Here is a 71,709-nt window from a genome sequence, read left to right as displayed (position 1 = left end):
GGAAAAACTGAGTTCACACGTCCATAGCCGACCACTTGCATTAGATGCCCTGTTCTTGATAATGTCCGAGATAAAGAACTAGCTAAGTGCTATTTATAGCCAATTTATTCAAGATATAGTCTACGATATATATGTATGCAACAATGATATTAAACTAATTACACTTATTTGTTAGCATCAAAAAACAAAAGATGTTGAAAAATATTTCATACAATAGCTGGAACAGGGAACCGTAGAATGGCCACATTAGGAGTGAATGGCTCATCACGAGGATGGAAACCTGGTTCTTGTGGTGGGGGAGGTCCGTTGTTCATACCACCTGATTGATGAAATGCCAAAATAAATATGAACATAAAATATATGCACAAAAAATTCTTCCAAGTAAAATGTGGCAACATAATTAAATATAGATCGAATGCAAGGAATAAGAATATATATAAATGTAGAATTCAAAGAAACATGAATATAAGTATAGATCAAATGAATATAGATAGAATATTGGAGAAGACAACATATCAATACCATTGAAAAATGCAGGAGCCATGACCAAATCACATAGAGAGTGGATTTCTTGAGAAGTGAGAGTGAAACATGAGAAATGAGACTGTGAGAGTTTGTGGGTGGGTGGGATCGATGTATGTGGCCGGTAGTTTGTTTTATATAGGAGGGCATGGACATCACTGCTGGTTTTTAATTTGAACCGACAATGAAAGTTAATATCACTGCCGGTTTGTAAGTAGAGCCGACAATGAAGGTGCATATATGTAAAGGATATATTTATTTAGATAGTACAGTGGGAAAGTTTTAACAACAACGATATATTTATTTAGATAGTAATAAAATACATCAAAAAATAACAAAAATATTAGAAATAAATTACATATACGATAATAAAGACCTTACACTAAAATTCCATATACGATAACAAAGACCTATTTGCGTATAGGTCAATGTTACAATCAATGTGTATCAATACATCATAATGTAACCACCTTAGTAGCATTCTTCTAGCACCACAACTAGGGTCAAACAACAGCACTGAGGTGGTCTACGAGCTATACCGGTTGGAGATGACAAGGTGGCATCGATGAATCCGCCTTGTCTGTACATGGCCTTTTTCAGATGTGCACCGCAGTGGATGGCTTTGTGAACCTCGTGGCATCTCCAATCTTCGACATTGCTCTATCTTCAGTAGCATTCTTCTAGTATCTCTTGTGTGCACCATTTTGGTGGACTATGACGCATAACGATATCCGTGGTTTGTTGTGAGAGAAAAACATTGTATCATGGCTGATAAGGCCTAGCTAAAACTAGCATGCATGGAGAGGCTAGCTCTTGGCCGAGGGCCATTTTATAGGGGCTAGTAGTCGTGGTACATTTTTATTTCTGAACTAAAGTTGTCGAGGTAGGGGCTATTAGTCGTGTTCCAACTATTGTGGTCAGTAGGAGCACTGTTGGCATGTGAGGAGCATCTACACATCACTGTTGGTTTTAGTTTAAAAACCGATAGTGAATGGAGCCTTCTGTGTCGGTTTGAGCAACCGACAATGATAGAAGCTATCACTATCGGTTTTAAAACCAAAACCGACAGTGATTTGGTGTAGCAGTTTTTTTTGAAAAATGTAGTAGTTAGGTGTTAAGTAGGACAACTTTTCATTTTCTTTCGAACTCCTCTGACTGGCTCAATGGTTAAGACCCATCAACCTAGCCCCCGAGACTTGTGTTCGAGTCCTAGGCTGCCCAAATTTTTTTTGTTCAATTTTATAAATTATTAATTAATTTGGGAAATAGCTCATCACTACCGGTTCTCATTATAAACCGACAGTGATGAGGCTACATCACTGCCGGCTCATTCCCCAAACCGGTAGTGATGTGGTGTAGCATTTTTTTTTGAAAATGTAGCAGTTAGGTGTTAAGTATGATAACTTTTCATTTTCTTTCGAACTCCTCCTATTGGCTCAACGATTAAGACACCACAACTTAGCCCCTGAGACCCATGTTCGAGTCCTAAGTGGCCCAAAATTTTTGTTTCAATTTTATAAATTATTAAATGAATTTTCTCTGTGCACCTTCTTTCTCCATGGCCTTCTTAGCGTTCCTCTTCATCTCGGCCTGATCTGGAGACTAGAATAGTACATGCATCAAGTAAATGGATCACTCAACAGTCAACACACAAGCCACAGGCATTCCCATTCACATCTCCAAGAGCACATACATCAATGATCAATGAAGGTTGGAGCTACTACACCTTTGCTCAATGCCTACTGTGGGCTAGGCTCCTTTGAGTATTGTGAGCAGGGACTACAAACTGGTTTGGGACCAGTGGCGCTAAGGAGTTGTGGATCCCTCACTACTAGTAGTAACTCAGAAGAGAATAGCTGCCCCAATGTCCTTCTATCGGAAGTCTCAATGGTAGTTTTAAATAACTTTCATTCTCATTAATTGTTATGATACGTCGGCATATTTGCTGAGTCGGCAGAGTATTAACGAGGAGGAGAGAGGAGATGAGAGTTTCATTAGGATCAAACATCCTTCATGGTTATGTGCATAATGATTACATAGTTAACAATAATCTAAATATCTTTACGTGCATCAACAATGAGGGCCTCATTGTGATCAAGCCATACATAAGTAGGTTCATCACCCTCTTGAAGGATAGGTAGGGGTACGTTCGCCCCGAATGGAGGCATTTTCTGATAGCCCCTATAGTCTTCTTCATCTATCACTCCATCGACACCAACAATCTCCCTTTTCCCTTCTAGGACTACTTTTAACCTTCCTTTTGTCTTGCTGTCCCTTGCATAAAAGACTTGCATAACATCTCTTGCAAGGATGAAGGGGTCGTCTCTGTATGCGGTCTTAGTGAGATCAATGGTAGTGAACCCTTCACTATCAGTGTTGATTTCCTCGAGTCAGACCAATTGGTAGTGAAAAAGAGATGTCATCAATGGACCATAGGCTAGCTCCCATATCTCCTCTATGAAACCATAGTATGTCGCCTGCACGTTGCTATTTTCATCATGAACAACAAAACAAACACCACAATTTTGGTACGTGCTCTTTCCATCTTGCTTTTTTGTGTAAAATGTGAATCCATTGATCTCATACCCTTAGTACTTAAGATATACACTCAAAGGTCCCTTGGCTAAGGCATCTAGTTGATTACCCAACTTTATTCCAAGCAAGCGACATCGCAACCAATTGATAAATTCCTTCTTATGTTTTTATCCAGCCAAGCCTATGACCTGCTTGGATACAGAGTTTGCAGCGATTGCCTATGCTCATTAATGTATGGCATCACACCCTCAGCTTGCTGGAGAACAGCGAACTATGCCTGTCTAAAAGAAATAGGGTCATCTACTGTAACATATTTCTCCCCAATCGTTCCTTTGCCACATAGTCTTCCCTCATGATGAGATTCTAGAACTCCAACCCTTTTGATGTCTAGATAATATGTGCAGAACTCAATGGCCTCCTCCGTTGACCATCCTTCAACCATGCCTCCTTTTGGCCTGAATCTGTTCCTAACATACCTCCTAAAAACTTTCATCAATCTTTTAAAAGGGAACATCTAATGCAGGTACATTAGGCCAAGGGCTCTAATTTGGTCAACAAGATGAATGAGCAGATGCAATGAGATATCAAAGTAAGTCAGCGGGAAATGCATCTCAAGCCTAACGAGAGTTTCGGCTATGTCCCGCTGCAACTGCTCTAGCATGGACACATCAATGACGTTTTTTAGATCACATTGAAGAACGAGCAAAGCTTTATGATTGGGGCGTGGACCTTTGGGGGGAGGATACCATGCAGGGCAATAGGGAGCAGCTGAGTCATAATGACATGACAGTCATGGGCCTTCATTGGGCCATAGTTGAACTTGAGTTCTCTCATGTTCACTAGCCTCTTTGGGTTCGCACAGTAGCCCATCGAGACTTTGAGTTCATTGAAGAAAGAAATAAGCACACGCTTTTCTTCCTTCTTCAATGTCCATGACGCAACCGGAAGTTCAAACTGGCCATTCTCTAGCTCCATGGGATGCAGCTCCTTCCTGATTCCCATGTATTGCATGTCTAGGTGTGTGGCTAGTGAATCATTCGATGTCCCCCGGTGTCCATCAAGGTGTTAAGAGTGTTAGCGCACACGCTTTTAGTGATGTGCATGGGATCAAGATAGTGGCATACACTCAGAAATAGCCAGTAAGGTAGTTTCCAGAAAACTAATTTTTTCTTCCAAACACTCCCATCAGGCGATGCTACTGCATTGTCCCCCTTCCCAAGGACAATCTCCAGTTTGTTGAGTTCTCGAAGTATCATAGGCCCGTCTTGATATTTTGGAGCTAAGCATTTCTCCATAGTATCATTGAAATCTTTTCTGTTCCTACGGTAAGGGTGATCCTTAGGTAGGAACCTACAGTGTCCCATATAAACTATCTTTGAGTTATTTAGCAGATTTACCGCATTGGTGTCGTCCAAGCACTTGACACATCCAGTATATCCTTTTGTCTTCTCTCTAGGCAATGAACCTCGACCTGGCAGGTCGGTGATTGTAGCGATAAGTACTCCCTTGATCATGACATGTTCCTTTTTGTACTCATCCCAAACATCTGGCACACCCTTTTCAAACATCTCCACTAGTTCATCGATCATTGGTTCCAGAAACACATCGATGTCATTCCTAGTTTGTCTTGGCCCTTGGATCAGTAGTGGCATCTAGATGTACGACCGCTTCATACAGACCCAAGGTGGAAGGTTGTATATACAGAGCGTCACTGGCCAGGTGCTATGATTGCTTCTAACCTGGTCGAAAGGATTCATCCCATCTATGCTCAAAGCAAACCAAATGTGCCTTACCACTCCACCAATGTCCTTATAGAACATTGTATTGATAGTCCTCTAGTCATGCCCATCAGCAGGGTGCCTCATCATTGTATCTTTCTTATGCTCTTCGTCATGCTAGCATAATAGCTTGGCTGACTTTGCACATGCAAATAGCCTATGCACCCGAGGAGCTATAGGGAAATACCAAATGACCTTTATGGGACCTCTTCTGGTCTTGGTACCCTCATCTGACAGCCCTTCCTTGTACCGTGGAGCTTCATACTTGGGGCACTTGTCTAAGTCTTTGTATTTTTCTCCACGGTACAATATGCAATCATTGGAACACGCGTGGATTTTTTCAACCTCGAGGCCGATGGGGCAGATTATTTGCTTGGCCATGTATGTCTTTTCCGGCAACTCATTTTTTCTAGGAGCATTTTCCTTATTATACCTAACAACTGATCAAAGCCTTTATCGCTCAATCTGTTTGTTGATTTGAACTCTAACAGCATGATGTTGGCTTCCAGTTTGCTCATTGGACAATCCCTATACAATGGTGTTTTGCCACCTTATCTCATTTTCTCTAGCTTTCTCAGCTGTCTTTCACTAAGACATCTGGTCTCTACATTACGTAGCAGCTGAGAAATGCTATCGTTATCCTCGGTGTCATCAGTTAGCATGTTCCTAAACACATTATTAACTGTGGCCATAGGTTCTGTGTTGACACCGGGTTCCTCGTCAGCATCATGGATGGCTACGTCAGGCATGTCCACATCATCATCGTTTTCCTACAGAACATTCACACCAACCTCATCATGCATAGTCCATATCGTATAGTTTGGCATGAACCCCCTGGTAATCAAGTGTGATCGTATAGACTCAATTTGATGAAAGTTCCTTTGATTCTTGCCATCTTTGCATGGGCAAAAGACAGGGTTCCCATTCCTAGCATGGGCTTTGACATCGATGATAAACTGGCTGACACCATGCATGTACCGCTTGTCCGTTCGGGACAGATGCATCCACTCTCGATCCATCTCTACACAAAAAAATATTGAGATAGTAATTACAAAGAATTAATAAGAAATCGAGCTTCATGACCAACAGTTGTAGCTCGAAGGTACCATTTTTGGAAAACATTATTGTATACTAATTATTGGAAAATTGAAATTGGTAGCCCCGGCCCTATAAATTGAAAATAGTAGTAAAAAACAATTATTGCACAATATTGAAGAACAACTATTCTACTCTACTTCTAAGAACTAATTATAGCATCACATACAAACAATGATGATCTTGACCACCATGGAATAATTAGCTAGGAATTTAAATGTGTTTATAGACACCAACCGTTTGGATGATGGATTCACCACAATTTGAGCCTTGCACAAATATCCAATTGGAAAAGTGCTCTCTAGACTGGAGAAAGAACTAGAATGAGAATCAAGCAATGTAGCCATCAAAACGAAGCTAATTAAGCAACAAAATCAAAGGAGTGGATGTTTATTACTAACCTTAAAGCAAAAAGATCAAGCCATTCTTCAAAATCCAAGCGCTAGCTTCATGGTGAAGAGCAGCCGCAACAATGGAGGGATGGGTCCAAACGCACGCCTCTGTTCTCGAGATGGAAGAGAGGAGGAAGAAGAGGACGACTGCAACCTTTTGTGTTGTAGGCTTATCACCGTCGATTCTTGGCTAGAACCGACAGTGATAGAGCCAAATCACTGCCAGTTTATGGCTTGAACCGGCAATGATAAGTGGCCACAAAAACACTGCCGGTTCAAGCCACAAACCGATAGTGATATGGTGCTTCACTGTCGATTTTAGCCTAGCCCCAATCATTTTCTCATTTTCAAGCTCATAACCAGTAGTGAAGGTACATCACTGCTGGTTCTCATAAATTCGATAGTGATGATGCCGACAGTGATGTCCAAATCTAGCGTAGTGAGGTATACGAGCTTGAGGATGCCCTCGAGCGCAAGAAGGTGTCCCTGAGGAGTTATATCAAGAAGGAGAAGAGGTACAGCTTCAGGAAGATGATGCTAGAGAGCCACTGCAATATGTTGGAGAAGGACCTAGTATAGATGAGTCTCAATGCTTCCCACAACTTGCATCACCTCATCGAGTACATGAAGTATACGGAGTATCTCAAGGACAAGGCAAGCAGGATAAGCCAGGCATGGATTGACTCCAACATTAGGCTTGTTAAGGAGTATAAGGAGGTGTAGAAGCTACTACCACCTGGGTCACGCAAGAGGCCACGCAAGGAGACCTTTAGTGTTGAGCCTACCAAGCTCAATCTGAAGGCAAGCCTATCTGAGACCAACCCTATGGCCTCGAAGACCATGGAGTAGGCCCTAGAGTACATCTCGAGGATACACCATACTGATACAGAGCTCCAAGAGATGGATGCTAGCACTTCACCACCACCTAGTCAAAGTTAGCTTTTTAGTGATGCTCTAATAATGTAGTAGTTGTAGTGTTGATGATGAGCCCTGTGTAGCTATGAGACATGACTACTTTCAGGATTAGAGTAGAATGTCCCTCTTTTGGAGCCTACCTACGTATAGTGCGGTTCTCATGAGTCTTCTAGTCTAGCTGCTAGAGACATCACCATGTAATAAACTGATGTAATGAATGCTTGGATCTTAATGCTTCTTATGGTTGTTCTTGCTTCTGTGTTTGAGTGTATGATTAGATTTAAAATTATTAATAAATCACCTAACCACTTAACAACTCATGACCTAACATTTGCAGCAAGATGTCATGTCGCTGCTATGAACGTCTAAACTATGGCTCCCCGTCCCCCGTGCTCACTAGTCGTGGTCATGGTCATGGCTGTGGCCATGGAGGACACGATGCCACCCACGTTGCCCTCAACCTTGAGGAGGAGGCACCACCCACTAGAGAGTAGCATGTGGAGGAGCTAATCCTAGAGGAGTCAGGCGTAGCCTAGCCTGGGGGCGAGGATGCTCCACCTAGGGGCGACAATGCTCCACCACCACCACTTCTATCTGAGGTGATGGACCACTAGACGCATCTCATGGAGACACTAGCTGAGGGGCTACTATGCCATAATGGAGGCCCACCCATCAACTTCTAGAGGAAGCTGGAGGGTTTCCTCAAGCTGAGGCCCCCTACCTTCGACATCTCTGATGATGACCCCATCGCCACCAAGGACTGGCTACGTGAGATGGAGAAGAAGCTAGACTTAACCACTTGCTCCAATGAGGAATGTGTTGGAGTCGCAACCCTACAACTCATCGGTGCCACACACACGTGGTGGGACAGCTACTATGACACCCACGCTGACCCCGCACACATCTCACGGGAGGAGTTCGCTGAAACCTTCCGTGAGCACCACGTGCCCAAGGGCATGATGGATGCTAAGGTGGAGGAGTTCCGCAACATTTCCCAAGGGTCCTAGAAGATTTAGGAGTACGCTAACTGCTTCACTCGCATGATGAGGTACACTCCCGGTGAGATAGATTCTGAGAAGAAGAAGATGTAGAAGATGTACTTATTCAAGAAGGGTCTAAACAAGCACCTCAAGGTGGCCCTTTTGGGTCATACCTGCTACACCCTCCGAGGGATGATCAACAAGGTCATGGAGATGGAGAGGGATCGTCAAGAGGCCAACGCCCTCTACAAGGAGAAGAAGCGCTGGTCCAAGAGCAGACCTCGCGCCCTGGCACCTTAGAGGCCATGTGCTCACGTGCCCTCACTGCCTCGCCCACATGCCGTCTAGGGAGCCACACCTGCTTCGAGCGATGGAGGTGGTACCTACACCACCAACTACCACCGCCCCACTCAGAGTTGCCCTACTCAGAGCCCTGACATGTGGAAGACTGCTGCACCCACCTCTACAGGCAGCGTGCCTTTCACCTATTTTGGCTGTGGCAAGCCAGGCCACAAGGTCGTTGACTACCCCATGAAGAATGTCGCACCACCTGCTCTGACCCTAGCAAGACAAATTCCTATTTAGGGTACGCCGCACAAGAATGTTGCTGGAGCCATCCGTGGTTGTCTCACCCACCTAACTACGAAGGACGCCTAGAACACCCTCGATGTGGTGTACGGTATGTTTATTATGCATGGAGCTACAACTTTGGTATTATTTGACTCAGGTGCTACCTATTCTTACATATCCACCAAGTTTGCATGAGAGCATAGCATACCAGTGACTCCACAAAAGGAGCCTATAGACACTAGTTCACCCTTGGGTCGTATTATGTGCACGAAGAGATGTTAGGGAGTGAGCATCATCATTGAGGGTCACCATTTTCTAGCCGACCTTACCTTGCTTCCCTCTGATGGACTAGATGTCATACTGGGGATGGATTGGCTGACTCAACACAAGGGAGTAATATCTTGCTCGCCAAGATATGTGGAGATAACACATCCTAGTGGGCACATGATCCGATGTGAGCCCAACCTTGAGAGAACAATTTCCATGTTGTGTGCCTTGGAAGCCAAGTCAATCGAGGAGGTGCCCATAGCATGTGAGTATCCTGACGTGTTTCTTGAAGAGCTACCAGGTATGCCACCTGATCGGGATGTGGAGTTTGTGATCGACCTTCTGCCTCGTATGTGACCTATTGCTAAGAGGCCCTACCGCTTGTCAGTTGATGAGCTGGAGGAGCTTAAGAAATGGCTTAGGGAGTTGTCTAACAAGGGGTACATCATACCTAGTGCTTCAACCTAGGGTTCCCTATCTTATTTGTGAAGAAGGATGGTTCCACGAGAATGTGCATTGACTACCAAAACTTGAATGCCGTAACTATCAAGAACAAGTACCCACTACCGAGGATAGATGATATGCTAGACTAGTTGAGGAATGCTAAGTTCTATTCCAAGATTGATCTCTGATCTAGGTACCATCAGATGAAGATCAGGACTGAGGACATTCACAAGATAGCCTTTGTCACAAGGTATGGGTAGTATAAGTTCACTATTGTGTCCTTTGGACTCACTAATGCCCTGGCCTACTTCATGAATATGATGAACAAGGTGTTCACGGAGGAGGTGGATAAGTTCATAGTGGTATTCATCGATGACCTTCTTGTCTATTCAACCACTATAGAAGAACATGAGCAACATTTGAGAGTGGTGCTGGAGAAGCTGAGACAGAATCTGTTGTATGCCAAGTTTAGCAAGTGCAAGTTCTAGCTTGAAGAAGTCTCCTTCCTAGGTCACATTCTCACTACTAAGGGAGTAGCTATTGATCCCACCAAGATTGAAGCTATGAAAGAGTGGGAACAACCCTAAAATGTGACTGATATCCAGAGTTTCCTTGGGTTGTCAGGATACTACCGCCGCTTCATTGAGAACTTTTCCAAGATAGCCAAACCTATGACCAACCTTCTAAAGAAGACCAACAAGTTTGAGTGGATGTCAGAGTGTGAACAAAGCTTCCAAACCTTGAAATAGAAACTTACCACCACTCTTGAGCTAGTTGCCTGACATTCAGCAAGACTTCATGGTCTATTGTGATGCATCCAAACAAGGACTTGGCTGCATTCTGATGTAGAATGGGAGAGTTATAGCTTATGCTTCCCGCCAGTTGAAGGACCATGAGCAATGCTACCCAACCCATGACCTTGAACTTGCAGCTGTTGTGCATGCCTTGAAGATCTAGAGACAATACCTGATCAAGAACAGATGCAGTATCTACACTAATCACAAGAACCTAAAGTACTTCTTCACCCAAGAAGATCTGAACATGAGACAACACCGATGTGTAGCACCCGGTTTTAAAGACAAAACCAGATACACACTATATGTGAGCCCAGAAAGTTAAATCTCACATATAGCCACAAATAAGGTTAATATCAAAAGACAATACTAATTACATAATGTATTAGTATAAGGAATATAACCTCAGAGTATAGACAGCGGAAAGACAACTCTGATCTTCAGGCGAAGACTCCAAATCTAGAGGGATAATTGACTGGTTGACCACAAGCCTAACTCCTCTAGACTAGCAATCTAGTACCCATTCGGGATTTTTCCAAATATATGAAATATAAAGCAAGCGGAAGTACATGTCATACTCAGCAATATAACATGGGGTTCATGAGGCTCAAAAGGTTAACACTGGTTTACTACGATTAGCTTTTAATAGGTCCTCTTTTTAAGCAATTGAGTAGCAATGAATTTATCATAAGCCCATAAACACATGATCAGGTAAACATGATTAATGAATAGCATAAACAATTAATCATTAGTAATCATCTCTATTCCAAAAGGGTTCTAAGGTCGCTCGTGTCCGTGAGCACGACTGTTATAATAGTTTTACACTCTGCAGAGGTTGTACACTTTCACTATGAGTCATGATTTACCCTTTCACCTGAGGTGATCAGCCTCTTGACCCACTACCAAGGAAGGTCAGCATGGTTCACTATGAAGCCTTTCAAAGGTTCATCTAACAAGTTAGGGCTGCTAAGATTTCCCCATCAATAAGCATGAACCCCCCTCCAAGGAGTGACTAACAAAGTGCACCCTCTTGGCAAGCAAAAAACATACCTGTCGAAGCCCCTCTTATGCCATAAAGGTAACCACTAACAAGCTAGAAAAGGTCCTCATACTGAGTTAAATCCAGAGCCATATAGCCCTCACAGCTGTACTGTAAGTCCTAGATGATCACTTACAGATAAGTCCTTAGGGAGAGGAATCTAGAGCATTTAGAAAGTAGCTAAACACTCCAGCCCCCTGTTTCCATGTTGCTAAAAAGTCATGTTTTAATGTTTATTTCATATACCATTAGTCAAGTTACAAGATCATGGTTTTGGTTGTGCACTAGCAAAAACTACCCAATGCAATAACCCAAAGGTGTTAAGGTACAAGATATCAAATATCTAGGATATCCTTATTGGCAACAAGGTATACACATGCAATATGAATTAAGTGATTAAAGGTGAATAGGTGACAAGGATGGTTCCATGCTATACTTGCCTCAAACTCAGATCAGATCTTCTTCTGGTCCAAATCTTCCAAGAACTGCTTCTGGACTCACCACATATAGCTCACCGACTGGACTTGATCATAGAACACCACACAAGCATCCAAATAGACATGCATAACATACATACATAGCCATATTAGAATAATACACCAACTAGTGGAAAAAGGATTTGAAACAGATCTACGTATTGCTACAAACACACAGACATGGGAAACACGCTAATCGGAGCTACGGTTGAAAAGATACATCTACCGAAAGATTTTGCTTATAAAATGGAAAACCATAAGCTTTATTTATTTTATTATATAAAATCATGTATATGATATTTTAGAGAAAATACTTAAGTTGAATTAAGTCAAACTTATATTTGGTTTTAAAAATCGAAGTGGAATTTATTACATTTTATCTATAAATCTAGTGACATATTTATTATTCGAGTTGGGATTTAAACCATGAAATTCCAAAGATTTTGACATAGAAAACATTGATACTAATGCGTAGGTCACATCGTTATGAATCCAACGTAACTTGAACGGACTATTTCAGAGTTAAAATGAATAAGTTATGATTTAAACAAGTTTTCCTTTAGTTAAATAATAGATTAAATCTACCCATGAATTTTAAATATTGAAAACTTGCCTAATAGTAGTATAAACATGTAGAAAACATAAATACAGTCCTAACGCAATTCGAACGGGCCAAATCGGACTTAAAACATAAAAGTTATGCATGAAATAAGGTTCAATGACATTTCTGTAATTAAATGAACTCAAATTTGAATTTAAACTAATTAATTCTGAAATTTAAATGCTAACTGGACTGCGGGTACTAATACTCAAAACTATAGGGGCTAAAACAGAAGAAAACATGACCAAAAAGAAATTATTTTGAACTGATTTGGATTGCGGGTTGATTCACCAAAAACAAAGGGGCTATTCTGCTAAAATGGGCGTGGCTTGACCAAGGGCTGACTGCGGCTGCTGACTGGGCCGACACGTGGCGGCACATGATTGGAGCGGTGCACCACGCGTGCGTTGGGCTCGCTGGCACGGCACCGTGGGTCGGGTCCATAGGTCCACGTTGGACCGGTTGCTTAACATTGAAGAGGTATCTAATCCTAACCGTTCATCAAGAATCGGGCAACATAGAGTGAAAAGGGATTTCCCCATCGTCTGCACAGAGACGCCGACGAACTCGCCATGGATGCCGATGATCCGAGCTCGCCGTTAAACGCCAAGATGGCGATTCCGGCCACCTCGCGTTCAACCGATAACACAGAAACAGTATGGGAACTTGCAAATTCAACTAGGTACAACTCGAAGACGGGGAGCACATTGAGGTGATGGTCCTACGGTGGCGCCATGAATGGTGGTTCAAAGCTTGCCGATATGGTGTTCTAGTGCACTAAATGCGACAAGAAAGGGGATGAGGAGGTTCGGGAGCTCACCGCGAGTCCGGGGAAGGCGACAGATGCGTCCGGGAAGGCTCTGGAGTGACCGGCGACGGCGACGACGGCTGGAGAGAGAGAAAAGGGTGCGGGCGAGGATGAATCCGGGCAATCCATGACCAAAACGTGAAATTGGAGATACCTATGGTTGCGTTGGGTCACGGCGAAGCTTCAGGTGGCGTCGGCGTCGAGGTTTGGGCACCGGAGCAGTGGGCTACAGGGCGGCGGTGGTGAGCTCGAGCGGCGAACGGAGAAAAGGAGGGAGAGGGGCTTGGCTCGGTGCTTTATAGGCCGGATGGGGTACGGTAGATGGAAGGGGAGCGGGTGGCGGGCCAAATTGGGCGTCTTCCATGCGGGCGCGGTGGCCCGGCGGCTTGCCGTGCATGGCATGCGCCATCATCGGCGGTGAAGAAAGGAAACGAGCGCGCGGGGAAGAAAGGAAAGTGGCTAGCTGACGGGTGGGGCCAGCGGCTGTGCGAGCGTCGAGGTAAAGACCGAGCAGTGCACTGAGCGGGCCACGTTGGTGGGCTGCGGCGTGTGCGTGAGTGGGCAATGAAGCAGGCCGATGCGGGGCAGGCCGCGTGCGGAGTGGGCCGATGCGCGGGAGGAAAGATGAAGGGGACAAAGGGAGGGGTGGCTGGGCCGCTAGTAGGCTGAGCGTGAAGCGGGCTGCGGCCAGGGAGGTAGGAAGGAGGCGCGTGGGACTAGGCTAGGCGACGAGCTAGGCCGGCGGAGAGGAGGAAAGGAGCGGGCCGGTAGGGAGGAAGCGTGGGCCTTCGAGCCAAAATGAGAGAGAGGAGATTTTTCTTCTTTTTATTTTTCCAAATCCTTTTTCTTTTCTTAATTCAAAACAAATTCAAATATGAACCGAATCGAGTATAAATATGATTTAAAATATACTTTTTAATTCAAACATAAATGAACCAATTTTAGGTAAGTTTTCTAAGAATAACTTTTTAAATTCTTTCATTTTATAATTTTCTTTTCTTTTATTTCAAAGCCATTTTTAATTTCATTTGCAAAAGCAATTTTAACCATTTTGAATTTTCAATCAAAACCACGCAACCAATAAATCAAATGCAATGGCATGTATGCTCAAACATGTTGCTACCTTATGATGAATTTTAATCTAATGAAAAAGTTTATTTTCCTGTATTTCATGTGCACAAAAATTCTAAATTAAATCTTTTTAGGTGCATTTCTAGAATTTCAAATTTTAGGATGTTACACGATGGCTAGAGCTGGTTAAGGACTACAACCTAGAGATACACTATCACCCAGGGAAAGTTAATGTAGTCGTAGATGCCTTGAGCCGCAAGAGCTATTGCCATAGTCTGATGATAGAGGCCATACCACCAGAGCTAAGCCAGGAAATGGAGGGCCTCCGGCTCGAAATCCTAGCAAAGGGATTGTTGAATGAGCTTCGAGTGCAGTACAACCTCGAAGATAGAATCCGCAAAGCCTAGCAAGAATGCCCCAAAATCTAGGAAGTCCGAGAGCTCATGGAGCAAGGCAAGTGTCCTGAGTTCAGAGAAGATGAACAAGGAGTGTATTGGTACAAGGATCAAATCTGTGTACCCTTAGATTCAGCCCTGTGAGAAGAGATCCTAGCTGAAGGACATGACTCGAAGTATTGCATCCACCCAAGAAGTACCAAGATGTATGCTGACTTGAAGAAGCTTTTCTGCTAGAAGTATATGAAAGCCGATATTGCGGGACATGTCGCACGATGCGACATCTGCAATAGGATCAAGGTTGAGTACCAGAGATCGATAGGACTATTGAAGCCCTTAGATGTTCCAATATGGAAGTGGGAAAGCATATCCATGAACTTTATAGTGGGTTTACCTCGAACCCCGAAAGGCCATGACTCGATAAGGGTAATTGTTGATAGATTGACCAAGGTAGCTCACTTTATAGTTGTGAGGAATGACTATAGGGTTGAGAAGCTCATAGATCTATATGTGGATAACATTCTCAGGCTTCACGGAGCCCCTATGAGCATAGTGTCTGATCGGGGGACGCAATACGTATCCAAGTTCTGGAAGAGTCTTCACAAGGCAATTGGGGCTTGACTAGATTACAGCACCACTTACCACCCTCAGACAGAAAGAGTGAATCAAATCTTAGAAGACATGCTCCGAGCTTGTGTTCTGAAGTATGGGTCTGATTGGGAGAAGAGTTTGCCACACGTAGAGTTTTCTTACAACAACAGTTACTAGGCTAGCTTCAAGATGTCACTATTTGAGGCCTTGTATGGGAGAAAGTGTAGGACCCCTCTGATGTGGTCAGAAGTAGGAGAGAGAGCGTTCTTTGGCCCCGCAAAGATCAAGGATGCTAAAGAAGGAGTCGCCCAAGTGCGAGACAATCTGAGAATTACTCAAAGCTGACAGAAGAGTTACGCAGATAACAGGTGAAGAGACCTTGAGTTTGAAATTGGAGACTATGTCTACCTCAAAGTCTCCCCACTCCGAGGCACCATCAGGTTTCATGTGAAAGGGAAGTTGGCACCAAAGTATGTAGGACCGTACAAGATCTGTTAGAGAATTGGCAAGCTAGCCTATAAGTTGGAGCTGCCTGGGGAATTGACCGGAGTGCACCCAGTGCTCCATATATCTCAGCTACGCAAGTGCTTGAAGCTACCAGATGAGCAAGTACCTACGGAGGCACTCGATATACAGGACACTCTGGAGTATAGGGAGCACCCTATCCGGATACTTGACAGAGCCGAGGAGACTAGAAGCACGGTCATACCCATGTGCAAGGTCCAGTGGAGCAACCACACTGAACGAGAAGCCACTTGGGAGAAGGAGTCAAAACTTCGGATGCTTTACCCCTACCTCTTTGATGCTAACGCAACGAACCAGTGCCCGTTAAGGCTCAACTCCCTTCCATGATTACTCAACTATGCTGAGGTTCGTTAAGGCTCACTTGAAAAGCTTTTGTCGTCTCCATTAACATGGGAGCCAAGCATCATTCAGTAACATTGTTAACATCAAATATTTAAAGAAGACATTGTTAAGATCAAAGTTGACATCAAACAATGCCATTATTTTTTTGCGATATATAACAATGGCATTACAAAAATCATCAATATTTTTTCAATAAATTAGAATAGAGAATATAGATATATTTTTTAATTTGAGACTGAAAATTTATTTTATCAGTGCTAGGTTTGACATATTGATTGAATGGGAAGTAATTTTGGCAAAAAAAAATTCATAATAATACCATAGTTTGTGATAAAACTAGAGTCGGGTATAATCATATTTGTCGACTCTAATAAGCCAATCCAACAGTTTTAGTCACGGTAAGTCAATCCAATAGTTTAAGTCACGCTCATGTCATCATGTTATGGTGCAGGAAAACTGGATTGGTCCGGCCCAGCAGCAAGATCACAACGCAGAGAGGCTGCGCTGCGCCAGCAATCAAGGAACGCCTGCATTTGGGCCCCCATGATCATATAAACTCGGCTCTATGTAGTACTCCTGCAGTCTAGTTTTTAAGGCATTTCGTGTATGCCAAATTTTATAATCTTTGATCAATAGTTTAGTTAAGAATTTTTAAATTATTATAATATAAATTTGATATTATTAACTTTTGTAATAAAATGTACTATCTAATGACTATAAGTCTATAATTATAAACAATATAATATAAAATATAAAAATAGTAAAAATGTAATTTAGAAGATGTATTATAAACTGAATCGGAGGAAGTAGAACGTTAGTAGCATAGAGGAGTAAAAGATCTAGGATTAATGAATCACCATCGCGATAGAAAAAGAACATCGCGCATCAATTGGAGAAACTACTGACATCAAATCCAAAAGTATCCTTCCATATTAATAAAAATATGAATTTTAGTAAAAAAAAATCAATAACAGCTTCTTCTTCTTCTTCAGTATAAGTCTTTAAATATCCTTTGAATTGAATTCATTCTAATAATTATAATTTAGACATAAATTAATTAAGTTAATATAATTGTATATGGAATAAATTTGTATATTTATTGTTAGGCATACAAGGAATATACTTATATGTTGCAGAGTGTGCTATAAGTTGGAGAATAGAATTATAGCACAGTGATCTATAGAATCTATTTTCATCTCTCACACTATAAATTTGATATAGGCTTATTTGTGAGTTTGGAAAAGTTATGGAATGTCAAATTCCAAGCTAAATAGCATAATTCATTAAGTAGATTTCAATTCCTCCAAAATGAAGGGATCCAAACAGCGCCTAACTAATATTTCTAGTTTCTCACTGTCAAACGTAGACAGCGGAGCTGGCTATGCAACGTTCGTAATAAAATATAGACATGCTGTTAGAGTGTGAAGAGCAGGGATGAAAACGGATCGGATACGGACGGATATCACCAATATTACATTTATTTTCATATTTCTGTCCGGATTCGGATTCGAATACGGATAATGTCAACTATGTCAGATAGGATACGATTGGATATCGACATCATAAATATACGATTTGAGTATTCGGATACGGATACGGATACGGTATCGGATGTTGGATATCCGGACTCGGATACGGACAGATCTCAACCCCTCTAAACGGATTCGGTTTCAAATACGGTCGGAAAATATCCGTACCGTTTTCATCCCTAGTGAAGAGACATAGAGAGTGATTTTTATTAGAATAGCTCTTTAACAAGGACTTAAAGAGTGAGTGCTTTAAAAGAAATAAAGAGTGAGTTTAAGAAAGACTAATTTAAAGAGTGGATTTAAACAAAGAAGACTAATATACGGTAAATACTTGGCAAAAGGTGTTCCAAAACATACAAAACATATAGCGCCCGGGCACTACTAGTGCTAGAACAGAACTCTAGCCGCGCCAAGAAATCGACGGCCGCGGAGACGCCGCCGGTTTCCTGGCTCCTAGACGTGGTGCCCGTGCGGCAGGTCCCGGAGCCGATATGCCGGCGACCGTGGCGGCGCGGCGGCCGGGTGGTTATGGACGCCGTCGTAGGTGGTGATGACGAAGCGCGCGTCGTCCCGTTCCCGCTCCACCCGCTTCTTCACGCGGCACCCCTCGCTAGAGCACCGGTAGTAGTTCCTGGTTATATTATTATTATTATATTATATTGCGTGGCCCGAGCAGCAAATCGGAAAAAATGTTCATGTTCATCAGCGAGGATATTTGAAAAGAATAAAAGCTCGATCCATGCAGAAGTGTAAAAGCGATTACTACATTTATATATATATACCTCGGGTTTGGGCTGTTCTTGACCAGCTTCTTGCCGTACTTGCGCCACCGGTACCCGTCGTCCAGCACGTCCACGTCCGACCGCGTCTTGAACGCGATCTTACCGTGCTCGCTCCTCAGTGGCCTCCTCGAGCCTCCGTCCCTGCCAATTTCAGCAAATCGCACACGTTTACTGTAATTCAGATCAGAGGGGGGTCGTTTTGCAGGGAATGATTCAATGAGAAAAATAAAACTCGGGTGTGATCGAGATGGGCCTAACAGAGAGGATCATCGGGCAGCTTATTCATCAACGAAAAGCTTACTGCGTCAGGTTGATCCTGTCGTGGTTGTCGTTGGCTAGTGCAGCTGAGCTGAGCACTGATGCATCCGGCAGGCTCTGCTCGTGCTCAACGCCACTGCCACTGACGCAGTAGCCATCCTCCGCTTGCAGCGTGGCAAGGAAGAGTGGCGCCTGCTGCACCGACTGGAACTCATCAACAGCCGCCGCCGCCGCCGCCTCCCCTAGCGGGCCGTAGCACTCCTCGCCGGCGACATCATCTACGATGTCGTCGAGTGAGAGGTAGCTAGACACGGCCGCCATGTCGTCGTCGGCATCGCCGCTGAGAACCCGATGATCATCCGCGTGGGCGTGGCTCGGTGAGAGGAGAGACGAGTAGGACGACATTCGATCGATCGGTCGATCGCCCCGGCCCCCGGAGAAGCGGCCGGCAAGGCAACCGATCAATCGCGTGTGCCAGTGTCCATGTCACAGCTCGCCAACGCCAAGAGATGACAAGGTAGGCAGCTAACCAGCAAGCGCAGAAGGGCGCCTCTTATCCTGTCCGGGCGGACTCGGGCGGGGCCGTCAACGGCAACAAGTGAAGACGCGAAGCGACACCTAGCTGCACGCGCGCTGGACCCTGTTGCCGATCCACCGACGGAGACGACGGATTTTGCGGGCCGCGCCGAGCCGGAGCGCACTGCGCACGCGAGCAAGACTAAATTTTTGGCAGGAAACCTGGCCCCGCGCACGCCACGTACACGTACGGCCACCGGATGCGCGACACCACCAGAGCGGCTGAGCCGAGCCAGTGAGTTGTGACATGCTGCTGGCTTTCTTCCAGTCGTGCAGGGTTGGCTCGCGCGAGGCACGGTTGACGTCGCCGTGGACCGGCCCAAGACTTTGACCCATGGATGGAAGGGCGCGGCACTGCGTCGGGCCGTCAGCCATTATGAGACGGCGCCCAGGGGTCAAATTTGCGAGTCTTCTTCTGCCTACCTGCACACGGTGTGCTCCGGTCCCACACATGCGGGTCGTGTTGACGATTGGTGGAAGCTTTTTGGTTGGCTGCGCCTCCGCCGTCGCAACGTTCTTCCCTCGTGGCTTCGAGACTCCGTAAATATTTCTTCTAAAAACTCCATGTTTTCGGGCTCCTAAAAAGTTATTGAGAGGAAAAAAAAGTCATCTTCAATAATCCCTAACATTTGACTTTAAAAAATCAAATTTGGTCCCACCTTTTTTTTGCGATTTTTTTTTCCGCTAAAGTCATCGGTAGTTTCACGTAGGCTGCCGCCGCTGCCGTGGTGTTGTCTCGAACACGTACACGCCGCTGCCGTGGAGGAACCAAGACGCACATCCACCGGATGGTCTTGTTGTCCCAGGCGGTGGCCACCTCCCAGCAGCCCGGCAGCACCTCCCGTCCAGAGGACGCGGGCACCAACTCCGCTCCAGTAGACAGCGGTGGCGACCCTCTGCCGCACCAAAACACCACGCCAAAGAGGGAAACAACGCGGGATGCTACGATACGCGCGAAGTCTCCGGCGCGTAAAGTTACGCGGATTGGGTGAGTGTTTTCCGAATCCTAAAAATTAGGGCGATAGATTAGAAGTTGTTGGAGAAGGTTTTTTCTCATCTTTCTAAAAACCAAGGATTAGGAGGAGATTTAGTGAACTCTTGGAGATGCTCTTAGGACGGTCAACTAATCAATCACGTGGCTCGCGATTTAGCTGAGTGCTTTTTTTTCCAAAGCGCCAAACTACATATGAAAATTTTTGAAATAAGTAAGGCACAATATTCTATCCAAGTTCTTCCATCGTCTTCTTCCCTCGTGGCTTTCGTCGATGCAGTCGAACACCGAAGCCAGAGTACAGTCCATGTATCGAATCCAACGATTAACCCTAAAACATTGGACAAGCCTCAAGATCAATGTTCTAGAACCCATCCAAAGCGCATCTGAATCGATGAAAGAATATCGACACATGCATCGTCAGGCACAGTATAGGATGCAGATCCATCACCTTCAATCCTTGATTTCCTCTCCCCCCAAATATCGACGATCCGGAGAACTGTCCTTGTTGAGAGTGCCCAGAAGCACCCTCCCATTGCGGATAACGGCCACAAATTGGCCGTCTGCCGATGAAATCGACATCTACAATGGCAACCTCGTCGTTGCAATCACTAAAATCATCGCAGGAAACAATATCCCGACCGAAAATCGTCTAATTTCATTGATAGAATTATTTGGGATAAACCTGAACAAACTAGATCTCTAAAAACTACGGAGAAGAGAGATGGGACCCTCTTCTTACCACCAGCAGACGCATCGGAGAGGAAGGAGAGGAGCCCTAGGCGGTAGGGGCGGTGACGGCGAGGAGCAAAGGCTGGCTGCGGCTGGCGGGGGTGTATGGTGTACCTTGGTTCTGATTTCTAGATATTTAGCTGAGTCATCTGATAGCAATATAAGGCCTTACAGCCGTCTTTTGAGATAAAAAAAAACTAATCAAAATAATGATATGGTATTGAAATTAATAAGAGATGAAGAAATAGCTTCTTAGATATAAATTATATATAAAATACGAGAACCAATACATAAATAGATATGAATGAAACTATTCTAGGTTAGGAGCCACTATTTCCTCCTCGGATTCCCCACTAGAGCCTAGGCAGGCCTTCTCATGTTAGGAGACTGTAATAAGGCAACTCATGCAGCAAGGCTAGCCGATTAGTTCAATGGACCAATTTGGTGTTATGAGCCTCTGGAAATGATCTAGACCATAATTTGTTACCAACAGTTAAATTGATATAATGCTGTCTTTTTTCAGAGAGTGAGAGAGAAGCAAAGGAAAAGATGGACGAAGCCAAATTTGGTTAAAGAAAACTTACATACTCCGTCCATCCAAAAAGAATGTCATATAAAGTTTCGTGCTATTCAAACTTTCTCAAATTTAAGTAGATATTTACATCTTTAAACAAGTTTATCATGAAAAATATATTCAGTGATTACTCTAATTATGCACCATAAATATTAATATTTTTTATATATTTAGTCAAAAGTCAAAAATATTTAAATCATCGAGAAGTGAAAATGACACTTTTAATGAAGAGGGAGTAATGCCATGTCAAGAAGATGCAAATCACGGTACAACGTTTACGATAGCCAAACTTGTAGTATTAAATTTTGAAACTAGAAAAAACAGCATTCATAGATTAAATCAACCTTTTCGTTCAAAATAATAAAAAAGTATGGATTTGCGGTCATACAAGAAGGGATCGAGTTCGGAACGATGATATACGTGAGAGATTAGGGGTAGCACCAATTGAAGAAAAGCTTGTCCAACACCGGTTGAGATGGTTTGGACATGTGCAACGGAGACCTCCAGATGCACCGGTGCGTAGTGGAATCCTAAGTCAGGATAGTAACGTGAAGAGAAGCCGAGGAAGACCGAAGTTGACCTGGGTAGAGGCAATAAAAGGAGACTTGAAAGGATGGAATATACCGAAAGACTTAGCCTTAGATAGGAGTGCTTGGAAGACAGCTATTCACGTGCCTGAACCTTGATTACTTCTGTTGGATTTCAACTCTAGCCTACCCCAACTTGTTTGGGACTTAAAGGCTTTGTTGTTGTTTGAGATTCCCAGGAAGGATGCAGCAGACTGTCGATGCTCGGTTGTATCAGTTTCACCGGGGTGCATTTTCACCGATTTATCGTGTCGGGGTATCAGATGGCGCCAGCTGCAAACCTCATGCAAGAATTCTTGATTGCACAATTAATATATTATTATTACTTGTTTCCCCGGAAAAGAAATTAATCCAAAAAATTATACCTTCATTGCATATCCCTCTTAATATTTTACTTACAATATGATATCGAAACTCAACAACAAAATTAGGTCGGCCAGTCAAAAGTGTGACTCAACGTATAAAACAAAATTTTCTATCAACTTAAACATTAACTTAGTTTTATGCCAGCACATCTAGCACGAATACAAAACCTCTACAATTACATGACTCCGTTGCCACCTAATTTCACAGAGCTTAATACCAAACTACCTCATCCACCTGCCAATCTTCATCGCCATTATCTTCCGCCTCTTGTGTTCCCGGTGCTTGGCTGCAATACGCTGCTTTCGCTTGGCATGCCGTTCTGGGTCCACGGCTGCAACAATCTTCTGTGCCTGCTTTCTACCGTCCCGCTTCTGTTTCAGGCCCATCCGAACGCTCTTGTAGACTTCAACAAATTTCTCAGAGCCAATCAGGTCACGTAACTTGTTCTGGACCCCCTGGGCCAGTTGCGTCACTTCATCTGAAACGACAACAGCAAAACGGTACTCAGATAAGCTCAGACAGATGGCAAGCCCTAGGCACTGAACATGCCTACACTGAATATGTATGCACCTCCGATATGCTGAAAACAAATAATAAACAATACCAAGACAGCCAGACAGGAATATTAACATACCACTAACAACTTTCCCAGCAAATCCTTCAGAAACTTTATACAATGGGGCCAAGAGGTGATCAGCATAGGTTAGTGATTCATCAGAGCCAAGAGCTGATGAAATCATACTGAAGCAATTGAACACGATCTTTATCTGCGTATGGACAAAAAAAAAAGTATTTCATATGAATTGCAAGCCACCATCCTGAGAAACATACAAGGAAATGACTTAGCTGATGGAATGGAGCTTACCTGTGTATCCTGCATCTGCATTGCAATTCTTCCCATCTTCTTTAGGATGGACGAAACTAACAAAGATGTAGGCTCTTCGTTAATGCCAAGACTAGATCCAGATGTATCACTAGATGTCGAAGTACAAAGGAGAAACATATTTTTCAATTTTGTTGAACCAAGCAATTCAAAACCCTCAAGGAAAGCACCACGATCAGAACTAATGCTAGACCAAAACTGAGGTGTTGAGGTCGATTGCCCAATCAACATATGCAAGTTGCAGACCGAGTATGCAAGATTCTGTACAATCAGATTGTTTGCCGTAGTATCACTCAGTTCAGTCCTCAATTGTTTCAACAAGGAAACAGCTATTATGAATAGCCTGCTTGGTTGAACAAGCAGCCATGATGGGGCATCCAATTTCTGTTCACGTTTCCTCTTCTCCGCTGTAGCAAAATATGATGCTACCAGAGAGCTTGAAATACTACGCAACATCGAATGAGGATGGATCAACAACTTGCATACTATTATCCATATATCCTGCAAATTATAACTGTGTCATAAACTTGAGGTTGCAAGGGATATGACCAGTTCAAGGCTTGAAAGAAATACTATGTTTAAGAACAAATAAATCTGAGACCCCAATACTAAATAAGTAAATGGTCAATAAGTGCCTTGAATAGTAGTACAAATCTCACTAAATGGGTAAAAAGACATGGCTGCAAAAAAAATGAATGCTGCAAAAGAATAATATGATTGTTTGACAACACCAAGGTTAGCAAAGCGGTAAAGCGAGGCGTGGCGACTGACTATCGCCTTACGTTAAAGTGACTAAGGCATGTGGTGAGGCGACATAAAAGACATGGCAAGATCTAGATCAGAAAAAAAAACCAAAATGCATACATCTGCAATTTGATATAGTAGTAGTGCATGAAGGTAATCATACCTCCATGTTCTGCTCAAAATACAACTCCGGAAAGCGAAGAAGTAACCTCTCCATCATGGCAACAGAGTGGTAAGCCTCTTTCCACAATGGCAGGACAGCTTCATCAGATAAGCCTAATTGTATAGCTCCAGAAGCAATGACAGATGATTCCACTATTTTCTTAACAACAGCCAGAATACTTTTAAGGTGCTTGCCCGTTTGTAATGTGTGATCACCAACAAGTAAACCAATAACCTGTAAAGTGCAAGAACCACTTCAATAATTGATGTAAAAAGACAATAGTACTCTGAAACATAAGCATATAGGGACTAAGTAAAGTACTTCAATACCACCCAAATACAAAAGCAAATTGCAACCACCCACACAGTCCACTGCTAAATGTACAATATATCTTTTTTTAGTATATGGAAAAATATAGCAATGCTACTAGAAGGTAACCTGGGCTGAAGCACTCCACAGACTTTTCTTTTCACCAGTGTACCACGAAAGGGAATACTCAAAAATGGAACTCTTTCCCTGATCACCAATGCGTCCTAACAGCTTTTGGATAGCTCTAAGGATCATTGAAGACACATTCTGATGCTGTTCATTCGCTAGAGCAACTACAAGATGAAGAAAAAAAGTTTGACCCTGGTCATCAATAATCCTCTGGGGAAATCTGGTAAGAATGTCATGGAGCATTTCAAGCACTGCTTCTCTTCCTGAAGGATGTTCATAACTGCAATTTTCCAGTGTGTTAGCATACAGTGCAGATGTTACGCTAAAGGTAAGTAACCATGGATATTCATCATACCTTAAGTTTGCCAGAAAAAAGTCAATATGTTGCTGTAAGCGCTTCTCAGAAAGTGGATAGTTCAGAAAAAACTGTAGCATAATTTGAATGCATTGCTGCTGTATAGATTCAGTTAGCGTTGTTACCATCAACTCTCCTATCTTAACAACCATATCATAAATTTCGTGGGAAACCAATTTTAGCCTGACTATTGTTTTGAGAAGCGATAAGGCAACAGGGGAAGGATTTGTCTGAAGATCCACAAACATAGGGGTATGAACAAGCATCTGAAGCTGATTCTCTGAAAGTGAAATCCTGAATCCTCTAAGTAGATCAGAAAGTAGCTTAAAACAAGATGTGACCAAATGACCATTGGAGTTTCCAGCTCTCTGTACAATGTCCATAAGTACATTTTTTATAATAATTGCATTGTCCTTGAGAGATGGCAAAGGAAGTTTCACCAATAAAGCAAAACATCTAAAAGTGACTGAGAGAACACTTTCATGTTTGGAACTCATACACTTTCGCAAAAGGTCAACAAAAGGATCCAACATCTTCACGAGTTGTTCATCTTCCTTGTCTAGCTTGATGCTCTTCAGACGATTACGAAGTAAGTCAAGTGCAAACTTGGTAAGTATATAAGAATTCTGCGATCCACTCTCACCTAGTCCCAGGAAGGTCTTTCCTACAGTACTGTCTTGATCAGGACTAGATTGTGTATTCTCTTTGCATTCAGATCTACTTCCTGTAATAGTATCCTCAATAAGACAATACACGAAGATAAACAAGTTTGATGTTTCAGTAGATGGGTTGCACTCAATCCCTAAGGCTATATTGTGTAGCATCATCTCAAGTCTGGTTTTCAACTTTGGAGTAAGTTGCTTCTGAAGATGTAAAGAAACAGGTGAGATTATCTTCTTCAGTAAATCTGTCCTGAATGTAATACTTTGAGCAATCAGCTTAAGAGTCTCAAATGACATTCTCTTCTTTGTCTCTTTCATTTTGGAGGCAAGTTTTTCAACTTCCTTTTGTTCTGCAACATCTCCAAGTAAATCACTGTCAATCACTGCCAACAGATCTTCTAAACAGTAGTCAAGCCTACCATACATATCCGAAGTAATGTTTTTTGACAATAAATAATGAAGTGTGTAGCCCAGAACATGTAACTCAAAACCTCTTTTAAGTATAGCTCTTAATATCTTGACCACAAACTGCAAATACCCAATCCCAAGTTCCTTCACAGAAGCAGCTAAAGCAGACCTAGCTTCATCACGTATGCTTTCAAGACGATTCTTGAGTAAGTTACAGATTCGATGAATGATGCTCGAAAGTTGTGACTCAAAATAATCCACCGGTAACAACTTAAGTATTTTCAGTGCTACTAGGTTTATGTTGACGTTGACTTTCTCTGGATCTGATCCTAACAACTTTTGAACCTGCGGAAACACAACCTTTTGCAGGTACTGTTGCTTATCAGAAGAGACCATAGTCAAAGAGAATGTAAGGGAAGAATCAGCATCTTCACTCATAGCATCAGAATTTCCTGAGGCATCATTTGCAGGCTTCATGAAATGGAATGCATCTAACACGGAGCAAATCAGCCTCAATATGATCTTCTGCTTATCAGGTCTAAGGTTTAATTCTCGGAAGCATCTCTTCAATATTGTTCTATACTGTTCCCACTGCACTTTGGCAGCAACAGCAGATAGTGTATCCAAACATATATCTCTGACTTGTTCACCCTTCCCAGCTTTTATGTCAGAAAACATATTGAAAAATAGTGGAACAAAGACTTTCATAGTGATATCCTAAATGAAAGCACAAAGTGATGTTAATGAAAAAATAAACGGGAGAAGATAACGAGTTCAGTTCACTGGACACTTTATCGAGTTATGCAACAGGTACAGGTGCATGAAACAGATATTGGTGAGTGACGATTTACGTGCAAAATGCTTTTCTTATGTAAGTAAAAAAATGTATCTAAACAAAAAGAAAAGGCCATCAACTTTGCTGGTAAATTTTTAGCAAACGCAAGAACCAATGGTGGAAACAAAAACACTATAGCAACAAACAGATTAATGTTTTTCTTTATAGGAAAATGTACTCTTTGAACATCTCATTTTTCTAGGTGCTGACTGCTGAGTGCTAACTAACTAGATGGCCATAACACATTCCTGTAGTCGTCAACTATTAAGATTTCCTTTGTTAACACAGTATTGCAAGACAGAATTGCACTGCTTTAGAAGACAAATTTCTGCTGCTTGTGATGCAAGATCCGTACACTGTTACACAGTTTCAAAGAAAATCTGGCCTGTGTCACAAATCCCTTAGGTAAAGGGAAAAAATAGGCTCACATCTCTTCAGCAATATTATATAAACATTTGTGAAGCCATACTAGCCTGACAAAGCAAAGAGACAAAGTACCTATTTTTTTTATAAAAAACTGGTACTTGCATCACAGGTCCACCAAACAAGTACTTAGCTTTTCAATTCAACAGCCGAAACAAATGATCAACTATCAGCAATTTAATTTCCAAATATGCACATACCATACTGACATCAACTAGAGCGTTCTATTATCATTTACCTCTGAAAAGTTGTTTTCCTTGATTCCCTGTCTGAAAAGCGACAATGCCTTTGATCTTTTACCAGCCTGCATTAGTAAATATAAATGAGTTTTACAGTCCTTTATCTGGCCTTTGTTATAACTGAATCAAGCACATTTACCTGTAAATGAGTTATGTTGTGGAAAAAATCCTCTTCCATATCCTCCTTACAGAGAGGCCTAAATGAGCTTAAGGATGCTAAATGATTAAAATTGGAGACCATCTCCCTAAGTAAAATAATCCATTCCTGAATACAACATCATTTTCAGTCCTTCAACCAATAATTTGATAGACTACAAACTAAAAAATAATAAATATATACACACCTTTTGAATTGATATATCTTTAGTCATTGCTACTCCCATATTGTGCAGATAAGTTTTTTCCAATATCTTCTGAATACAGCCCATCGTGCAGATGCTTCTGGTATTATTCTCTCTAGATTTATCATCAATAGAGTATTTGGACACATCATTATTCATAACTGCAGCAGAAAAATCCAGGAATGACTGCAGAGCCCTCGATGCACTTTGCCGCAAAATCAACTCTTCAGATGACATATCATACACACAATGAGATAATATGGCGCCCACATGCTCTTCTGTCAAGCCAAGAAACAACTGTGGCCTAACCTTGTCATAGGTGTTAAGTCTTGTGTCATAATCTAGTTCACCAAGTTCTGAAGCTGAAACTGCATTCAGATCTCGTATTAACCCAGCCTGTCAAAAATGCAAATTACCACAAGAAACTGTGAAACAGGAACAGGCAACATGGCAAAGTGGACATAATTGACATCACAAATAGTGATAGTTACCAGAAACAACATTGAAGGATCATGTAATGACAACCCATCATAAATATCACAGATACATAGCCGCAGTTCCAATCCGACAGTCGCAAGTAATGGGTTCAGTGCATTTAGAACTTTTACAGATACCTTGCATCTCAGATTTTGAATTATTCCCCTCACAACACATAGTGCTTCCAAACAATCATCTGCGATATAAAAGATGAGACAAATAGGGCAGACCATGTCAAGGTTGGGCATTTGCAAATTAAAAAAAAAACAATCATTCGATATGCAGGCTAATGTGCACACAAAATTTACTCCATAAAAGGCTTACCGGAGTTCAAGTCTTTCTTACTGAAAAATGGAAGAATAAGGTCTATGAAATTATCAGCAGCTGAGCGATCTGTGATGTAATTTAGCAATAATTTGAACAGCCTAAGTTCGCGTTGCCCAAGCCATGTACCAGATCTCCTGTATATATTAAAAATGCAGGAAATTAAGTCAAGATTATTAAGTCACATGCATATGCTCCCAAATGTGCTGTAAACATGTCCGAAGATATTAATGCGATGCAATGTGGAACAGAAGTTTTAAAGAGAGGATACGACCCAAGCAATGAAGAGTCTTAAGAAAATTTATACACTTGCTTGACAAAACAGAGACATCTAAACAATGACATTGAAGTCTTGAGTCTCTCATAAGAGATGTTTAACCACCATAATAGATGAACAAAACATTATAGAAAGTTAATGTCTACGGTATGATTCTTTTTTTACGGAAGCTATGATTCATTTGTTGATTTATAGGATATAGACAGTCTTAGATCCACAAGTCTAAAAATTACATTTTCTATGAATGGACAAAATAAATTAAATGACTGACATATTGGTATTTTTTACGATCACTCTCATTTGATAAACTATGCTTGTCCATAGCCCAAAAAATGCGCACTAACCAAGAAAATAGTTCAAAGAAAACCCAGTGTGAAATCACCATCCATAACCCAATTAAATAGCATGCTACAACTAATCTTCCTCCTTCAAGGCATTTAATTGGGGGTAGACTGTGAAACATCACAATAACTATACTTCTGATTTCTTCAATGGACAGATATACTGAATCATATCCCCCCGATGCCATGAACAAATACAGTGAAAAAGAGGAAGTATTTTAGTATATTGAAGTGGTCAAGGTTTTGCATTCTGCACAGTAGTATTACTATAGTAATGGCGTGACTAACCTGTTAAGCTCTTTGCGGTGATTAACAAAATCATGGAGACTATGGATAAGAACATCCATATGTGGAAGAAGAACTTTCTTCACTGAATGGTCATCTTGCTGCTGCAAATCAATATCCAACCTCAACAGATTCTCAATGAACTCAAGGGTATAGGTGGTGATGGATCCTGACGCTGTCTTCACAGTTAAAATAGAAAAAATAGCTGGTACAAGATTATTCGACCCGAGCAGTGGTGCTAATTTTGGGCTCCGACTCATAGCCATAAAACAAGCAAATAATGAACTTGGTTTCTCACTACTGGAAGCCTCTTGTGTAAAGCAGTCTATCAGAGGTTTCACAGAAGAGGAAAAAATACCCCAGAAGTTTTCTCCAAACTCATGGCTTTCATAGTGACTAAGGGCTGACGAGACAATTCTAATACATGAAGACCTCAAATCCTTCAACTGCTTGATGGATACACTTGTCTGCATGACAGAGTGAGGTTGCTGTAGCAATTAGTTAGGAGAAGACATAAACATTTGGCAAATAAAATGCATAGTAGCTTCATGATAAGAAATAATGACACAAGCTTACAAATAAGTACTTGAAGTAAGAATTTGATAGAACCATCTACTTGATTTGCTATATGTAACTAGTTCTTCCCTATAATATCTTCAGATGTCCTAGTTATTTCAGTAATTTGGCATTCTGAGCTTGATTACCAGAGTAACACAAAGCTACTTTGGGAGTTCAGCAAAAGATGTCACATATGGTACTAGAGTAAACTGAAAGATAAGAGCATCCGTAAAGGTGATAATATGGCGCACCTCCATATGGTCTCCTAGATGCATTTCTTTACGGCATTCATCCACGTTTACAGAATTGCCCACTTCAGAATTTATGGAACAATCATTATCATGGTCATTTGATTGGTTGCAAGGATATTTCCCATCACTCTCACTTCTAAGATTCCGCATGCAACTCTCCAGCAAGCGAGCGACAATGATTAATAAAACATTAAGAAATGGGCTTATATGTGCCATATCAAAAGTACCAAAAATTTCTTCAACCAGATGAATGAAACCATTTGCCTTTTTCCATGTAAAGTTCTCTACACAAATTTCTGTTGAAGTTCCAACAATGTCAGTGAAATTTCCAAGTAGGTTGTCAGACTGAGAACCAAACATTTTAAGCTGGAGGCTGCCAGGGATCAAGGACCTCAGAAGTAATGAGAAAAAGAGCTCAAGTTCATTTGAATCAAACTGCAAAAGGAAACGAAGAATTGCCTTTCGATGACTGACACCTGTGTGCTGGCAGAATGCAAAAAAATAATGACGAGGTCAAACACAAAGCAAATGAAAAATTACAAATACCATTATTGTTGATAGATAAGCAGTAAGCAAACACAAACCTTTCGAGAACCAAGTAGCTTCAGCTTCCTTACTTTCGGTGCCAACACACGGATAACCAGAGGAACCACACGACTTCTATGGTCTTTCAGAATTGACGAGGAGTCATGTGAAACTGCCCATGTGGTCAGCTCTTCACGAAGAGTCTTTACGTCAATCAGATTTTTAAGATTTTGACTGTACGGGGTCAAGAACTCATCCTTCCAGTTCAAAAGGCAATCCAATGCTTTTGCTTGTATGTCAGGATCACTTTCATCAAGAACCCTGGGAACAAACAATTAAAACACAATTTATAACACACAAAACACATTAATTCATTTGCAGGCCGCAGCAGCACATATATAACTATTTATTCGCAGACCTTTTAGTTAGCACTTCCTGGAGAAATTTGCTCTGATATAACGATCTTGTATTGTGCATTAACCTCAATAAGTTTAACCATTCTTTTAGAATCGTTTTCCATTGTTTGCCTTTACATTTTTCAGGCATATATGAATCAGCACTGCAGAAGTCGGTTCAAAAAAGGTATCAATAAGGATCGGACTTCCAAAAGTCAAAATTGTAGAAATAAGATAGTTTGTCATCTAAATACCTAAAGATGCTGCCATCATCATAACCCATAAAGTTGAGAAATAGCGGTATAAGATGTCGAGATCGGGATTCAGCAACATCAGGAATCCTTTGGAGCGATTGAAGCAATAAGGTAGCCATGGTCTCAGCTGGTGTGCAATCAAAGTCCATAGCAAGATACAAGTTGAAGCAGTCAAAAATAGCTGCAATACCAAACATGGGGTAAGAAACAGCAGTACAAAAAGAATAAACAGAGCCAAAGAAGAATGGATACAAGAATACTCAATAATATCAGAAAGATTGTAAAGATACATCATTGACTCTTACTGCTTCAAATCGGTTGCTTTCCATAATTACTACTAAGCATTTTACAAAAAGGATTTCTGTAGGCCAATTACAAGTAAATCACAAATATGTGAAAACCAACAAATTAATTTTTCATTATGTAAACCGAGCTGAACAGAAGGAACTATTGTTAATTTGTTAATGTAGAAGCATGCAAAACACTAAGTTAGAAAGTCAGCACAGGTAGATAATTCAAAAGGTAAGATAAGACTCCAGTATCCTCAGATGGTACCATCAGGTGTAACTAAAAGCATATCACATCAGAACTTTGTCATCAAAATCACAGCTTATCTGCCAGATCTGACAATAATTTGACAATAATATACATCTAAACAGCCTGCAAATGCACCATTTGAAATACGATACAAAATCCCAATAAAGCGTCAAGAACTTCTGAGCAGAATTAGGAATATGACCACACAGCAGCAAAGGACATGAAAAGGGCAACTCAAAGCACAGATGTGTGCATGTAAAGAATGAAGACATATACAAACGGTTACTAGAGGCTCTGGATTGTCTAATGTGTGGGTTTCTAGAAGAACAATGACAAAAGTGTTGGCAGCCAGCAGCCCTGCACAGGTGAGCAGCAGCTCACTCTCTCTCACACACACTGGATTTTGGGCTAGAGGAAGAAGAGAAGGGTGAGAAGAGAGCACACACAAGTGCAAATGCTGCTGAACTGAACTGCCCTTTCATTGCCAAGCAAACTGGATATATACAACTCTTAGCTACCACCTACAAGGTACACTACAACCACACTTTATAGCCACTACTTGCTACAGCTATCTACTATTGGGCTGAGATCAGCCACTACTTGGCACTACTGCCATACTACTACAGTAGATAGAGAACAGCAGAGTTGACCTATTGCCTAACCCCTGCTGTAGCAAAAGATCAGGAGAATGCAGCAGATTATCTTACAAAAAGTACATTAGATAAACGACTGATACGTACACTGTGGCTGGGTTGCAGCTTCCAGCTTCTCCTTATTTTTCACAGTCAGTCCTTTTGATTGGTGAATTGCAATAAACTGAACAAACTGACCCCAAACAAGCTCCTTGTGTTGTCTAATGAGGACAGCAAGGCAATCCAGTGTTGGTGGCCACAGATCACTAAATCTATTGTACAATATGCCAATAATACCATGTAAGAGAGGAGGTATGTAATCATCATGAACCATCTTGGAATATAAACTCATTTGTATCCGAGAAATGAAGATAGCAATTTTACGGCTAGTAGATACTGAAATTGGTGTCGACTCAATAATCAAAAGAGTATCCACAACCTGATTTCAAGTAAACATTAGAGCAATGCCAGGAAAATAGCAAATAAAAGTATTAGTTCACAAGACATACATTAGCATATTTAGCAACAGCTTCCTCTCCAGAAACTTCTGTTCTCTGCCTCTTGTGTGGTCGCTCCTCATCTGTGATTAGACGTTGATCCATCTTCACAAAATATGATAGAATCCTCAACGTTAAAATTCGAACATCCTTGCTTGGACTGCTCAAATTGACAGCAAAGATGGAGAACAGATCCAAGAGATTTTGTGGATCAAATTCTTTTGTCACTTCCAGGGATGGTAGTCTGCTCACAGAAGCATACAGAAAAAAATGAAGAATTGCCTTAATCAAATAAATTAAGGAAACAAATGATAAAGTGAAGGGTAAAAAGTATATGTAGCTTTACCCATGCAGGGAATCCAAATATTCAGCTACAGCAGACAGTACTTGTGGGCATGTACTGTGACTCTTGGCAAGCGATATGAAAAAACTAAATTCTGAATTTCTGCTGGTGTTGACCAGCGATAATTCGTGGTACGATGACAATGCTGCACCAAGTAGACTTCTCCAGGTAGTCATTGGAAGACCATTCATGTTCTCTGCATGTCAATCATTTGAATTTATGCCTTTTAGAAAGACCAACGACGGTGATATTAGGATAAAGAAATCTTCAAGTAAAATCACCTTCTCCCACTTCAAGCAACCGATCAAAGTTGAAGATTAACTTCCTCAGCAGTGACAAACTATCTTGATGTACACCTTTCATGTTAGGATAGCAGCAAATAGATCCCCACAGTATAGCAGCTTCCTTTTCACTGACCTGATTATTACTAGATCGATTTCCAGTGCCGACTGTATCATCTAATAACTCTATCCAGAAAGAAAATTTTGATTCAAAGAACTTGTAAGTTTTCTCCACTGAATCCAGATGATTTCCATCAGTGCTACGAAGAAATATTTGCTTCTTTGATCCTTTAAAGAAATTGTGAAGGATAAAGATAACATCCTCGGGTGAACTTGCAATGAAATTATCCATTGCACTACAAGGCATAAAATTGCATGGTCAAATCTTTTGTGTGCGAATCGTGAATAGACATAACATTTTTTAAGGAATATAAGAAAATATATTACATACCTCAATATCTGACTTTCAAAATGTTGTGTAACTAGAGGACCTGTTGCCAAAAGTTTCTTTATAAAGACAATCACACTGGATACAGAGTTGAGATCGGTGTTAGGTGCTAGATCACTACCATTTCGTGAGAAGCAAAATGTCCAGGAGTTAACAAAGTAAACAAACACCATCAGCAAGAGAAAATTTACCTCGGATTTGTTAATTTGAACACTGGAGCATAGAAAGGTGATACGATGGACAAATTGCCAGAAATGGTTGGAACATCCAGAACAGAAAGCAGAAAGTCAAGAATACTTCCAAGAACCTCAGATGAAGAAGCTTCTGTTATGTTGCTTCCAGGCAACACATATCTACTAACCAGCAACTCAACAAGTTTAATCAACTTCACCTTATCTGGCAAAATAGAGAAGAATCTACTAATCATCTAATCTTTACTAACAATGAATTCAAGCAGTGAAAGAATATCGACAACGAATTGGTAAATCGGACTGGTAAATCTGACCGAATACATTGCTTTGCTTCTTCTGTAAAGCAAATGCAAGAAAATCAATCAAGCACTTCAAATGCTCCAAACAGCCATCCTTAAGACAGCAGTTGATTTCTTCAAATAAACAAGTATACATCAATGGTAATTCTTTTGGATCCACTTCATCGCATAATCTTTGAATCAGCCCTGTCATGAACTCATGAATAGTAGAAGACCCTGCATTTTGTACTATGCAGTGATTATTATTGAAGAACAGAAAGAAGTGTAAAAAAGAGCAGCTTTCAAAACAGATTTTCCCTGACATGATTATGCACAAAAAATGATGTTAGGTCTTGCATTGTGGTTCTGAAACATGGAGACGTGATAGGATCCTTGATCCTACCGCGGCTGCGAAGAGCGTAGGGATAGGAGATCGGAGGTCGGGGGCGAGGGTGACGGCGCTGGGGCGCCGTGGCTTGAGCAGGGAGGAAGCGGCGGCTGCCCTAGGCGTGCTGGAGGAGGAAGGCAACGTGAGGGAGGCAGGGGTCACGGTAGATGGCCCTTGAGGCCAGGCAAGAATATTTGCCTTGCTTAATTCTCCAGTAATTGTTTACAAGATATATATATATATATATATATAGCCTCTCTATAAAATCCTATTTTAAGAAATAAATATCCTATTGAGGGAAATAGCAAATAAGGATAACTGGGCCATTAGCCCATCTAATCCAGGCGCCTCATAGCCTCTGTGCGCCGGCCTCCTAGCCACTTGTGCGCCGGCGCCTGACGTACTGGACGCCGGTCATAACATCTTTATTTTTTTAGCCACTTGTGCGCCGGTGCCTGACCTACTGGCAGCGCCTGCGGTGGCTGTTGCTGGGCAGGCGCTGCTGCTGCTGGTGCGGCGGCCCCAGGCCCTGGGACACGCGCCGGTGGCTTGGGCAGCGCCAGGGGCTGGCGCTGAGGGCGCGCAGGCCGCTGCACTGGGGCCGGCAGCATGGCCGCGGCGCGGCGCTCGTAAGCCCGAGCCAGGTGCATCGCCGTCTACAAGTCCTGGGGAGCCCGGAGTTCGACGTCGACGCGGATGTGCTCCGGAAGGCCCCCCACGAACAAGTCCGCCTTCTGGCGCGGCTCCAGGTTGGGGTTGTGACAGACCAGGGCGTTAAAACGCTCCTGGTAATCTTCCACGGTGGTCTGGAAGGGCAACCGCGCAAGCTCGGAGAGGCGGTTGCAACGAACAGGCGGCCCGAAGCGTAGATGACAGAGATCCTTGAAACGCTCCCATGAAGGTACACTCTCATCTTGCTCTAGGGCGTAGTACCACGTCTGTGCGGCGCCATGCAGATGGTAGGACGCGAGCCAGACGCGATCCGAGGCAAGCGCTGCCCTCGAAAGAATTGCTCGCAATGGGTGAGCCAATTCAAGGGATACTCCGAGCCATCATAGGAGGTGAAGTCGAGCTTGCTGAAGCGGGGGATTCCCAACCCCGGAGATGGCGCGGCTGGGGTAGGAGCCGGCGGCGGCGGCGCGGTAGTGTAGGTGGGAAACACCGGCGCTGGTGGCAGCGAAAAATTGGGCAGCGGCGATGGTGAGGGTGGAAATTTGAGCAAGTGGATGGGAACTCCGGTGGATGGGGTTGGGGCGGCGGGCATCGTGGAAGTGGGCAGCGTGGTATGCGAGGCGGTGTCTGCGGGTATGGCGGTGCTGGTGGAGAAAGTGGACAGAGCCGCTGTTACGTACACTGCCATCCCGTAGGGGAAACCCTGGGGCATGGTCGTCGCCGATGAAGACGCTTGATGACTCTCCACGGTTGCCAGGCGAGAGTGCATGGACGCCTGCGGCGCGGAGAGGTGCACCTGCCCAGCGTTGAGATGGGCCAGCTGCTGGGCGATCTCAGCGAGGGCCTTGGTGATGGCGTCAGAAGGGGAAGGCTGCGCCCCCTGCGGCACCGGCGACACGACCAGCGGAACCGGCGGCGCAGTGGTCTTAGCGTCCACTGTCGCGGAAGCATCGGAACCTGACTCGCCGATACCAGATTGATAGGATCCTTGATCCTACCGCGGCTGCGAAGAGCGTAGGGATAGAAGATCGGAGGTTGGGGGCGAGGGTGACGGCGCTGGGGCGCCGTGGCTTGAGCAGGGAGGCAGGCGGCGGCTGCCCTAGGCATGCTGGAGGAGGAAGGCAACGTGAGGGAGGCAGGGGTCACGGTAAATGGCCCTTGAGGCCAGGCAAGAATATTTGCCTTGCTTAATTCTCCAATAATTGTTTACAAGATATATATATATATATATATATATAGCCTCTCTATAAAATCCTATTTTAACAAATAAATATCCTATTGAGGGAAATAGCAAATAAAGATAACTGGGCCATTAGCCCATCTAATCCAGGCGCCTCATAGCCCCTGTGCGCCGGCCTCCTAATCACTTGTGCGCCGGCACCTGACGTACTGGACGCCGGTCATAACAGACGTCTAAAAACTCACTTATGAATTATGACGGGGCACTGATGAATTCAACTAAATGGTGATACATGACGAGGTGAGCCAATGAACACAAGCAATGATGGAACAAATGAAATATAAGGGCAGTGCAACTAACATTAAGAAAATCACAATAGTAGATGTCATTGGGAATTTGGCAGAAAGTCATCTGACCATCATGGAATAGATAAAACATGGAGGCTAAAAAAGTCACTTATGAATTAAAATAATGAGGCACTGATCAAACTAGCTAAACCAAATTGATAATGAGGTGGCCCAATGAAAACAAGCAATAGGTAGAACATATGGAACATAAGGGCAATGCAAAAAAAAAAACAGTGTCATTCGCAGAAAGTTATCTGACCATCAGGGAATTTATCAGGGAGAGTGGAAACAACTGACTTGCTCAACAAGAACTTCAAGACCTGCCCAGCTTTTGAGTGTAGCTTTGTGGAAGTTCCTTTCATGACATGCCACAGCAAAGAGACCACCCCGTCTATCCGTGTAGGTGATGGTTGTTTAGCAGCCTCACGTAGAACTTTCAGTAGACCTAAGGACCAATCAAGAAAAATGCAAGTTAAAATAAATTAGCTACCTCATTTATACAAGCATGACAGCCTAGCTGCCCACTACCATTGTTGGTAGCTCAGCCTAAACTCTTTAGTACCAGTACTCTCTCCGTTCCAAATTGTAAGCTGTTCCGGCTTTTCTAGATACATAGCTTCTAGTATGCAACTAGACATAATGTATATCTAGGTGCGTAGCAAAAGCTATGTACCTAGAAAAGGCAAAACAACTTACAATTTGGAACGAAGGGAGTAGTGATGAAGCTACACAACACAACTTTATATGGAAAACCCATTCTCCCTATGTTAAGAGGTTTCTGCCTCAGCAAACAGAAAACATTGCATAGTTGCAAAAGATAGGAAGCCAGTGGAAAAAAGGAAAACACCAATCTGCGCAGTTAAAACTCCATTCATTAGTACTTGAATGGATGTGTGTCCTGGGGCCTAAGTGAGATAACTGAGAGCAAATCATCAAAAGCACTTGAATGTAGTGGGAAATCTGCCTTTTTTTCAATATTTGAAGTCAGAAAATTAGTAAACCTCATTATAGAAATGATTTGAAACTGAACCACAGTGTAAGCAGTGTGCCTCATCAAACTCATCTTCCAATCAAGAATAGATAACAGGCCAGACAGAAAAAAAAAACACAGAAAGGAACCAATTTAGTAGAATTTTTTTAAATGAAAAATAAATGGAGATGCCCTTTAAGTCTCCATCTTTATCTATTACTTTACTCCCACAACTTTCAGTTGGTCCTCTGAGACCTCAGTTTCAGGCTTGGCTAGAATGAATACTTCCACAAAAACTATGTCATATCTTTGAGCAATTCACAATGGAGATAGTGTTTAAGTTGAGCCCACAGCCAGATACGACAAAGGTTAATTTTGAACTAAATATGAAAAGCTAGTGGCTCCATAGCATTATTGAAACCAACACCAAAAGTTGAGGAAAACAAAAAAGACCCATACTTTTCAGAAACATGATATATATCCAGTAAAAGAACATAAGTGAGAAAAGAAAAATACCTTGCGTTAGCTGATTATTAGGTGCATTCCTCAACAAAAATGATACAGATTCTGCCATAAATTCTCTAACATAGTCCTTTGGGGAATATCTCAACGCTGCTGTGGTCCTTCAACAATGATAAAGACTTGGCAGTCAGTTAGATAGCTGAATTTGGATATCAAATTATCAACAAATGCAACTGATTTTATTTTGGATAACAACAAATGCAACTTGTTTATCTAATCATGGGGCCAAAGGCCATTAAACAAGGTTTGAGCCAATAGCATACATAGGCCTCATTTTTGAAGATGCAAACTCACCTAAGAATTTGGACAGTATCTTTCACTAGATACTTTTGCAAGTACATCATTATATACGACCAGGATGTGAAGACCTGAAATACAACATTACATATGACTTCTGCTACTTAACTGCAAGCAAGACTTATGAATCACAATAAGCAGACCAACCTGCTCCAGGATTTCGGGGTCACGATCACCTCCATCATTAAGGAGAGCTAAAAGGGCACTAGCATGTCTTCCTAAAAAGCTGTAATCAATAAAAAATAGAAAAAAAGGTCAAGCGTAACTAACGAGGATAAGGGCCTCTGAAACCTCTCATTCTGTATGAAAATAAAGTCTCAGACAACTATTGCAGCAGAACAATAGAGATTATAATCCTTTTAGGTTGATTTAATTTAGGTCATTAGGGAAAAATAGATCAAGGTAATCATCTGAGATAACAAAAAACAAAACAAGCAAGCCATAAGGACCAGGGCCTACACAACACTATAATGCTACAGACTAACAACCATGCTGAGTAGCCTTATAGTAACTTATTGAATTGGAGCTCCGAAACTCACGGCAAAAAATCTTCTAGAATATCCCTGGAGAGAGCTGCAATCAACCTGCATGTCAAAAAGAAATCAGTTAGACATCCAATAGTTGTTAAATCATCACAAACCAAACATGAGCTATTGAATATTAAACATAAAGTAGGATTCCACTAGTGACCTAGTGAAACTGAAATTCTGATGCTACAGCGCACTGGAGCACATTACTCGATAGAAGTACATTTAATTCAAACAAAGGATTGCAATAGGCAAAATTGAGCTGAGTAGTACAATAGAACAACACAGAAAATAGGGCATGTGTGCAACCAAGGGTCAGACAATAAACTGAGGCTCTTCAACTCCCCGTGTCTCCTTACAAAAAAAACAATTGTCGAGAGCAATAAAATATGGGATCACCTAGTATTAAGGTTGCTTAAAGGTTGTATGCTGATCCAGTAGCCATTCCAACAAAGATATAACAAAACATCTACAACTAACGCCCTGTTCGTTTGGACTGATTTGGCTTATAAGCCATGGCTGAAAGTACTGTTGGATGGTTTGGTGTGAGAGAAAAATATTGTACGTTGGCTGATAAGCCATGGCTTATAAGCCAAATACGACCAAGCGAACAAGCTGTAAGTACAGACATAGGCAGGTTCCATTTACAGCCCAACAGAACAATCTACTGCACAGCAAGTTTTATCAGATGATCACATATGAAGAATGACAAACTTGACTTCATTTCCAATTTTTATTCTTATTATATTGTACAGATAGTTTTTCAAAATTGTTACACAAACCCCAAACTTGAGTAATCATGCATCATTCGCATATGTAGGTCAGACAAATAAGGAAAGGCAATGACAGCATATAACACATTTAGTACCATACGAAGAAGAGTTGAAGTCATCACACTAACTAAGTACATGAATCTGTGATATGCTTACATGAGTATTGGCTCCAGGGACAATCTTGCACTCATGTTTACCCTTTGTACAAGTGCGGAAAAGAGCTTTTCACGGTGCAAGACAATTTGAGGCAGTGTCTGTACCAATGGTATCATCTCCTCATAAAATGAGATGAAATCCTCTGCAGTATTGAGCTCCTGGATTCACATAAGAAAAGGAACAAAAGAAACAAGTGTTAAATAATTGCCTATAACTATAACTAATCTATTTGCAATAGAAAGAACCAAGTACCCACATGGCCTAGATTTAATCAAAAAACCCTTCTAGATGCGCTCATGCTGGGCACAAGCCATGCCTCTGCCGTTGTGCTTGGTCTACTTCAAGCGCTAACTTCCATCACTATCCTAGGCAAGACCTGCTAGTGCATCTTTCGGCACCAGAAAACTAGCAACGATTTTACTCAAAACTCCTTCCAGATATGCCCCCACACAGCCCACTTCATGCATCTGCTGAAACTGCTCAGCCTATATCATGCTCTTAACTCCATCACAAGACCGAGAGAGTTGCGCTGGTGCATGTGTTGGACCTTCAGCACCATCACACCCTTGGCCCAATGACGAGCCTCATATCGCACCATTTATGATCATATTAGCATCGACTCTGGAGTAAGGGTTGGCATATTTATATAACTCTATATAGCAATTAAAAGGGCCATGGAAAGGAACCTGCTGCAACTTCATACTCCCTATGTCCCTCTAAGAATGCACATCTCGCTTTCCGAGGAGTCAATTAATTTCAAGTTTGACTAGATTTAAAGAAAATATTATCAACGTTCGTATCTCCAAATAAGTTTCTTATGAAATACACATTGCATGATTAATCTAATAATGCTTATTCGATAACATAAATGTTAGTACCTTTTTTTGCATATATTTAGTCAGACTTGAGATTGGTTGACCCCTCGAAAAGTGGGATGTGCACTCTTTTTGGGACAGAGGGAGTACATTGATGACAGCTGGGAGACTAATCTATTGGCTAGAAATTAACAATATGATTGAATTCATTGCCCTTTTCCATATTGGCACCTCTGTGCGATGCATCAAACATGATGGTAGCCACAGAAGTTGATCGAACTGTAACACACTTAGACGCCAAGTGCAAGTATAAAGTGAAGACATATATGGTGGTGTGATTCGTCAGTAGCAGGTTATGCTAAGTGAGTACGATGGTGGGAGCAATCCAATGGTGGAATTCGAGTCAAGAGTGTTGCACTCGCTCAACTACTCAACCATGCATAGTGTTGGGCCAAGACACGGCGCAGGCAAAAACCTAGCCAACCATGGCGCAGGCATTGGCCAGAAAGGTGATTAGGTATGATGCAGTTTAAGCATGGCAACCCAGGAGCGGTTAAAAGTTTTAGGTTTTCTATGCTTCTACTAGATAGAGTTACTAAAGCAAAAGTTTGTACTTGTGCAGTTTGTGAACAACCTTGAACTCTGTTAATTCTTCAATAAGAAAAAATAAGCAAATTAGATGGAACTAAGGTCCATTTCATGCTGAGTGGAATTTTAGAATGTGTTGTTTCCATTTTCTTGGATGTAATCCTGACTAGATTACACAATATAGCACACAGGACAGCACAGCAAACAATGATTAAGGAAATTAAACTCTTTCTGATGCTCTAAGCACCAAATTAAGCTCCCTTGTTACTTCCAAAGTGGATTTAAGGATATCAAAGATTGGAATAAACGAAGCAAGAAAAGAAAAGGTCGCATACCCTCCACTCCGCAATTGCGTCGAGGAGGAAGGACGATCCGCTGGACGGTTCCGCCTTCAGCGTGTGGAGGCTGCGGTACACATCGATGTCGATCTCCTCCACCCGCTGCGAGAAGCTCTTGAACTGCAGAAGGAAACACAGAGCCCATTAGCATCCAAAAAAAAAAACTCTTCCGCGAGCTGGATTCGGTGTCAGCGAAACAGCAGTCGGAGAAGAGGCGTACCGAGAAGCGCTTGCGGCTGGACGAGGACGTGTTGAGGCCCTTCACCGCCGCGTAAGACGGGGTCGCCATGGCCGCCGGCGAGGTGGGGTGGCGGCGCTAACGGAGGCGGTGGCTACGAGGGGGCCGGGCGGAAGCGGAACAACATCCGGGTCCGGGGGCTCGCGGGTTTAAGCGAGGAGCAGAGTTTTGCTTGCGGCGTAGGGTTTCGAGGGAGGCGGCGACGGATGACTGGGGACGGACGAGTGATTCTTAACGACGACGACAGCGGCAAGCCAGCCCACCAGTCCACCGCAAGCTCGGCGAGCACAGCATCCCTATGGCCCATCGGGTCAACCAGGTCGTTGGGTCGGGCCACGGGCAGGCTTTTTGAGTCGTATCGGGCCACGGGCAGGCTCAGGCCTCAAGGCCTCGGGCTGAGATTTTTTCCCCAGGTTCTCCACAGCCCAACCCGAAACAGAAACCCGCCCGACCCGAGGTATGATGGCCGTCCCCACTCCCCACTAGCTGTCCGCCGACCAGCTTTCCTCCCCGTTTTCCGGTGCCTTGCTTGTCCTCAGTCCTCACTCAAACGCCTCCGCTCCGAGGCTCGGAGGCCGCGGCGAGGAGGAGGAGCAGCGGCCAGCGGGGGAGGACACGAAAAGTAGCCGGCCTCCCGCCGCCCGAAGCCCGACCGCTCCCTGCAATTATTATTGTTGCTACTTGCTACCCTGCGTGCAGGCGCCTTTCGAATTGCCGTCTGCTACCCACGAATAATCCATGGCCCCGCCTCCGCCTCGGCTTGCCGCCCTCCTCCTAGCCGCGCTGCTGCTGGCGGCCAGCTCCGCCCCCGGTGCTGTGGCTGGCAGCGTCTTCCAGGTGCGCCGCAAGTTTCCCGCCGGAGTTGGAGGGGACGCCGGCGCCAACATCAGCGCCCTTCGTGTCCATGACGGTCGCCGCCACGGCCGCCTTCTCGCAGCTGCCGACCTCCCGCTCGGCGGTCTCGGCCTCCCCACTGACACCGGGTACGTGCCGGCCCTTGCTAGCTTCTTTATTTTGGGATTTCCTGTGGGCTGCTTGATTTGGTAGTGGGGATTATTGCACTGGTCCGGGCGCGCACAGGCTCTACTTCACGGAGATCAAGCTCGGGACGCCGCCCAAGCGCTACTACGTCCAGGTCGACACTGGCAGCGACATCCTCTGGGTTAACTGCATCTCCTGCGAAAAATGCCCCCGCGAGAGCGGACTCGGGGTACCGTTTCCCACTTTATATTTCTTGTTTGTGTCTGAACTACATATTGGTTCAGTTGTGTCCATTTTGATGTGAAATCTCTGTGCAGTTAGACTTGACGTTCTATGACCCCAAGGCGTCCTCGAGCGGGAGCACGGTGTCCTGCGATCAGGGATTCTGCGCGGCCACCTATGGGGGAAAGCTGCCGGGGTGCACTGCCAACGTGCCCTGCGAGTACAGCGTCATGTACGGTGATGGTAGCTCAACTACTGGGCTCTTCGTCACGGATGCGCTGCAGTTTGATCAGGTGACTGGGGATGGGCAGACACAGCCGGGCAATGCCAGTGTCACGTTCGGGTGAGTCAGGTCATGTCAGTTTATCACATCACATTGCAATCTTTTTTTGTTGGACAACATTCATGATGGGCTATTTTGTTTCCTGAAAAGATTAGCATGATCCTTGACCATCGCCACAATGATAGTTCATGTTCTTTTATTAGGATAAGATTTTTTATCCCAGTATGAGATAATGAAGTTGTATTCTTGGCCCTTGTCCAGGCTATTACTTCATTGAAACGATAGGTAAAAGAGAAAGCATTAACCCTGCTGTGGGTTTTACTATGCATCCCACGCTCTTTATCATATTGCAATAGAAGAACTGAGTAGGAAACAAGCATTAACGATTAGCATTTGTTAATAGTGCTGAAGTGCTAAGTGGGGATACATGATTCTTCTTTCCTTTGTAGGTGTGGTGCTCAGCAAGGTGGGGATTTGGGAAGCTCAAACCAAGCCCTTGATGGAATTCTTGGTTTTGGTCAGGCAAATACGTCAATGTTATCACAGCTAGCTGCTGCTGGTAAAGTGAAGAAGATATTTGCTCATTGCTTGGATACCATAAAAGGTGGTGGAATTTTTGCTATTGGAAATGTGGTTCAGCCAAAAGTGAAAACAACACCATTGGTAGCTGACATGTATGTATGTTAACCTTGTCGTACTAATTATCTTGTTGGTTGCATTACACTCATGGGTGAACCACATTTCAGTTTCACTGGTCATATAATGTTTTTGCTAATTGTTCATAGCTGTTAACTTTGATTAATCACTAAGTCACCAGTTCACTAGGATTGGAACATGAACCTCAAACAAAATAAAGAAATGAAACCATCGCACTCTCAACCCTAAAGACCTGTTGTTGCTGTACTTGTACTATTTCTATCAAATGGTGGGCAACTTACTGCGAGTTCGATAAAAAAATGGTGGGCAACTGACGTGTTACTATTTCACCAGAACCCTCACAAGATAGCCGACTGCTGACCTAATTCTGACAAGTGATAACCATTGGTTAGGCATGTTGCTTACTTGCTTAGTATCCAACTAACAAGGACAAAAGGATATGAGAACTGGACACTTAATAAGTGTGGAATAAGATTTGACAAAATTGCATGTGCGAAGGAAAGAAAGATATATGCACATTAAAACTTCTGCTCAGTGGATAAATGTTCTCTCACTGGCATTTGTGCCTTGCTACAAACAGATGTTTCACCAATGCTGTTGTGCTAGTGCCACTGTTTTTTGTAAACTTCATGTTCCTTTTTGTCCATGGTCTCTTGAACATACCACTGTTTTTTGTAAGTTTTGAGTTGGTAAAAACCTCATATCAATGGCATTGTTACAAACTTTATATGAACGCATATTTTGTTGGCACATAGTGTTTTAGTTCTACTTGAGATGTGATGCATTGCAGCTAGCCGCTTTACTTCATTTATACTGTACTCATAGCCTGTCATGATTTTACTTTCCAGGCCACACTACAATGTGAACCTTAAGTCAATTGATGTTGGTGGCACTACATTACAGCTCCCAGCTCATGTTTTTGAAGCAGGGGAGAAAAAGGGCACTATAATCGACAGTGGTACTACCTTGACATACCTTCCAGAATTGGTTTTCAAAGAAGTAATGGCCGCGGTATGACAAAGATCATATTCTAGTTTGTCCCTTATAACAGAGGACCATATTCCTTTCTTTTCATATTATATTTCTCAACCAATTGTAGGTATTTAACAAGCATCAAGATATAGTCTTCCATAACGTTCAAGATTTTATGTGTTTCCAATATCCTGGAAGGTATGGCTTACACAATACAGCTGCAGTTGGAAGCGTACTAAATTACCTGCAATTCCTTCTGTGCTGCACTTCATACATGATGAAATATATTATTACTGAATCCTGATATCGATAATGCCCTCTCATACTTCTTTCATGGTCCCTTCATACTTGCTCTGTTTTATTTGAATTGGCACAAAGATGAATCACCAGCCCACAGATTATATTCTCTTACTATGATTATGATTCTAACTGTTGTGTTCATTTCTCTTGCAGTGTAGATGATGGATTCCCGACCATCACCTTCCATTTTGAGGATGATCTTGCACTGCATGTGTATCCACATGAGTACTTTTTCCCAAATGGGGTAACATGACATTTCTCTCCTAGTGGAGCAACGTTTAATTCGCCAATTGCATGGGTTCAACTTGGTTCCAGCTTATAGCACTTAAAAGTGGCTTCAGTGCCTTCTTTTTCCTTTCACCCCTTTTGCATAAACTACATGATAATTTTTAAAATAAAATACTTTTGTAATTTGTAATAAGGTCGACGAATCGTGACTAATTGGGACTAATCGTAGTGCATAACTGATTGCATGGCACCAATAAGCCCGACTAATTGCGGTTAGTCGGATGACTTGATAACCTTGATTTATATATGTGAATATATGAAGCACCTATCTTATGCTCTCTTTTTCCGTTACATTGTTTCTTTGTTAGGATTTTGGCTCTCCAAAAATTTCTCAATCATTCCATATCAAACTCCAGGTTGTGTTTTCTTTTTGTCTGAATTTTGCTGAAATCGACAGAGATATTCTTTTGGATAAAGGTGTCAATTTAAACTAAGGAAAATTTGCCAAAAAAACCTCTAAACCTACATTGGCAAAATGGCGTAGATCTATCACTATGATAGTTGGCAGCCTGGTCCCGAGTGTCATAGACACACTCGATGGAGTGTTGGCAAAAGTGCAATTTCACTAATGGTATGGTGGCAATTCCCCAAACACTGGTATTACATGATTAACCATGGTCATCACCTATCAGTACTTAATTTTGCTTCAAAATTAGTAAACTTGGGTACTGCTGACAAACCCCAAGTACATTTACAGCACATCTAGCTTTATGTGTACTTGAAGATTACATGTCAAAGTTCATACACGCTGTAGAGAAGTTACAGAAAAATAGCACGCATTCATAATTTCATATTGCCAAAATGGATGACATGTACATGCCTTTTCTGCTTTTTAAATTTCTGATAGTTCTCATCCTCTTTCCGGATTATACCGGTTATTTTGCTTATAAAGAGAAAATAGCCTACCATTTTTGTATATGTATACACTCTCTTTATTACTCCCTCCGTTCCGAATTATAAGTCGCTGTGACTTTTTTGTTACATCCATTTTGCTATGCATCTAGATATAATAATATGTCTAGATACATAGTAAAATGGATGAATCAAAAAAGTCAAAGCGACTTATAATTTGGAACGGAGGGAGTATATGTTTATAACTCGAAGGTCCTTCTTTTTCGGGAATAATTTCTTTTTTTAACCTTTGTGGATACATGACATTGAAACATCTGTACAGTAAAGCAGTAAAGCCTCTATACCGCACACTCTACAGGATAAGATATAGACATAGCTATTAGTTATTTCAGTAGGTTGTTAATCAGTTCATTTCTGATATTTTGATTCAAGCACAACAGTGGTTTGAAATAGCAGTGCTATTAGCATACAAGTTCCATTTACGAGTGCATAATACATGGTCATGACTCATGACTCTTATGGTCCACGTTTTCGTTCATTGGAGCAGAATGACATATACTGTGTGGGATTCCAAAATGGCGCATTACAATCAAAAGATGGAAAGGACATTGTGCTTATGGGAGGTCAGCATTGCAGTGCACTTGCAAACCCATTTTTGTTTCCAATGCCGTGTTTTTCACACTCTTCTTTCAGACCTTGTACTTTCAAACAAGTTGGTTGTCTATGACTTGGAAAATCAAGTCATTGGGTGGACTGACTACAACTGTAAGTGCTAGCACGCTCAAATCTGCCCATCCTTAGTTCATTTCATTATAGGTTGCAGTTGTAGGTTGCTGTTTTCTTTCCAGAAATCTTGACTAATTCCAAAATATTTTGCTTGAAATTGGGAGCCACGAGCTCAGCATACAATAGCTTATATTCTTGTTAACTGTCAACCGCCATTACATAGTTTGGGATAAAACTTCATCTACATCTATTTTCCTTTTTTTTCTGTGAAAGACAATTTCTTCCTTCTGAAATAAGAGAGAGAGAGAAAAGTGTCTCTCTCTGTGTATGTGTGTGTGTGTGTGTGTGTGTGTGGGGGGGGGGGGGGGGGGGGGGGGGGGGGGGGGGGGTGTTTAGTCGTTGGTTGGCCCCCTATTTCCTCAACTCTCTGGTCATCTGCTTGTAATTTCAGGTTCGTCGACCATTAAAATTAAGTACGACAAGACAGGCACAACATATACTGTCAATTCACATGACATCTCCTCCGGATGGAAATTCCACTGGCACAAGTCCCTGGTTCTGTTGTTGGTAACGATGGTGTGCAGCAATTTAACACGCTAACTCTATTCTACAACACGAACACTGACCGAAATTCATTTTATTCGTATTCTTTTCACAAAAAGGAAATCTAGGGCTTTAGGCTGTGTTCTCTGACCACGGAAAACGATGAAAACAAAAACATTGTATGCCATACAATGAGCCTGTGTGTGACTAGTGTAATGCTGAGTTTCCCGTAAAAAAAGTTGTATGTGTAAAATAAGAATCTCCCTTGTTTGCAGTACAGCAATCTTCTGACATTTCTTTGTGAAATGAGTGTTGTTTAGTATGAACTTTTATTCTGCCGTTTTTTATAATGTTTTGACATTTATTTGGAGCAGAAAAGAGTGATATATATATATATATATATATATGTGTGTGTGTGTGGGGGGGGGGGGGGTTGTATATTCAGTAGCCAGGTACAAAATAAGTTATTCTGTAGCCACCTCCATTTACGATAATTTTATATACTAATTTATGATAATGTCAATACATATTTACGATAGTTGGGTTACTATAACACATGAAGATATTTACCATAATATTATAGTAAATCACTTAGTAAGGAGTTACTATAATTTTATAAATTAATATAGTAATTATTGTAACTCAAATTGGCTATAGAATAAGTTTTTTTTAGCCAGCTACAGGGTAGTAGTTGGGTTACTATATATATATTGAATGTTTGGTGATTGAGAACCCTAGACTGGGTCGGGAAAATAGTGGTGCAGTAAAGTTTTTATTTGACCCCGCTCTGTAGCTGGCATGACCGTCGTCTCAATTCTCTAAAATTTCTATGAAATCTTTCTATGATTCCTAAAATTTCTAACAGTTAAGTCAATAAAAAAATTCTTAGAATTGAGGTAAGCTGTTGAGAAAACCCTCCATGGGTCCTAGACGTTGTACACGTTGCATATTTTACAGTCCGAACAAAAAAAATGAGAAACTCTTAAGCATTCCTCTGCGGAAATTGTGGATGATTTGGAATAAAATTAGACTATATATAATTACTTATATAGAATGATAAACTATTATAGAACAATGTTGGTGGATGAAGTGGCACGCCGATGTGGATAACTAAGTGTATGTTAGTGGATGATGCATCTTGCTGATTTGTATAAAATAATTGCATATTAGGTTGTAACTGCATCTAGTAGTGGACCGATAAGGTGAGGTGGACAACTTATATGTCAAGTTAGAACTCTAGTAGGTGTAGGATTATAAGATATATAGATATAGAAAAAGATATAGAAACATAATGCTCTTATAGTAGTGGTGACTTTTACTAACATGCTACAAAAACAATGTCTCTACTGGATTTTTGAGTAGTGGAGCAAAAACAAAAAAAAAAACTCTACGATAAACTACCTATTTGCCCCCCCCCCCCCCCCCCTCAAATTTATCAGCCACACAATTTCTATTGGGGCAACAAATGACCCCCTACTTTTTTGTTCGTTAGTCGCCAACCCCTCCTCCAATCCGCGCGCCAAACAGATGCCCTCGCGCCCCTTGCTCGCCCAACATCAATCCCTTCCACGGCCGCCGCCGGTGCCTCGACATCCGGTGGGTCTCATCACAGGCGGATTTGGACGCCACCTCCACGACCGTCGTCAGCTTCTCTATGTTAGTCTCCCATGACCAGCATTGCCCCTCCTCCTTGCCTCCACGTCAACGCCCTCCTCCTTGCCTGGTGCCGCCTCCATGTCGGTGCCCCTTCCCCTTGCCCGACATCGCCTCCATGCCAACACCCCTTGCTGCTTGCCTAGGTGCCGCCTTCCCACCGACGCCCCTCGTCCTCCTGGCTTGCCTCCAAGACACCTCCCAATCGACGCCCCTACTCCAGCAAGATATGTCGCCCTGCCCGACACCCTCCTTGAACAATTGTATCAGATCATGTGGATTTCATATATCCTATGGCTATTTGTAGATGGTTTTGTTTGATGATGATGAGGAGAGTACTTTAAACCAATTCTTTGAGGAAGAGGATGAGTCCGATGATGGTGCTCTTATGTTGAGCTTGATTAAACAGGAAGAGGAACATGAGAGAAAGGAAGAAGAGGCGTCGTAGATGAGTCCATGGATGACAGGTAGTTCATAGAGACATTCATGGGCACGCTATGGTGTGTCGTAGTGTGGTTGTATTTGACATGCGTATTGTTTTAATTTCTCTTGTCGATGTGGATATTTTGAAATTTGAAATTTGAAATTTATATTGTGTTGTAATACTATGTTAAGTCTATGTTCATTTAAATTATGCAAATACTATATTCTTGGTTTAACTGTGGAGGTGAAATGAAAATTATAGAGGGTCAACATATTGAGGGCCTATTTGGATCTGTTGCTCTAAACTTTATATCTCTAAACTTTAGAGCTAAAGTCTCTAAACAAGTGGTCTAAAGTTAGCTCTAAACTTTAGTTCACTCACTGTCGGTGTTTCGAGTAAACACCAACGAGTAAATTTATGTTATTGCGCGTCTGACCCGGATGGTGTGCTAAATGGGCACAAGGTTTATACTGGTTCGGGCAGAATGTCCCTACGTCCAGTTTGTGGTTGTTGCTCGTGTTATTAGCACCAAAAAGTTTGTATTAGGGGTTACAAACGGGCGAGAGGGGGAAAAGGTCTCAAGTCTCTGATGGAAAGGTCGAATGGGTGCTGAGAGCTTAGTTGTTGCTCAGCTATATGTGATGTGATGCGTGGTGTCTCGAATCGATCCCCTTAGTGGGGTGTCCTGCCTTCCCTTTTATAGACCAAGGGAAAGCAGGGATTATAGATGAGAGAAAGAAGAAAAACTAGAGGCAAAGGAGGTCCTTCAAAAATGCTGGGTCTTCCTTTTCCTCTGAGTGAGTCCCGCTGACACGGCAGACGGTGCTAGGGGTAGCTCTATGCTGGATGCATGTTCGCTGATCCTGATAGGGCCGCGCTGGGCATCTGTCCGCTGATGATGCCATGTTCTAGCTTTGTCAGCAAGTGGTCACGTCCCATCCTACTCCGACGGTCGGCGCAATGGACCAGGGTTCTGATCCGTGACCCTACGAGGAGCAGACGACGCAGTGATCGCACGTTTGTTACTGTAGATGACGTGAGTTTCCTCTTGGACCATAGTGGTTGTCGTATGCTTCCGTCAAGATCATAGGGAAAATGGCGGCGTCCACAACACTGTAAGATAAATGTTGGCACCTACAACATTGTCTGGGCTCTGACATGCCTGGAAGGGCTTAAAGTGCCCGTCTTGTCATATCCAGACGGTACCTTCCTACAGGCGTGCAGGGAATGGTCCTCGGTATTGCGGTTGACTTGAGTGTCCTACCTTATCTGCGCGTGTAGTTATGAAGGAGCAGCCAGTCCCTGAACATCAGGCGAGGTGGAGCTAGCCCTTGGATGTCAGGCTCGGGGTAGCCAGCCCTCGGACGTCGGGCGAGGTGGAGCCAGCCCCTGGACGTCGGGCGAGGCGGAACTTGCTTCTAGACGTCGGGCGAGGTGGAGGCAGCCCTCAGGGGTTGGGCGAGACAGAGTCTGCCCTTAGACATCGGGCGAGGCGGAGCCAGCCCTCAGGGGTCGGGCGAGACGAAGTCTGCCCTCAAACATCGGGCGAGGCGAAGCCAGCCCTCAGGGGTCGAGCGAGACAGAGTCTGCCCTCAGACATCAGGTGAGGCAGAGCCAGCCCTCGGAAGTTAGCTTGAAGCGAGGCCCATGGTCTCGGTGGCCGGACGAGGAGTGATCCAGTAAGTGGTGTAGTCGCGCTCTCAATCATGCGGATGAATCAATGTTGATGGTCATTAGCTCCTCCTCTTCGAGTACCCTAATATTGGTCCCCGACAGTAGCCCCCGAGCCCCCGAGCGATTCGAGTAGAATTGCCTAGGGGATTTTTTGACTCACCAGCGGGTGCGCGTGAGCGCACCTGGTGGGTGTATCCCTCGAGCCTATGGAGGAGTAGGATACTCCTTCGGAGGGTTTTTTGAAAGAGAGAATTTTGAGAGCCCTTGCCCTCTATTGTCGCCCATGGCATGCCCGGAAGATGGCGATTTCTTCTTCACCGAGGTCGGACCCTTTGCGGGTATGTTCGTGAGATTTGATGATTTTGTTAGCCGGATAGCTCAATTGGGATCCTAGTATCCCATTCGCGGGGATTTGGCTAGGGTCAGCTCGGCCAAGACTCGTTCGTGGACCAAGACTCCCGTGAAGCTCGTGTGCCTAAGTTTTGGCAGCTCACGGGCCCATCCTTTTGTCGTAAGGGTGCCTTGGGATGGCCATCAAAACCATTGATGGGCCAACCCTTGAACTCCAGGGCCCAGGTAGGCCAAAGAAATGCTTTTTGACCCGTATCCCTTTTGCTGGTAAAGAGAACTGGTCCGTCCGAAGAGGCGAAACGTTCGGCACGTCTTTGGAGGGAAAGGATAGGGATTGCGGGCGCATATCCCGCGACGTGACATGGTGGTGGATCATGGCAGGGGCAGAGATCTAGTTGGATGGTTGCATTCCTCACATCTGTCGCCCCTATAAAACTAAAGGGTTCACCCTCAGGGTTTCGTACTTTGCCTCCTTGCCTTTGCATCTACAACCTCTGCCGTCAATCGCCTAAGCTTCCCATATCTGCGTCTCAGCCATCGTCAAATTCGCATCCACCCACCCCAATCCTCCAATGGAGCCATCGTGCCACTCCGATATCACCCTCCAGCGTCTAGAGGGCCTCGTTCACCATGGTCTTCTTTGCGCATGGACTACCGCCGAGGAGTGGCGGCTACCCGGCGATGAGGACACGCCATCGCCGCTCGACGGCTATGTCATGTCCTTTGCTCACTTCCATAAGCCATTCGCCACCCCCGCCCACAAGTTTCTTCAGGGATTGCTGCACTACTATAAGGTAGAGCTACAACACCTTAATCCCAACGGAATCCAGCACATTGCGGTGTTCGTCGCCCTGTGTGAGGGATTCCTATGGATTAGTCCCCACTTCGACCTATGGCAATACTTCTTCGCCGTCACCCTCCTGAAGAAGCGGGAGAAGAAGCAGGAGTTGCATGTGCCGATGGGATGTGCCGGCATTTAGCTCCGCAACAACTAGGTCAGCAAGTACCTGCCGATGCGTCTATCGACCTCCAACAAGGGGTGGCATTCGCATTGGTTCTATGTCAAGAACGACGCAGCCGCCCCCTTGCTAGAGTTTATTGGATGCCTCGTCGAAGAGGTCCTAGACTCGTGGAGGAAGTGGGGAGTCTCGGAGAAAGACAAGAAGAGAATCCAAGACCATCTCATCACCATTCGAATTCTGAAGGAGAGGGACGTGAAGGGTGAAAGGATCAAGATGCCCAAGAGGGGGGTGAATTGGGCTAATTCTAAAATTCTTTGCAATAATTAAACCCTATGGTTAGCCCACTTCACCCCTTGTGCCTAGAAAGTGTTCCTATTGATCTACCACATAAAAGTTTAGCAACCTATGTTCCAATCCTACTCTAGCATGGCAATTCTATGAATGTAAAGACAAGAATTGAATTGCTCAAAGTAAATGCTTAAAGTAAATAGAGAAGGAGGAATGCGGCGATATTTTGCTGAGGTATTGGAGAGTCGTCACTCCCCACTAGTCCTCGTTGGAGCACCCGCACAAGGGTGTAGCTTCCAATTGATCCGCGCAAGGATCAAGTGCTCTCTACGGGTTGATCCTTCGACACTCCATCGTGGTGAATCACCCACAACTGCTCACAACTTGAATTGGGTCATCCACAAGCTCTGTCGAATGATCATCAAACTCTCAATCACCACCAAGCCATCTAGGTGATGGCGATCACCAAGAGTAAGAAGCACGAACTCTCACTTGACCACGACAAGCCTAATGAGAAGGGTGGATGCACACTTTACTACTCTTGCTTTCACTAACGAGGCCTCTCTCTTGGATTCTCAAATCTCAATCACCATACTAGGACCTTGCTCTTCTTGGCACTCTCAAGGGTGTTTCTCAGCTGTTGGAATGAGAAAAAGTGATCACTTGTGTGAATAGAGGAAGTATTTATAACCCCTCATTCAAAACGAACCGTTATGTGCCACTGTGGGGTGACCGGACGCTCCGGTCAAGGTGACCGGACGCTCTGGTCAAGGTGACCGAACGCTCCGATCAGTTCTCCCCGCCATCGAGTAGTTAAGTTGTGACCGAACACTGACCAGCGTCCAGGTCAGCACTAACCAGACATGCCTGGTCACGAGAACTGCCTTCTGGACCCTTATTGATGTTGACCAGACTCTGGCGCCTAACGTCCGGTCAGTAGCCTAGAACCTGACCAGCGTCTGGTCAGCACTGACCAGGACGTATCCGATCAGGATTCTCCCTCTCTAGGACCTTTCTAGAGTTGACCAGACTCTGGCACCCAGCGTCCGGTCACATTTCACTCAGCGTCCGATCACATCTAGACGACTTTACCTTGATCAAATGAACTAACCGGACTCTATGCCAGCGTTCCGGTCACACTGGAACCAGCGTCTGGTCAACATTTGACCCTTCCATTCACTTCCAACTCGCAATCATATGTGAATGAAGTTTGCTCCAATTGATCTTAGGGCTATTTAGGAGCTACATAGTGCTAGATTAGACAAGTGTGCACCACACCTAACCCACTAGACTCACCTAGGTGAAGCTACCCAGTCCATACCCCCCTTAATAGTACGGTCAAAGGAAAAACAAAGTCCTAAACTACTCTAAGTGTCTCTTCAACACCAAACAACACTTAGAACTAGTCCATCCTTAACCTTGTCGTCCATCCTTTGAAAACAGAAATGATTTCCATTGTAGGGGCATGACAACCATGATTGCCCAATCAATTTTCATTACCATGACCTAACTTAATTGCCTCTGCAAAACACACGTTAGTCACAGTAATCTTGTATTGTCATTAATTATCGAAACCCAACTAGGGGCCTAGATGCTTTCAATCTCCCCCTTTTTGGTGATTGATGACAATACAACCTCAAGTATGTAAAAAGAGATGAGGTTTTCAACATGCTTGGTTCATATAAGCTTTTGACAAATAAGAACAAAAGAGTTAGGCAAGCTTATATGACCCAAGCCAACATGATGTACTTAATAGATATGAAATAAGCATGAGTACAAGAACTAAAGCTCGTTTGCATTGGAGTAAAACACGGAAGCAAAAACAAATGAGCATAAACAAGTGACATGACATATAAATAATTCAAAGTAGAGAGCACACATGTCACCAAGTGACATGACATATAAATAATTCAAAGTAGAGAGCACACATGTCACATATCACATAAATATCACGGTCACATTAATATCACGATTACCATCACACTTATGTAGTTCAATGCATAATAGTAAACATGAATGCATAATAGTGTATCACACATAAAAAGCCAAATATAATAGATATGCTCCCCTAAATGTATCATTCCCCCTAAGTCTATCATACTCGATCCCTCTCCCCCTTTGGCGTCAAACACCAAAACCTAAGGGTCTATCAGCGGGGCTGCAGTGGACAAGTCGAGCGCTGAGGTGCGATGAGCGATCTAGAACTATGTGCCATCATCATATGATCCTGAGCTCTGAGTTGTATGACCCTCTATCGCTGGGAGTGACGCTGAAGCGGTCTAGGTCAGATCTGGTACTGGTACGGCCTGTGACTCTACAGGTATCACTAAAGCAGGCGGCTCTGATGATGCAACTGAGGAAGGGAACATCTCTATAGTCCTAGTAATAGGAGCAACTATGGAAGGATCAGGGACATGTAGATCTGGCGAAGTAGGCTACCCTATCAACTCACTGAATGTCGCACCAAGGCTCCTAGAGACTGGGGTGTCTGGCACAAGCAGCGAGGAAGTCTGAGGCAGTGTGAAGCCCGTATGAAGAGGTGTGAACTGTGGGGCTAGCACTGGTGAGGTAAACCATTGGGACACCTGCTCTGTAGGTGAAGGAAACCGTGTCGCTGGTTGTCCCTGACTCTGAAGCCCACTAGGTTGTAAAGCTAGAGTCATAGAAGTGGTGGCAGGCTGGCCGATCTGGGGTGAAGGCTATGGCGATGGAGCCCCAATAGCAGTAACAACATGCTGCATGAATCCAAGTAACTGCTGATGCATGAGAAGCTGCTGCTACTGCATGGCCTGCTGCTGCTGTCGCTGGAACTCATCCTACCTGGTCCAAAACTATGCAAATGTAGCAGCAGTCTCCTGAGCCTGGCGAGCCTAATCTTGCCTCATCCGCTCAAGTATAGCAAGTAGAATAAGGTCTGTCTACGGTGTAGGTGGAGCTGAACTAGAGCTACCGGCCTTATGGTCATGTCGTCGAGGAGGCAATTAAGGGATATCCTGGTAGTCATCATCTGAACTGTCGCTAGGGTCGCTCTCTACCATACCCTCCTGCTGAGCATCTAACTGCTCCTCCTCTATAGCTGCAATGCCCCTAATAGTCTCATCCTGCTGGGCTGCAGTCTCTGGCATCTCTAGGCGATGGCGCGGCTGGCTAGGTGCGCTCAGCCTACTGTGATGGAGCATCTGGGTCTTGTTATACGCAGGGAACTCTATAGTGGCACCAGAATACTCTGCCAACATCTCTAGAGGCCTCACTATAACTGCCCTATGAATCAGAAATGTAATCTAGTGAGCATAAGGCAGCTGACGATGACCCCTGAACCCCTCTGCAAGAGTATCCTCCATCTTTGATAGAATAAGATCCCAAATATCAAACACAATCTACTGCATCAGAGAGTTCAATAGCCATAACTGAATGCAAGTCAAGCCCTTGTGATATCCCATCCTCGAAAGTAGGGTCCTCCTCATGATAGCATCTAGCAGTCTCGCTGTAGAAGTAAGATCCATGGGTGTCCTACTCGATCCCTCTCCAAAAGGCTCTTTGAAGCAATGGCAGACCAGATCTGTAGGAGGTACAAGACCGCCGTGAGGACATCTAGGAGGCTCTATCTAGCCATAGCACACCTCATGTAGCCAGATGGGTTGCTCCTAAAGCCTGAGAATCTCTTTGACCCTGAAGCTCATTAGCCTATAGTCACTGCCTCTGAATGCAAAGTGAATGAATCTATGCTACGGGTCAATCCAGAGTGTAGCATAGAACTCATGGACCCATGATGGTACATATCTACCTGTCCGCCCAAGTAAATCTGTCAGCCCTGGTAGATAAGATAGGTAAGGGTGAATCTGCTCTCCTGCTGTTGCTATGATAGCCTCAATGGAATAGACCCTATGAGACCTAAATGTCACCCCACTGTTAAGATATGCATTATAAAATCTTCCTGTAGTGGTGTATAGAACCCCTCAGAAGCACACTCATCCTTCCTAGGTGGGAACCACTCCTCAAACTGCACAAATCTGAGCTGCTACACCTGCTTGGCCGTGGTGGCCCTCAAATCCAGATGAGTCACTGGAGGCAGACCCTGTGGTCTAGGAGGCGGATGAGAACCCCTCTGCTATGTCTTTGGCCTTGGTGTCACCTAGGTACGGGTACTGACTAGAGCGGCGAAGCTATGGTGCCTACTCTGTCTCCTCTGCCTACTCTCCCTCCTAAGCCTGCTCTATCTGCTGTTGTGGCTCCCCCTGAGGCTGAGTCTCCTCCAAAGCAACATGGCGTCCCTCAAGCATGATAGTCCCTAGCTAGACTTCCATGACTGACGCTCAACCTACTCAATAGCTGTCCCTCTGTGCTGGTGAAAGCTTATTAGCAATCTAGACTCCACTCCTAGCACCTCCTCTCTCTGCACGCTCTGCGGCTGGCTGCAACTGCTGCTGCTCTCTCTATGTCAGCATCTGCATACTTCCTCTTCTTTGCCGCAAGCTTCTTCGTCGCCTTGCCTTTCACATCAGTAGGCAAGCGAGGCAGAGGCCTTGGATCCTCATCACTAGGACCACCTCTGGTGTTCTTGACATGTTCCATCTGGAACAATCTACTGCCTCAGACAAGAAATAACTATTGCACTGACACTCTCGAGGCTTGGCCTCGATCTGTACTCAGTGAGCTTGGCCTCGAGTTAACTAACAACAGCAAAAGTGACCTCAACAACTGCCGACTCGCTGCACGATGGAATAGATTGGATATATAAATAATTTCAATATATATCTAAGATATGAAACCCTAAGAAGCAAGCAATAGGTACGAAATTAGAGACGATGGCTTGCTACTTGATGAACCGACGAACCGAAGAGTAAGGAACAGAAATGAGGGCACCACTGGGTCGGCATAGGTTAGGGTTCTGGTGACATGCAGCGACATCCGAGAAGATGTAGGGTAGTGGATTAGGGCATGGCATGGAGCAATGTGGCACTGGTGGCAGTAGTGCGGCGAGGGCAGGCGGCGTTAGGGCATGGGAGCAGCGCGAGCATGGTGGAGGCGTGGAATAGAGGCGCGGATGCGGGAGCAGCGCAGGCAAGGTGGCGTGGGATGCGACGGTGGTGCTAGTGTGGCTGTGCGAAAGCAGCGCTGGCATGGATTCAATGGCTAGGGCATGGTTGTGGTGATGTTGGTGTGGGTCTATACAGGATGGTGATTAGGTCATGGCTTGGCAGGATTTTATGGTGGCCCCCAACGTGATAGAAAAGGAAACAGAGAAGAGTTGGAATCCCGCACGATTTCTACTAAATAGACGCTCCTAGTGGCAATGACCAGACGCTGCCACCCAGAGTCTGGTCAACTACAGAGAGGTCCAAATCCCCTCGAGTCATGACCAAACACGTCTGATCACCACTGACCAGACGCAGCGAGAGTCCGATCGATCCTGTCTTCGTCTTCTTCGCTTGACCGGACGCAGTATCACCTTCTGACTAGACACAGGGAGAACATTGTTCCAACATCCGATCACTCCTTCGTAGCAACAATTTACCACCTATGAACTGACCAGGCGCTACACATTAGAGTTTGGTGCTGCGTCCGGTCAATCTTTTTTAGCAAATCTTCAAAGTCCTTCGCGCTGCATGTTCCCAATCAAGTCCCAACTTCAATAAGATCCAAATAAACACCAATTGAGACTTATGTGAGTGACCTCTCTAAAACCCACAAAATTTTCAAAGTATTTTGTCTTAGGCTATAATTTTTTTAAGAAAATAGACAATAAAAGGGTGATTGAAGAGAAATGACAAAACAACATTCATGCATATGCAATGCAATACTTGAAAGTAATTCTAGTTGCTTATCAAGTTTGATCCAAGGTTAAGTTTCTTCACACGCTTTTTGGCGATTATCTTAACCATGTTAGACAAGCCCTAAAGGCATTACCAAAAGTTAAACATGTTGTATATTACAATGCAATGCAAGGAACAACACAGGCTCATTTTCTAGTGAAGTTGCTAAAATCAAGCACACTGAGCTCATTCCTCAACCGACAAAATGTAGCCTCATCTAGTGGTTTAGTGAAGATATCCACCAATTGATCCTCGATCCTTCACCTTCTAGTGAAATATCATTCTTAGCAACATGATTTCTAAGAAAATGATGGCAGATATCTATATGCTTGGTGTGAGAGTGTTGAACCGGATTATTAGCAAGTTTTACCACACTCTCATTGTCATACAAAAGTGGTACCTTTTCTAGAACTACACAATAGTCTAGCAAAGTTTGCTTCATGTAAAGTATTTGTGCACAACAAGCACCCATGGCAATGTATTTCCGCTTCGGCGGTGGACAAAGCCACACTATTTTGTTTCTTAGAGGACCGAGACATAAGTGATCTACTAAGCAAATGGCACCCTCCGAATGTGCTTTTTCTATCAACTTTGCAACCGGCATAATCCGAATCGGAATAGCCAACTAATTCAAATATAGCTCTTTTGGGATACCAAAAGCCAATGCTTGGTGTGTGCTTAAGATACCTAAGGATTCTTTTAACGGCAATCAAATGAGCTTCCTTAGGATTAGCTTGAAATCTAGCACACATACACACACTAAACATGATGTCGGGCCTAGATGTGGTTAAATATAACAAGCTACCAATCATAGAGCGGAAGAGAGTTTGATAAACCGTTTTACCTCCCTCATCTAGGTCGAGATGTTCATTAGATGACATTGATGTCTTAATTGGCTTACATTCATCCATATTGAACCTTTTAAGAAGATCCTTGGTATACTTTTCTTGAGAGATGAAAATCCCTTCTCTCATTTGCTTGACTTGAAAACCTAGAAAGAATGTAAGCTCTCCAATCATTGACATCTCGAAACTCCTTCAACGTCAATTCACCAAATTCTTTGCAAGAATCTCCATTTGATGATCCAAATATGATATCATCAACATATACTTGACAAATGAAGATATATCCATCAAGCTTCTTGGTGAATAGTGTGGTATCGACCTTCCTAATGGTGAAGCCCTTCTCAATGAGGAAATCCTAAAGATGCTCATACCAAGCTCTTGGGGCTTGCTTAAGCCCATATAGCGCCTTGGACAACCTATAAACATGATTAGGATATCTAGGGTCTTCAAACCTGGGAGGTTGATCAACATAGACTAGCTCATTTATAAAGCCATTTAAAAATGCACTTTTCACATCTATTTGATATAGTTTCATTTCATGATGTGATGCATATGCAAGGAGGATACGAATGGCTTCTAGTCTTGCAACCGGTGCAAAGGTCTCTCCAAAATCCAACCCTTCAACTTGAGAGAACCCCTTTATAACTCGTCTTGCCTTGTTCCTCACAACAACGCCTTGATCATCTTGCTTGTTGTGGAACACCCACTTTGTTCCAATGACTCTTGAATCTTATGGTTGCTCTTCAAGAGTCCAAACTTTATGGTGGGTGAAGTTGTTCAACTCTTCATGCATGGCGTTTATCCAATCTGAATTTTAAAGAGCTTCTTCTACCTTGGTAGGCTCAATGCAAGAGACAAAAGAGTGATGTTCAATAAATGAAGCAAGCTTTTGAGAGCGAGTCATTACACCCTTCGATGGACTTCCTATGATGAGATCTTGTGGATGAGCTTGTAGTAGAGGTGAATTTCTTCTATCAACCACTTGAGGGGGAGGTTGTGGAGCATCGACATCTTGTGCTTGTGTCACCATTTGCTCATGGGAGACATGAGTATCTCATTTTCTACTCTCCCATCTTTATCACCATCTTGTGGCATATTTGATGAAGAAGGTGGATTAATCACTTGTACATCATCTTGTGGCTTAATTTCTCCAACCGGAATGTTCTTCATGGCCCCCCTCAATGGTTCATTACCTACATCATCAAGATTCTCATGTGCTCCTTGAGAGCCGTTAGATTCATCAAATTCCACATCATATGTTTCTTCAACCAAGCCGGTGACATGATTAAATACTCTATATGTTTTGGACTTTGATGAGTAACCAGCAAGAAAACCAATATCACAACGTCTTTGAAACTTCCCTAGGTGTTGCTGCTTCTTGTAGATGTAGCATTTGCAACCAAACACCCTAAAGAAGGAGACATCCAGTTTCTTCCCATTGAGCAACTCATAAGGTGTCTTGCCAAGAAACTTTTGAAGGAATAGGTGGTTGGATGCATAACATGCGGTGTTGATAGCTTCTACCCATAGAGCTTTAGGTGTGTTGTACTCATCTAGCATTGTTCTTGCAAGAGTGATTAGTGTCCGGTTCTTTCTCTCAACTACAACATTTTATTGAGGAGTGTAGGTTGCGGAGACTTCATGCTTGATCCCAACTTCATCACAATAAGCTTCAATGTTTGTGTTGTCAAATTCTTTCCCATTATCACTCCTAATCTTCTTGAGCTTCACTTCAAACTCATTTTGTGCTCTCTTGGCAAACTTCTTAAAGCATGATGCAACTTCGGATTTGTCATGAAGGAAGAATACCCATGTGTATCTTGAGTAGTTGTGGGGGGTATGACCCCGGATACCCACGGCAGACCACATGGGCTGCGCCCCTAGGGGTGGCCTAGCCCACAAGAAGAAGCCTTATGAGGCACGACTCTACTCGACGCCTTTCATAAGACATTAGGAAGATATCCTGAAGATACTACGAGATCTGTTAGGATATGTATGATCCCAAGATTTCTGTAATCAGTTATTACTTTCTGGTTATCTCTTAGATCTAACCGACTTGTAACCCTGCCTCTCAGACTATATAAGGCGGGTAGGGACCCCCTCTAAAATCACGACATATCATACGATAGCTAATATAAACTAATAGACCACAGGAGTAAGGTATTACGTCATACTGATGGCCTGAACTTGTCTAACTTGTGTGTCTCTGTTGCCTTCTTGTTCTTGATCTCGCGCTCCTCTACCGATCAATCTACCTTCGTGGGATACTCCTTAGAGGACTGCCGATGATAATCTGTCGATAGTTGGCGCGCCAGGTTGGGGTTGTGCGTGCTGTTTCCTTATCGAACAAGATGGTTTTTTCCATAGGCTCTTTGTCCCTTCCACAGCCTAGCCAGATCTTCATGGTCGGATCCATCTCGTGGATCATCAACGCTTACAGAGTCGGAGAGCTCCTCGAGCCAGAGCAGATCAGTTCTACACCGGCCACCCCTGCACCTGCAACTGTAGATCCGATCTTAGAGGTGATTCCGAGGTCTCTTTCGGCAACAACTCGCCATCCGCTTCCTTGCTACTAGAGGAGGCCGATCAACAATGATGATATGATTGAGTCCATCGATCGGGTCAGACTGAAGCTTACTGATTGTCTCTCCATCACCGAATCGACACTGGACACTCTGGTTCAGCGCCGACCACCCTCCGATCCAGATCTATCGAAGGGTGCTCGGGAAACTACAAGGGCTATGGCCCTACCTTTCAGATTCTCCAACACCATCACCGCTTACCAGCACGCCCTAAGGGGTAGACTCGCCGACCAGATCACCGTCCAGCTCCCGCTGCTTGTCAACATGCTACACTTAGGCTGGAGCCCCGAGGCGCACCTCTAGACCATCCCAGAAGAAACTCTGGGCTCTGAGTCTCAGGGCTCTACGGAGACCCTCGCCAAAACCCTCTCTAATCAGTTTCTCCCCCCACCCTTCTAGGGTGGCGCGATCTTCAACGTCAGCATCGACAGCCCTCCTTGGAACGGCAAAACCGAGGAGCGCGCTGCTTGGGAGAACCGAAACATCAACCGTGCGCAGCGGTGAGAAAATGAGGTAGCCATCGCAAGGGCCGAGGCTGCTCGGAATAATTAGCTTGACTCTCAAGGAAGACCGCTCCCGCTCTACCGTGACCTCGACGAAGAATTTCTCCACGTCAACAGCCATGGCGTCTTTAAGACTCCAAGCACCAATTTGGCAGTAGCCGCCAACGAGCTCTCTCGTTTCCCTCAAATGCCCAAGCTCGCCAAGATCGCCGCCATGCTTAAAGCAGCTCACTGTCAGGTCAATGAGATCCACTAGGATCAGAGACCTTCGTGCTTTATGAGCACGATTCACCGATCAGCTGCACCGAGGTCCAATCGCCGCCCAAGTCAAAGCCGTTTCACCGACCAGTCATTACCTCTCCAAGGGGTACCCGGGGGGCATCGCACCGAACACCATCACCAACATGACTAGGAGGTCGAACAGGATGCTAGAGTACATCTCAGCAACCTCTGGGATGCGCGGCGGCATATCGAGCACCGTCACTTTGGTCGCCATGAAGACGAAGTATGTCACTGCCAGGGTTACGAAAAGGAGTACGGCAACCTAGACTTAGCCCTCAAGCCTATCCCTGACCACAATGCCATAGATTATGGCGTTGACAATCCTGAGGGGCCTCTGGCTTTCACAAGGGCACTCTGAACACTTCGATGGCCCCATGGTTTTAAGATCACCGGGATCGAGCCCTATGAAGGAAGAATGAACCCAACTCAGTGGCTACAGGCTTATGCCACTGCCGTTTGTGTCGCTGGAGGAGACACCAGTGTTATGGCAAATTATCTCCCTATCATGCTCACGCCACCCGCCATGAGCTGGTTCACCAGCCTTGCACCAGACTCCATCGGCTCGTGGGAAGAGTTGAAGAAAGTCTTCACCAACAACTATATGGCCATGTGTACTCGACCTGGCACAAAGCATGATCTCAGCCGCATCAACTAGAAGTCATCCGAGCTCCTTCGCAGCTACATCCGGCATTCTCTGAGATGAGGAACTCTATCCCCAACATCATGGAAGCTGAAGTCATCACCGCCTTTATCTGAGGACTCCACCATCGTGAGCTTCGCTCCAAATTCAACCGTAAGCCGCCGACCGATATTAGCGAAATGATAACTACCGCCAACTAGTACGCCGATGCAGAGGAAGCTGAGGTGTGCTTCAATGAGGATGTGGGCACTCAGCGACCACCTCACCTATATGACAATCACCCCAACGACCGACGTCACAATGACCGCCGCCCCGACGACCACGGCTATCATCGCGATAGCGGCCGTGATCGAATAGGAAGACACAGGTCAGGCCAAAATCGCCGCTGCTAGCTAGAACACATCTTCACCGCTGCTAGTCAACCTCGCGCCAAGCGTAACTATGATGAGCAATACCAAAAGATACTCGACGGCCCATGCCCTCTTCACAAGAATGTCAAACACAAGATGAAGGACTACATTGGTCTAGCCAGGGAGTTCCAGGACAAGAGGCTCGATGACAACACCAACAATGGAACAGGAGGTCGCTGACCACCTAGGAACAACAACAACGCCTTTTAGGACCACGATAAGGTGGTCACCACCATCTTCAGGGGCCTCACCTCCACGGAGAGTCGAAGGGAATGGAAGCTTGCCACTCGATGAGTGCTCGCCGTCGCTTCAGAAGAAACTACCACCGACCCCAGCTATCGTCCATGGTTCAAGATCCCCATCACCTTCAGTAGGGCTGACCAGTGGGTAGACATACCATATACAGGGTGTTTCCCCCTCGTCCTCGACGCAACTGTCCAGAAGGTGTTATTCAGAAAAGTCCTTGTTGATGGTGGCAGTGCTTTGAACCTACTCTTCGCCGGAGCCCTAAGGGAGTTGGGCCTCGCGATATCAGATCTCACACCCTCGGACTCCTCCTTCTGGGGTGTGGTACCTGGAAGGGCATCCAGGCCACTTGGAGAGATCACCCTACTAGTACATTTTAGCACAGCAAGCAACTACTGCATTGAGCATATCAACTTCTACGTCGTCGACTTCAACACCACCTACCACGCCATACTTGGCTAGCCAGCTCTGGCCAAATTCATGGCCATACCACACTATGCGTATCTAGTGTTGAAGATGCCTTCGCCTATAGGAGTCCTGGCTCTATAGGCCAACCTTTCCATCGCCTACGCCTGCAAGACAGAGAGTCTCGCCCTTGCTGAAGCCACCGACCTCTCCATCTAGATGGCTAGCGTGGTCGCCGAAGCCAGGACAGTACCCACCGATGACATGGAGATTCCAGAGCTTGAGCTTCCCCGTGCCTCTGCCAAGTCCAAGGAAATCAAGGAGGTCGGCCTCGGCCTCAATGACGCTTCCAAGACCGTGAAGATTGGGGCTCACCTTGACCCCAAATAGGAAAGCGTGCTCGTCTCCTTCCTACATGCCAACGTCGATGTGTTTGCTTGGAAACCTACAGACATGCCGGGGGTACCACGGGAGAAGATTGAGCACTCCTTGAATGTCTCGCCGACTGCCAAACCAATCAAGCAGAAACTTCGCTGATTCAAGCCAAACAAGGAGGCCATTAGGGTAGAAATAAAATGGCTCTTAGTTGCTAGGTTTATAAAAGAAATGTATCATCTAGATTGGTTAGAAAACCCTATTCTCATTCAAAAAAAGAATAAAGAATGGAGAATGTGCGTTGATTATACTGATCTTAACAAACACTACCCTAAAGACCCCTTCGGCTTGCCTCAGATAGACGAGGTTGTAGACTCCACCGCTGGCTATGAACTACTCTCTTTCCTTGACTGTTACTCCAGCTATCATCAGATCTCCCTCAAGGAAGAAGACCAGATAAAGACGTCGTTCATTACACCTTTCGGAGCATACTGCTACAAAACTATGTCCTTCGGACTCAAGAACGCCGGGGCTACGTATCAAAGGGCCATTCAGATGTGCCTCGACATGCAAATCAGCCGCAATGTCAAAGCATACATCGATGACATGGTCGTCAAAACCAAGACAGCCGACAAGCTTATCGCCGACCTCAAAGAAACCTTCGCCAATCTGAACAAGTACCGATGGAAGCTGAACCCTTCAAAGTGCATCTTTGGAGTTCCATCCGGTATACTGCTGGGCTACATCGTCAATGCTTGAGGCATCAAGCCTAATCCTAACAAGGTCTATGCCATCACCAATATGAAACGGACAACATGTATCAAGGATATACAAAAGCTTACAGGTTGCATGGCTGCTTTAAGCCGCTTCATATCACACCTCGGCGAAAAAGGGTTACCCTTCTTTAAGCTCCTCAAGGCCTCCGAGCACTTTTCCTGGTCGGAGGAGGCAGATTCAACTTTCGAGCAGCTCAAGTTGTTCTTGACAAAGCCACCGATCATGACAGCGCCAAGCCCAGATGAGACTCTACTCATATACATCGCCGCCACTTCTCGTGTCGTGAGTACAGCTATCGTCATCGAACGCGAGGAAGCAGAGCACGCTTACAGGGTGCAACGTCCGGTCTACTTTATTAGTGAAGTACTCAATGAGCCAAAAAACTCATTATCCTCAGGTACAAAAGCTGTTACATGCAATTCTGATTACGTCACGCAAGCTCTGGCATTACTTCGAATACTACAAGATCATCATGGTCACTGAGTTTCCCCTAGGGGACATTCTTCGCAACAAAGAAGCCAATGGCCGCATCATTAAGTGGGCTATTGAGCTCGGCACCTATTCCATTGAATTCAGAAGTAGACCTACCATTAAGTCACAGACGCTCGTTGACTTCGTCGCTGAATGGATCGAGATCCAAGAGCCTATCGCCACCGCTTGCCTCGAGCACTGGGTGATGTACTTTGACGGCACCCTTAACATCAACGGTGCTGGTGCAGGCATTCTGTTCATTACGCTGACCATGGATAAGCTACGTTACATTCTTTGGATACACTTCCTGGCCTCCAACAATGCCGTGGAATATGAAGCATGTCTCCATGGTCTTCGTATAGCCGTCACGCTCGGCGTCAAATGCCTCATGGTGTATAGAGACTCCGCATTGGTTATCAACTAGCTCAACAAAGACTGGTCCTATTCTAGTGAGAAGATGGACACATACTGCGCCAAAATCAGGAAGCTTGAAGGGAAGTTCTACGGTATCGAGTACCACCACGTGGTATGAGATCAAAATCAACCAGCCGACTAGCTCTCAAAAATAGGTTCGTCTCATGCTGTGGTTCTGCTGGGGGTCTTCGTGCAAGATCTCCTAGTGCCATCCATTAAAGAAGAAAAGGAAGTTGAGGAGGTTCCCCTACCGAGCAGTTGGTACTTGCGGTGCCTTCATCGGTCGCCGATTGGAGGGAGCAATTCATCAAGTACCTCACCAACTCTGAAGTACCCACCGACAAGACTAACACCGAACGCCTAATCCACCGATATAAGCATTACGTGTTGGTAGACGGTAACTTGATGAGGAAGAGTGCCAAGGAAGGGGTATTGCAGAAGTGTGTCCCTCAAGACAAAGGAGTGAAGCTGCTTCATGAAATTCATTCTGGTTCCTGTGGCAATCACGTGGCCTCGAGAAACCTTGTTGGCAAAGCTTTCCGAGCTGGCTTCTACTGGCCCACGGCCATCTTTGACATAGAAGACCTCGTCCGGTGCTATGAAGGATGTCAGTTCTTTGCCAAGCAAATACACATACTGGCACAGGAATTGCAGACCATCCTAGCTTCTTGGCCTTTCGCATGCTGGGGACTAGACATGATTGGGCCCTTCAAGCCAGCTCCAGGAGGTTTTAGGTATGTATACGTCGCCATTGATAAGTTCTCCAAGTGGATCGAGTACAAACCGCTCGTTTCAGCTACTGCAAAGAAAGTAGTCGACCTCTTTGAAGATATCATACACAAGTTTAGTCTCCCAAACAGCATTATCACAGACCTCGGATCCACGTTCACCGGCCATCATTTTTAGGACTTCTGTGAAGACCGGTGCATCTCCATTAAATACGTTTCCATTGCTCATCCTAGAGCTAATGGCCAGGTTGAGCGGGCTAATGGTATGATCCTTGACGCCCTCAAAAGGAGGCTATATCAGAAAGAAGAAAAGCATCCGGGCAAATGGCTCAAAGAGCTACCAGCTGTGGTCTAGGGACTGCGCACTCAATCTAGTCGTAGTACCAGTGTGTCTCCATATTTTTTGGTCTACGGCTCTGAGGCCATACTATCAGCAGATGTTGCCTTTCGAGCACCTAGGATAGAAAATTATGTTGAAGAGCAGGCTGTGGCTGTCCGGACAGAGGACATTGACCGGGCCAAGGAAGAACGCTTGATCACCTACGTCCGCACAGCCAAGTATCTAGAAGATCTGTGAAGGTACTATAACCGCAACGTAAAAGGTCGTTCATTCACCGTCGGTGACCTCATTCTCCACAGAAAACAAAAGAACGAAGGGTTGCACAAGCTTTCTTCCCCTTGGGAAGGGCCCTACATCGTCAAAGAGGTCACCCGACTAGGATCTTATTGCTTATGTGACTTAGATGGGATTGATGTTCCAAACTCATGGCACATCGAGCACCTTATATGTTTCTACCCTTGAAATGCTCCAGATATGTACTCTCCATTTTATGATGAATAAAGTTTTGGTCTCCATAATTTGTCTCCATTTTTTCTCCTTTAACTTTTGATCTCCGCGTACGACCGCCGAAGCATTACGATACTCTATAATGATCTCCAAAAACACCGAACAGATTTCTCCAAAACGCCGAACACGATTTCTCTAAAATGCCAACCATGTTTTTTCCAAATCGCCAAACTTGATTTTTCCAAATCGCAGAGCATGTTTTCCATATAGCGAAAACATTCTTTGATCAGAGAGTAACATTTTTTCTTTGTTCTCTTTGGAGAAGACCCAGTCTTCGATTTCTCCCTACACATGTTACAGGCTCCGCGCTCTGTGTTATTGGCAGTCGGCTACGGTCCTTTGGCCACACCTATTTTTCCTACATGTCAACGGGCTCCGCGCTCGACGTCATGGATTATGGGTCAGCCAAGGCTGAGAGTTCAACATAGAATACATTGCTCGGACACCGCTTGTGTTGCCTTTATCTCCGAGTTCGTTTAACAACAGCCGACCAGAACACGTTCAGCGCTGTTCTTTATGGAAAAAACTCAGCCACCAATTTTCTCCTACACGTGCATAGGCTCCGCGCTCGACGTTATGGACTATGGGCTGGCCAAGGCCATAGGGACCAACAGCAGACCCACTGGTCGCCAAATTATAAGCACACTGCATATATTGTATATACAAGCACCTAATGACAAATATTTGATAAGTATTTGTTTCTTGCTCTTTTGCGCTTTCTAACCATACTGTCAAGATATTACAGATGATGTCCACCGAGGAGATCATTATGCTTCGCCACTACCATCATTCTCTCTGAACAGGTATATATCGCCGGCCAACTTTTTCGCCATGTCCTCCACCTCATCTTCGAGCCGCTGTGTAACCAAGAGTTTCAAGGTTGTGTGATGCCCTAACATTTAAATCCTATGGATTAAAGAAACACATGAAACTACAAGATCGAACGCTTTGATAGAACATAAGAAAAGCCACAAAATTTTGATAAGTGACACAATAAAAAATTTCCATGAGAATTCATCCAAAATTCTTATAAAATAAGCCATTCATACAAATTTCATAGATTTGCAGGAACCCAATTCTTTACTCCAAAATACTTCATAAGAAACTTTCCTATAAGATTCTAATTCTCTAAAATTTCTCCATTTTTATTTGTTTTTCAAAAGGATCTAGAGTTAAATTTACTCCCAACATTTTTAGTCTAGCGTCTCCTTAGTCCCACTTTCCTCCAAGGGCGATGGTGGGGAAGCCCAAGAGATCCTCACTCAATCACTCCTGACTAGGGATGAAAATAGATCGGATACGGACGGATATCACCGATATTACATTTGTTTTCATATTTTTGTCTGGATTCGGATTTGAATACGGATAGTGTCAACTATGTCGGATAGGATACGATTGGATATCGACATCATAAATATGCGATTTGAGTATTCGGATACGAATACGGTATCGGATGTTGGATATCCGGACTCGGATACGGACAGATCTCAACCCCTCTAAACGGATTCGGTTTCAAATACGATCAGAAAATATCCGTACCGTCTTCATCCCTACTCCTGACCCATAGCGTCCAGCAACGAGGACCACCGGTCCTCTTCCACATAAGGAGAGATACCAGCAATGTCCTTTTCTCGTTGCTACGACAATTGTTCGGCTAGGCTTTCGCTGTCCTACCCATCGCGTACAACGCACAATAATATTGATGATGGCCAAGAAACAATTACTCTTGGACCTGTCCGCGTCTCTTGAATTGAAACTACATTCTATACTTGGCCCGTTTGGCTCCACCGTGGAAAAGAAATTAGCATTCCTTGACATTTCTGGAACTATTAGCCTAAAGCGAATTCACATGTAAAAAAACTCAAAAAATCATGATCTCATCAGCCTTCAGGATCGAGCCCCTCATCCCTCGTCCCCTGCTCGCGGCTCTAGATACCTCTCATCCATTGCAATGTCCTCTGCAAGCACCATTGCTACCATACCACTGCAACTTGTCATGCCACCCTATCGGGTTGCTGTCACGGTGTTTTACGTTCGTTGTCACGCCACAATTCCCGATCGCCGTCAGGGGTGCTCTAGGCTACTGTTGTGCGAATCCAATACCTGATCCGGGCCACGGTTGAGTGGATCTAGCGGCCTCAGTAGGAGCCCGAGCCATCATTGAGTTGATTCGATGGGCTACAGATGAAAAATGCAAATGAATACTCGAACCATTCCTATATTTATATCCGCTAAAACTCGTAATATGGATATGTATATTACTATTGTTTTAATTTAGTTTTTTTTAATCATTTTAATACTTTAACTTATATATTTACGGATGTAAATTATTTTATATAATTTATAATTTCATGATAAAATTATAAAACCAATGATTGCATAATTGATAATTTTAATTATTAAATATTTATTGATAACTATATTATTTTTACTTTAATAAAATAATAGATCAAGCGAAGAAATT

General features: G+C 43.9%; 3 protein-coding genes across 4 annotated transcripts; 1 reads left to right on the top strand and 2 right to left on the bottom strand.

Moving 5' to 3' along the window:
- Positions 1-17,803: 17,803 nt before the first annotated feature.
- On the bottom strand, positions 17,804-19,307 carry LOC136458417 (probable WRKY transcription factor 26). The gene is made up of 3 exons (XM_066458355.1): positions 18,753-19,307; positions 18,452-18,592; positions 17,804-18,300 (listed from the first exon to the last, which is right to left on the bottom strand). Exons 1-3 carry the CDS (start codon positions 19,112-19,114, stop codon positions 18,123-18,125), a joined length of 681 nt encoding a protein of 226 aa, XP_066314452.1. The 5' UTR covers positions 19,115-19,307; the 3' UTR covers positions 17,804-18,122.
- A 3,180-nt stretch (positions 19,308-22,487) lies between these two features.
- Positions 22,488-42,928, bottom strand: LOC136456181 (uncharacterized). Of its 2 annotated transcripts, XM_066455964.1 has the most exons (31): positions 42,714-42,928; positions 42,491-42,613; positions 40,753-40,910; positions 39,836-39,880; positions 39,444-39,522; positions 39,294-39,367; positions 38,994-39,100; positions 37,767-37,952; positions 34,957-35,157; positions 34,643-34,847; positions 34,455-34,529; positions 34,004-34,359; positions 33,726-33,918; positions 33,392-33,623; positions 32,991-33,321; positions 31,714-31,894; positions 31,483-31,623; positions 31,124-31,385; positions 30,540-31,022; positions 29,734-30,197; positions 28,828-28,964; positions 28,518-28,699; positions 28,030-28,422; positions 27,825-27,950; positions 27,685-27,750; positions 25,119-26,905; positions 24,764-25,043; positions 24,326-24,559; positions 23,401-23,919; positions 23,170-23,302; positions 22,488-23,013 (listed from the first exon to the last, which is right to left on the bottom strand). In XM_066455964.1, exons 1-31 carry the CDS (start codon positions 42,780-42,782, stop codon positions 22,757-22,759), a joined length of 8,079 nt encoding a protein of 2,692 aa, XP_066312061.1. In that variant the 5' UTR covers positions 42,783-42,928; the 3' UTR covers positions 22,488-22,756. The 2 variants fall into 2 exon arrangements, with proteins under 2 accessions (XP_066312061.1, XP_066312062.1); XM_066455965.1 differs by lacking the exons at positions 38,994-39,100; positions 39,294-39,367; positions 39,444-39,522; ... (2 more) ...; positions 42,491-42,613; positions 42,714-42,928 and having other exon boundaries at positions 22,489-23,013; positions 37,805-37,932.
- A 282-nt stretch (positions 42,929-43,210) lies between these two features.
- On the top strand, positions 43,211-48,905 carry LOC136458416 (aspartic proteinase 36-like). The gene is made up of 10 exons (XM_066458354.1): positions 43,211-43,714; positions 43,812-43,941; positions 44,030-44,277; positions 44,667-44,891; positions 45,723-45,885; positions 45,974-46,044; positions 46,300-46,390; positions 47,834-47,909; positions 47,980-48,051; positions 48,464-48,905. The coding sequence occupies exons 1-10, from the start codon at positions 43,470-43,472 to the stop codon at positions 48,610-48,612; spliced, it is 1,470 nt and encodes a 489-aa protein (XP_066314451.1). The 5' UTR covers positions 43,211-43,469; the 3' UTR covers positions 48,613-48,905.
- Positions 48,906-71,709: the final 22,804 nt, after the last annotated feature.

Source organism: Miscanthus floridulus, chromosome 6 (genome assembly GCF_019320115.1).
Source record: "Miscanthus floridulus cultivar M001 chromosome 6, ASM1932011v1, whole genome shotgun sequence".
In the NCBI taxonomy this organism is placed as follows: domain Eukaryota; kingdom Viridiplantae; phylum Streptophyta; class Magnoliopsida; order Poales; family Poaceae; genus Miscanthus; species Miscanthus floridulus.
This window is presented reverse-complemented; position numbering and strand designations above follow the sequence as displayed.

What these genes read in the sequence shown, in the direction of transcription:
- LOC136458416 (XM_066458354.1), top strand. Translation starts at nt 43,470, where the DNA reads ATGGCCCCGCCTCCGCCTCGGCTTGCCGCCCTCCTCCTAGCCGCGCTG. An exon ending in CCCGCGAGAGCGGACTCGGG is followed by an intron (nt 43,942 to 44,029) that starts GTACCGTTTCCC and finishes ATCTCTGTGCAG; the next exon opens with TTAGACTTGACGTTCTATGA. An exon ending in GGACATTGTGCTTATGGGAG is followed by an intron (nt 47,910 to 47,979) that starts GTCAGCATTGCA and finishes CTCTTCTTTCAG; the next exon opens with ACCTTGTACTTTCAAACAAG.
- LOC136458417 (XM_066458355.1), bottom strand. Translation starts at nt 19,114, where the DNA reads ATGTCGTCCTACTCGTCTCTCCTCTCACCGAGCCACGCCCACGCGGAT. An exon ending in GACAGGATCAACCTGACGCA is followed by an intron (nt 18,593 to 18,752) that starts GTAAGCTTTTCG and finishes TGAAATTGGCAG; the next exon opens with GGACGGAGGCTCGAGGAGGC. An exon ending in AAGAACAGCCCAAACCCGAG is followed by an intron (nt 18,301 to 18,451) that starts GTATATATATAT and finishes TAATATAACCAG; the next exon opens with GAACTACTACCGGTGCTCTA.
- LOC136456181 (XM_066455964.1), bottom strand. Translation starts at nt 42,782, where the DNA reads ATGGCGACCCCGTCTTACGCGGCGGTGAAGGGCCTCAACACGTCCTCG. An exon ending in TTCAAATTAACAAATCCGAG is followed by an intron (nt 34,530 to 34,642) that starts GTAAATTTTCTC and finishes CTCTGTATCCAG; the next exon opens with TGTGATTGTCTTTATAAAGA. An exon ending in GTTGCTTGAAGTGGGAGAAG is followed by an intron (nt 33,919 to 34,003) that starts GTGATTTTACTT and finishes ATTGACATGCAG; the next exon opens with AGAACATGAATGGTCTTCCA.